The sequence below is a fragment of the Euleptes europaea genome, chromosome 8 (genome assembly GCF_029931775.1).
Source record: "Euleptes europaea isolate rEulEur1 chromosome 8, rEulEur1.hap1, whole genome shotgun sequence".
In the NCBI taxonomy this organism is placed as follows: Eukaryota; Metazoa; Chordata; class Lepidosauria; order Squamata; family Sphaerodactylidae; genus Euleptes; species Euleptes europaea.
This window is the reverse complement of record NC_079319.1, coordinates 70,814,001-70,886,089: the sequence shown is the minus strand read 5'-3', so window position 1 is coordinate 70,886,089 and position 72,089 is coordinate 70,814,001.

Here is a 72,089-nt window from a genome sequence, read left to right as displayed (position 1 = left end):
AAGATGCCCCCCCTCTCATCATCTGCCTAAGGTCACAGAATCAGCATTGCTGACAGATGGCCATCGAGCCTCTGCTTAAAAACCTCCAGGGAAGGAGAGCTTACCACTTCCTGAGGAAGCCTGTTCCACTGAGGAACCTCTCTAACTGTTAGGGCTGTTGAAATTTTTTTTTGGTAAAATTTGGATTCGGCAAAATTTGGCTCGTTTTGATTCAGGAAATGCTGAAGTCTGAACTCCCCGATTCGGATCCATGGAATTCGGCGCGAGATTCGGAGTTCGGGAAAAAATTCGGCCGAATAAAGCCAGTAAAAACACATTCGCGCCTTTCCGCGGCTCCGGGGGGGGCATGTTTGGAGGTAGCAGTCCCAAACTTTCAGCGTAGCTTGAGGGGACCCTTCTTGCAAGAACCCCCAAGTTTGGTGACAATTGGGACAAGGGGTCTCGAGTTATGGAGCCTGGAATGGGTCCCCCATCTGCCCATTGCAATAAAGCCATTACAAACACATTCGGGGGGGGGGGCTTTTTAGAGGTAGAGGTCCCAAACTTCCACTGTAGCTTGAGGGGACCCTTCTTGCAAGAACCCCCAAGTTTGGTGATGATTGGGTCAGGAGGTCTGGAGTAATGGGGCCCGGTAGAGGTCGCCCCTCTGCCCATTGGAATGAATAGAAATAAATAGACCGTTTGGACTCGGAGTTTGCAAAACCATTCAAAGCAACACGTGACACGACCTTGGGAGTTTGCAAACCATGGAAAGGGACAGAGGTGCGCTAGCTATGCATAAGGAGCAGGGGGGGTGGAATTTCCTCTTTTGCATCGGACTTGGGAGTCGGGAGTCTCGGGACCAGGCAAATGCATTGTTTAAGTCACAATTTGAAAACCAGTTTTGAGCGAGCATCAAAATAGACCTAACCGATCTTATGAATGAGGGAAAACCTGAGGACACACAACTGAAGCCCCCCTCAAACTAGGGGGAGAGAGACACAAGCGGGCACCCCCCCCAGGCAGAACAGGCGAAACCCCCCTCTCAAACCAGTACGGCTCGGCCCCAAACGAGGAAAAAAACAAGGAGGAGGAGGCGCGGGTGCTGAGCGGCGCTGGGGAGAGACTCACTCAAGCCGCACCGTCGCACTCACCCCATGCTAGGGGCAAAAACCAAAAGCAGAGCACAGCACACACTCCCGCAGAGGCGAGCGGGCACACACCCTCTGCAGAACTGGCGAAGCCCCCCTCCTCAAACCAGTACAGCTCAGCTCAACCCCAAACAGGAAAAAAACCAAGGAGAAGGAGGCGTGGCCCGGGTGCCAAGTGGAGAGAGACTCGCTAGCTGTCGCACAAACTCAACTTTAAACTTTAAAACTTTAAAAGCAGAACACACACTCCCGCAGAGGCACACACCCCTCAGCAGAATGGGCGAAAGCCCCCTTTAGCTTCTCCCCACCCACCCACAGAAACTTCCCCCCCCACACACACACAGGAGAAAAGGTATAGAGAAAAAAAACCCAAAATCAAACTGTGTTGATGTCTTCCAGCAGGAGCACGGAGGAGAAGTAAATCCAACCCTATTCCGGTAAGCACCAGCAGCTCGGCCCAGTCAGGAATCGGATCTCTCAGCAGCACCGCCACCAAATTGGAAGGCAATGAATACAGTTGGGACGGGAGGGGAGGGACGGGAGTTTTTAGACTCTTCTCCTGGCCATTTCAAAAGTGAGAATCCCTGCTCCGATTGGCCAGGAGAAGACCCAGCTTGGCCACCATTGGCCGCGGGAGAATGTTGCTTACTAACTGACAGTTATGCTTCTGATTCTGAGCCCCCGAATTTGCCGAATTTATTTGGCTTGCCCCGAATTCGCCAAATTCGGCTCGTTGTTTTCTTGCCTTTTTTTGAATTCGGTTCAATCAGAACTGAAAACCGCCGAATCGGAGGAAATTTGGCTGTTTTTTGGTTCGGGACGAACTGAATCGAAAGCCCTACTAACTGTTAGAAAATTCTTCCTGATGTCTAGATGGAAACTCTTCTGATTTAATTTTAACCCGTTGGTTCTGGTCTGACCTTCTTGGGCAACAGAAAACAACTCGGCACCATTCTCTATATAACAGCCCCTCAAGTACTTGAAGATGGTTATCATATCCCCTCTCAGTCTTCGCCTCTTCAGGCTAAACATACCCAGCTCTTTCAACCTTTCCTCATAGGACTTGGTCTCCAGACCCCTCACCATCTTTGTTGCCCTCCTCTGGACACGTTCCAGCTTGTCTACATCTTTCTTAAATTGGGGTGCCCAAAACTGAACACAGTACTCTAGGTGAGGTCTAACCAGAGCAAAGTAAAGCGATACCATCACTTCGCGTGATCTGGACACTACTGTTGATGCAGCCCAAGACCAAGATCGTGGCTTGGATCCACTGGAGTGTTCCTACTGATGAAAGATTTTCTACCCATAAAGTGTGACTTTCTGGCTTACCTCCTCCTGCTGCAGCCTAAAATATCCCTTTGTGACCAGGATTGGGGGGCATTTTGGGGTGCAGTAGGAGGGGGGATGTAAGAAAGGTATACTCCATGGGTAGGGTTGCCGGGGCCCTCTTCGCTACTGGTGGGAGGTTTTGGGGGTGGAGCCTGAGGAGGTTGGGGTTTGGGGAGAGGAGGGACTTCCAATGTCATAGAGTCCAATTGCCAAAGAGGCCATTTTCTCCAGGGGAACTGATCTCTATTGTCTGGTTATCAGTTGTAATAGAAGGAGATCTCCAGCTAGTACCTGGACGTTAGCAGCACGAAAGGCTCCAAATAAAATCCAACTGGAATTACATCACAAAACTATATTGAGTGAAGCATTACATCATGCTAAGTGAAACAAAATCAAGCATTACATCATGCAGAGATAACAAACATATGCGGCTAAGACAATGGCCCCAGTGCAACAAGCTGGTAAAGTGGGGCGGGACAAATCCTTCTACTGTCTGGGATGGTCAAGTCGCAAGTCCAAAGAACCAACAAGTAAGCAGGACGGAGAAAGTTCATGTAGAGGAGAGGAGAACGCGTGGCTAGTCGCTGGTGCGCGTTTCAAAAAGGCTTTCTTCAGCTCCAATAAAAAAGGCAACGTAAGCTTTAAAGTCCATATGGTGATAAGCTGGTTGTCAAAAAGACCGTCAACTGTGAAGTGTAAGGTGTTACAATGTCACTTATACAATACATACAATACAAAAGTCCATGTGGATACTGTAATACAAAAGGAAACTTACCAAAATGCGTCTTAATGAAACTCAATAGCGCATTATACAAGGATCCGCGGTGGGGAGCTAACAGGGTTTGGGGAGAGGAGGGACTTCCAATGTCATAGAGTCCAATTGCCAAAGAGGCCATTTTCTCCAGGGGAACTGATCTCTATTGTCTGGTTATCAGTTGTAATAGAAGGAGATCTCCAGCTAGTACCTGGACGTTGGCAACCCTATCCATGGGCAGAAATCCAAGGCAACATTTTTTAAATCCAAAAATCAGGTTTGAACATGGAGAATCTTTGAGATATATTGTGCTCAGATTGTTTAATTCACTTTTTTCTGTCTATATAACTATGTGTGGCTGGTGGAAATTATCTGAGATTATAGGTGACCATCTATATGTCATATGCTGAAAATTTGACATACTTCACTGTGTTTTGGAAACCACTCTTGTATTGTTTCAGTCCAGGATGTATTTAAATAGGTACAACCCTCATTCCCACCTGTGCAAAATGGTGTAGTTACTGTAGCAGAGCCCCGTGGCACAGAGTGTTAAGCTGCAGTACTGCAGTCCAAGCTCTGCTCACGACCTGACTTCGATCCCAACGGAAGTCGTTTTCAGGTAGCCGGCTCAAGGTTGACTCAGCCTTCCATCCTTCCGAGGTCGGTCAAATGAGTACCTGGCTTGCTGGGGGTAAAGGGAAGATGACTGGGGAAGGCACTGGCAAACCACCCCGCAAACAAAGTCTGCCTAGGAAACGTTGGGATGTGACGTCACCCCATGGGTCAGGAATGACCCGGCGCTTGCACAGGGGACCTTAACCTTTATTAGTGTAGCAGAAAGGTAAAGTAAGTGTGCATGGTTAATACACAATAAAAAGAGTATGTGCAAACAATAATAAACACTATGTTATTTTACATCCACACAATACTTGACCCCCCCAATCCCAATCCTCATCATTGCTTTTGGAAGAGTTAAGCTTTACGCCAAAGAAAAAGACTTATTTGCATTCTTGTCCTTTTAGCAATTCCACAGTCCGCATGGTTTGTTCTTTAAGCCATAGCTTTGATGTGTGATAACATACCCCCTCCCCCCAAAAAAACTGGATTGCATGTTCTGAGCACATGTCAGCTTAGCCTTAGGAATTTAAAAGCCCAGAACAATGAGACTAGTGTAAAACCACTGTAGTACATCACTCGCCAGCCAGTACAGCTATAATTTTTTTTGGGGGGGGGGGTCATTGTATAATCTCATTTGATATTTCATTTTGTAACAACAATGACAAAATCCTTCTGAGATGTAGCGTTATGGAACCAAAACAACAGTGACATCTGTGTAATTTTCATGAAGGTAACTCCAGTAAACGTCCCATTTCTCCTCCTCTTTGTCCTGCAGTGTAAGAGAAGTTATCTTACAAACTGAAGCTTGTTAAAATAGATGATTTCTGTAGCGACCTCCAAAAAAAATTATTGTATTTTTGTAATTTTTCTTTCTTTCTTTCTTTCTTTCTTTCTTTCTTTCTTTCTTTCTTTCTTTCTTTCTTTCTTTCTTTCTTTCTTTCTTTCTTTCTTTCTTTCTTTCTTTCTTTCTTTCTTTCTTTCTTTCTTTCTTTCTTTCTTTCTTTCTTTCTTTCTTTCTTTCTTTTCTTTCTTTCTTTCTTTCTTTTGCAGTTGGCACTCTGGTTAACAATGGGATATTCATGTTACAGTTACACAATGCTTTGTCAACCTCCAGGTACTAGCCAGAGATCTCCTGCTATTACAACTGATCTCCAGCCGCTAGAGGTCAATTCATCTGGAGAAAATGGCCGCTTTGGCCATTGGACTCTATGACATTGAAGTCCCTCCCCTCCCCAAACCTCCCCTCAGGCTCTGCCCCAAAAACCTCCCGCCAGTGGCAACTCTACTGCAGCCATCATTTTTAAAAATAAAAATACACCCTATTTGCTGGGTCTAAAAAGAATTACCAAAGAACGCTTTGGAATTCAGGCACACAAACTAGACACACAATGCAGACAGCCGGGCTTTAATTTCAAATAATGAACAAAAACTGGGGGAGCCCCAATACTTTTAACAGGTTGAATTTTAGCAACATGTTGTCAGGCCGGGCCTCTTGCTCCGAGCAGGCCAGGGTTTGGCTCGGAGTCAAGGCCCTGGTCACGTGCTCCTGGTTCTCATGCCTTTGTACAGCATCAGTATCCTGCTTTCTATGCCCAGTATGATATGTCTATCCGGTTTACCTCAACTACCACAGCTGCATAGCCATGTTATGCCTGCCTACCCTGAGAAAGCTTATCATGGTTTCTACTTGCCAGTTTACCTTTGCCTGTTCATCGTAGAAGTCTGCCACACATTTTAACTATGTATCCTTGCCCTGATTCCGCATTAGTAGCCTTGTATGCCCAAGAGGCAGCCAGCTTCTTACTTTGTCTAATTTTGCTCCTAATAAAGTCCAAACTGCTTCAGAGCCTTTGCCTGATGGGTTTTGCTTGCAGGATGCTAAAGACAAACCTCTGAGTCTGACACATGTGGCTTGAAGGATCTTGCGTCCATTTAAAAAAAAAAACAACGCCTGCAATTTCTGGACACTATAATATAAAATCGTCTGACTGAGCCACTAGGCTAACAGCAGAAAGCAATAACATTAACAGAAGTAGGGATCAGCAAATATTGTGGTAGAGTTGGTTTTGGGCTTCAACGGGAATAGCTATTGACATGCCCACCTGATTTATGGAACGTGCGCCTCATTTTAGACTCCTCCTTGTATGTAACATTGCACTCTTAACAAAATGGGGATTTGGTTTTTTAAAAAATGCTGATGAGAAATAAAAAGTCAAATGCCCTGGAGAAGAAAAAAGATTGCCACAGGTGCTTAACATCCAGTATTTCTTTTGTACTGCTCACATTGATTTCAACGCATTTCATCCAGTTTATGGGTCCTTTCATGGATCAAGCTTAAAGTAACCGTTTGGTAAAGTGCGGATATAAAACCAAAATTGATTCGAATGTACATTTGATTCTCTTCCACTTTCTGTTTCCCATCAGCACCATTCATACAAGATGCTACTATGGGAAGAAGGGTTCTTTTTAGAGTTGCCTCCAAAGGAACTCCAAGAGAAGAAAATGATGTCTTACATGTGTTACAACATTAAAAGCAAGTCAGTAGGATATACTGTCCCTTGAGATGTATGGAATGTAACTTGCCTTTCCAGGTGTGGTGCACACCTTCTTTTACATAAATATGTCTACAGCAAATAAATAAGAAACTAGTGGCAAGCCTGGTGCTTTTTATAGTGCAATCCTAAGAACGCTTTCCCCTCGCTGCTGTCCTTTAAGGGTAGGGCCTGCCCTTTGCCCCAGGGCCCCCTCTCTTCCTCCCTCATCTTCCAGTCCTATCCAGTTCTGGGGCCAATGCTGCTGGTGTCCCTCATGCCTCATGGCTTCCTGATCTAGCCTTTGGCCTCACCTGGGTGTCTGGCTTGCTCCTGAAGCCCATCGCTTTCCTGGTGCTAGAGTTGCCAGGTCTGTCTTTGCCTCCGGCAGGAGGTTTTTGGGGATGGAGCCTGAGGAGGGCGGGGAGGGGAGGGACTTCAATGTCATAGAGTCCAATTGCCAAAGTGGCCATTTTCTCCAGGTGAACTGATCTCTATCGGCTGAAGATCAGTCATAATAGCAGGAGATCTCCGGCTAGTACCTGGAGGTTGGCATCCCTACTTGGTGTCTCGCTGTGTTACTTAGGCTTTGTGGCTGCTTTCCGTGTTTTCTGCTTAGGGTTGCCAACCTTCAGGTAGCTGGAGATCTCCTGCTCTTACAACTGATCTCCAGGTGACAGACATCAGTGCACCTGGAGAAAATAACTGCTTTGGTAGGACTCTATGGCATTATACCTCACTGAAGCCCCTCCCCTCCCCAAACCCTGCCCTCCTCAGGCTCCACCTCCAAAATCGCCAGGTATTTCCCAACCTGGATCTGACAACCCTACTTCATCTCCTCCTACTTCTGATCTGGTGGCCACCCCTGACCTTTTCTGGCCACTCATTTTTAAGAGCTCAAGCCGGTAGGACAGGCCCTGCTTTCCTGATGGCAGAAGTACGTTGCTTCCAGCCCAGCTATTTCTAGTTCTGGCTGGGCTGTCGGAGGCATCCTGCATCTGTTTGAGCTTTCTGAGGCTGTCTAGATGGCCACAGTGACATATATTTACCTCCAAAGAACTGAAAGGTCTTGAAGAAAGCTTGACACACATTGTTGTTGGTTTACTGTTCTGTCTCGAGTCCCACAAATATGACCATTTTTTTTTAAAGTTGACCATTCTTTCTTGAGGTTGATGGCATATGAGTTTCGAAATTTCTCTTGGGAGCACAGTGACTGTAGGAAATGTTTCGTATGTTTCTTTCATACCAGAATAACCACAGAATGTAAATTTAATGAAAAGTGATAACTTCTCAGCACTTAGACGAGTCCCTTCAGAAGACTCGTGATACTGTCTCCTTTTCTGTAAAGCTGCACAGAAAGTTGGATAAGCCTAAAATACCCACTTCTTTCTTTAAACCAAAATTTGATTAAAAAAATAACCACAGTAAGGGATTGAGAAGTGTCTTTGCAACACAGTGTTAAATCCAATAAAGTTTGGTTTTTTTAAAAAAAAATCACATCCTTTAGCTCTGCTGCTAATTAATGTTATCAAGACATAGCAGGATTATGCTGCCTCCTTTTTATCTCTGCAGGACGAGTAGCTTCAAATATCCTCCCTTCTCCCATTAACAGTTGGATGTCATTTGGAAACCAAGGCATGGCAGCCGCTATTCTCAGCAGACCACTGGCAGCCCTCCCTCCGGGGCATGATGTAAAATGAAATACGCACTTTGCGTTTTTTAGGCCTAGGTTGGGCTTTTTTTAAATGTAATCATAAATTTTTCCACATGAAATGAAAAGCTGCAAATTAGCTGGGAGAGCAGATTCCTGGATGTGCAATCAGGTGAGGGAATAGATTTAAAAGAGTCTGCAAAGCCCTTTAAAAAAAAAAGAAAAAAAGAAAATCCTTCTTTGCTTTGGTGGCATTATTAAGTTGCCCCTTTAGCAGCCTAGAATTCATGTCTTTGAGTTTGTTGCTGTAGAACTGAAATGCAGTCATGGTCATTTAGCCTCCTTACACAGTGCATGACCTCACCTGTTCAAAATTTCATTTTGCCGTAAATTCACTGCAAAGTAACTGCAGATATTTTTTTTTAAAAGGCATCTAGCTCTTCTTCAAGATGGGGAGGGAGAATCAAAGATTACTGTCTGGAAAAGGAGTCGTTTGGGGCTGTTACGACACGTTAACCTTTGCAAGATGAATGGTCCTGCATATTCTGATGTAAAAGTACAATTACAGCCAATGAACAAGGGTTAAGGTGTTGAATCCTTGGGGGCAGTCTACCTTTGCTATCTGAGAGGAAGGATAGCTGTTTAGGGAAAGAGTGTGGCCTTGCCTTGCAATGAAAGGGCATGTGAGTACCTTACTGGAGAGGAGAACACAGGTGAAGCCCTTTTGCAATCAACCCCCCCCCCCAAAGTCTCAGGGGAAACTTGGAACTTGGGGTGAGCAATATAGTGGCCAAGTTTGCAGATGATACCAAAATTTTCCCTATTACATCACAGCCAATTTATGGTGACCCCATAGGGCTTTCAAGGCAAGAGACACAGCCCAAATAATGCACTTTCAATCCACTTTCAATGCACTTTGAAGGTGGATCTTACTGTGTACTGGCAAAATCCCCTTGCAAACGATCGTTAAGGTGCAGTGAAAGTGGATTGAAAGTGCATTATTTGGGCTGTGTAAACAGCACCTAACAGAGGTGCTTTGCCATTGCCTGCCTCTGTGGAACAACCCTGGACTTCCTTGGTAGTCTCCCATCCAAGTACTAACCAGGGCTGACCGAGTTTAGCTTTCGAGATCTGACAAGATCAGACTAGCCTGGGCTATCCAGGTCAGGGCACCATTTGGGGAAAACCAAGGCAGATTGGGCAACTGGACTCTATGGCACCGAAGTCCCTCCCCTCCCCAAACCCCACCCTCCTCAGGCTCCACCCCAAAAACCTCGTGCCGGTAGCAAAGGGGGACCTGGCAACCCTATTTAGATTAGATCACTGCAATGCACGCTATGTGGGGCTGCCCTTAAAGACTGTCTGGAAGCTACTGTTGGTAATGAACGCTGCAGCCAGAATGTTGACTGGAGTGGGTTGTAGGGACCATATCACTCTAGTCTTGTTCCAACTGCACTGGCTCCCATTGGCTTCAGGGCCCAATTAAAGGTGCAAGGTTCTTGTATGGAAGCACCTTCTCTATGCCAGTACATGCAACCTGTAGCGCATTGCCCTAATTCCATGCAGCGTCTTCCAGGAGTGATGTACTGTATAATGGCAAAATTAGGACAATGGAAATGTATGTATGGAGGTCCAAGAACTATGGTTGCCAACTTCAGACTGGGAAATTCCTAGAAATTTGGGGGAAGAGCCTGGAGAGGCCTGGGGTCTGGGGAGGGGAGGGACCTCAGCAGGATATAGTATAGAGCCTGCCCTCCAAAGCATTCATTTTCTGCAGCGGAATTTATCTCTGCAGTCTGGAGATCAGTTGTAATTCTGGGAGATCTCCATCAGGGCCGGATCTAGAGGGGGACTGGGGGGAGCGGTTGCCCCCAGCGTGGGAAGAGAGGAGGCAGCAGCAGAGAGGGGGCAGCAGGGGCCACTGCAGCAGTCATTGGTTGGAGGCTGCGGCTACCGCCTGGCTGCTGCAAGGAAGACGCTGCTTCGAGCACCTCATGGAGGGCCAGCTGCCATGGGGCGCAGGCTTGCCACAATAGCCCCTCCAGCCACACCACTTCCCACACATCCTCTGGTGGGGCCTGCCTGGCCACCTCCTGCATCATCATGCTACCAGGCCGGCAGTGGGAACGCACTGCCTGCTCACATCATGCACCAGCTTGCCCAGTCGCTGCCAAGCCTGCCACGCCCCCACTGAGCTTGGCGGGCACAACATAAAGGGTCACTGGCACCTGGCTCCAGTGTTAAAGTGGCAATAATTTTGTTTTGCTGAATGTCCCCCGTAAGTTCTTTTTCTACCCCCAACCCAGTGCAATAAACATTATTGCATTTTGATATACAAAGTCTGAATAAACACCTTGTCTGTAGTACAAAGTCAAACCTACTATGCGAGGGGGAAATGAAAGTTAAGTAATCAACTGCTCTTAAAAATGGGGCTAGCTAGACCCACAATTAGTGTGGTGGAGGAGAAGCCCATGCCCTCCATGATACAGCATGTAACATTAGGTCTGCTCCTGTCTCTACACAAATGCTGTCAGATCATGCAAAGGATCCTTTTGTAATAGGGTTGCCAGCTTCAGGTTGGGAAATACCTGGACATTTTGGGGATGGAGCTTGAGGAGGGCGGGGTTTGGGGAGGGACCTCAGCAGGTATAATGCCATAGAGTCCAATTGCCAAAGCGGCCATTTTCTCCAGGGAACTGTCACCCAGAGATCAGTTGTAATAGTGGGAGATCTCCAGTCATCACCTGGAGGTAAAGAGAAGAGACAGAAGAGTCTTTTTCAAAGAACCAGCGAAGATCGCGGTCTGACTAAATGTTAAAATAACTCTGAAGAAGCTATATTACGAAACAAGGATGAACCAGTGTCTTGTGAGTTTCACATACAGCGAGTTGGGAGCTGTGGTCTTCAAGAACACACTGGGGACTCTGATCCCGCTTGAATTTTGGATACAGCATTTACATCTCAGCAGACTGGGAAACTTAAGTTCTCGGGATTGTATCTCTAGCTCTGGTTCTGCTGACACTATATTACAATATAACTTATTATTTTCTATCGTGGATGCAACTTAACAAGCTGCTTGGATGGTGGTCCTTTTCAATAGTAGAGCGATGCTTCAAGATTTCTACACCTTCCACTTTACATCGACCTCACAGAGGCATTGACTGATGTATATGTGGTGGGGAATGAATATTGTCATTCCTAACTAGCACGCTCTACCATAGTTTCCTAGGGAGAAAAATTGTGTATTTGAGCTTGTATCCACATATTGTAATATAGAATGTTAATTGTGGTTTGTATACACCATATTGTTGTTTATGTGAAGTGAACGGTTTAATTAATAGAACATTTTGTCCCATGTAGAAGAAGAATAAGAGTTGGTTTTTATATGCTGACTTTCTCTACCACTTAATGGAGAATCAAACCGGTTTACAATTCCCTTCCCCTGCTCACAACAGACACCCTGTGAGGTAGGTGGAGCTGAGAGAGCTCTAAGAAAACTGTGACTAGCCCATTCTAAACTGAGATCATTATTGAGATTTGTTTTGAACTCCTCCATATTTTTTATCATTTTCTTTCCCTTTTTGTACTTATAAATAAACAAATCTTTATTACAGTCAATGACTTTTATTTCCATTCCAGCTAATTGGGAGCTAATTTACTTAATTGATTTCTCTCTCAAAACAAAAACACAATAAAGAATCATTGGTTAATCTCTCATTCAGTCAAGTATCCCACTGCCCTTAGTACAAGATTTGTGTGGCAGGGATGCCAAGAGAACAGTGCCTTTTGTACAGAGCGTCATGATGTACCACATTTATTCCCATGTGCCAAGGAAGGATTGACCCATTTTCATAACCACTATTAGAATTATTACATTTTTACTGCGCAGTGATGTTATCAAAAGTCAAATGCACCCCAGCCAAAGTAGACGTTCAACATTTACACTCTATTAATTAATTCATCAGTTGAAAGCTAACTATTGATTTTTTAATGGCTTTACAAATCTGCTTAAGTCTCTGTAATGTAATTAAGATATTTGTTTACTGTAAATTATTTAACAAATACAGTGCCATGCTTTTCTCGGTCACACCTCAACATTCTGTTCATCATTTTAAAAGTTTGAAAATATTCTATAGCTGCGTTATTCATTTAGGACACATTAATATTCTGTATGTTTTTAGGACCTTGAATGGCATATTTGGAACCTATTGTACAGCAATTGGGTGCCTTTCTGTATTTTACAACACCCACAGGATGGGGGATTCAGCCCCCAGATCTTTGACCTAGTTTATACAGTTACCAAGACAGCAATCCTTTTCAAGAGGTAAAAGGCCATACTAGGGTTGATACAATCAATGGTTTAAAATCACAATACATAGTATTCTAGGTTTTTTATTTTTAAAATTTGCAGTTTGTGCTTCAGTAAATCCCAAAGAGGTGGACTTGTCCAAAGCTGGAATTGTATTGGAAGAATATACACCATGAACTTCAAAACATGTTCCAATAAAAAAATTCTCTAGATCCAAAGAATATGCTGTTAGGCATTATACCATTAGAATTACCTTCACAACTTAAAGATCTATTTAAATATGCTATGACAGATGTGAGAATGGTTCTAGCAAGGAAATGGAAGCAGGCACTCCTTCCAGATATAGAAGAATGGAAAGAAAAGCTATTGGAATATGCGATTATGGCTGAAATGACCAACATGGCAAATAGTGAAAAGAATTACAAGCAGTTTGATGAAAAATGGAAATTATTTTATCAATATGTTAAGGTTTAACAATAATTAAAATAAGAGTGTAAACGTCAACTGATTACAGTGATCATTAGGTTATGAGACCTTGGTTAACTTTACATCTAGAAGATTGTTTTGACTATGTAGCCAGAATATGTATGGTAAGGTTACTAGTTTTATGTGGTTTTATCTGCAATGTTAAAGCTTTTTCTTCAAGCTGGAAAGCTATTCTGTTTGTATTTCTGTGTTGCATATGCATGGCAATGTAATCTGTTTGATTTTATTTTTATTCTTTTTTTCTCTCTCTTATTTGTAATGCTGAAACCCCCCTTTCCCCTTTTTCCCTTTGTATTCCCCTTCATATGGAAATATGGAAAAATGGGAAAATGGCATTGAAGTCCCCTCTCTAATCCCTGCCCTCCTCAAACTCCACCTTCAAAATCTCCAAGTATTTCCCAACCTGGAGCTGGCAACCCTACTAATCTCCATTAGGGCTTTTCAAGTCATAAATGGAGTGGAAATTAAACTTCCTTAACTTTGGCAGAACTCTGCCCTTCTTTCCATTTCACAGGGAAATTTGTTCTGTCAGGTCCATGCTTTTGAAAGGTTATTGGGTGTGTTCTCTCAATAAGCAAGCTTGCATGTGTATGGAGAGATCCAAAGTGAAATCCATAAAGTTGGATCCCATGAATCCATTCTGCTACTGGCTTTCTCCCCAGTACAGAAGACTCTTCCACTTGCAGAAGAATCCTATGTAAGGTTCCTTGTGCTGGAGGAATGCACAAGTGTTGGTGGAAGAGATCGACGGGATCCAACTTATGAATTTCCCAATACGGTATCTTTAAATACATAAGGAAAGAGGCCTACGTTTCCAAAACATTTGGATTACGTTTATTGATGACAAAAAAGCTCCAGTTAGTTGCAAACAAAAATTGCTATGGCAACCAATTAGCATGCTTGCTTGTTCAGAAAACATATTAATTACATAATAGGAAACTGATAATTGATCGATAATTTAAATCATTACTTTTTAGTTGATTTCTTTCTTTTCATATCTTTGATTTAAATTGCTTTGATATAAATCAGTCCCTCTTCCTACCAATACACATAAGATAACAGATGAGATGGGTGTTCCATTTATTCAGTTTGCAAAGGGGAGGACTAATACAGGAGCTGGATTTGTCTTGCCTCAATGAAAAGGAATGCTACAGATGTATGAAACTATGGCTTGTCATTATTTTTTTGTTTATATATTTAAAACAACTCTACACTGCCTTTTCCACCTAACTCAGAGTCCTCAAGGCAGCAATCATTAAGTTCTTTCAAATAGCATTTAAAATACAAATATACATAAGATATTTTAAACAACTAAAACATAGAAACACATATACAGGGAGGGAGGCTAATAGGAGTTAGTGAGGGAACACAGGGGGGAAGTCTTCACCTCTTGGTCAGTACTTGGAAGAGAGACCACCAAAAAAGACTCTGCAGAGGAAGGCAATGGCAAACCAACTCTACTTAATCCTTTGCCTTGAAAGCCCCTTGCTGGGGCCAGATAAAAAAAAATCTAATAATAATAAAAAAAGTTGGCTGCAACTTGACGGCACTTCACACACACACACACATTAAATCCAAGTTCTGACTGTGAGCTAAGCAACAGACAAGAAGAAGTCTTGTCACTACTATGTAGGGTTACCAACTTCCAGATACAAGCTGGAGATCTCCTGCTATTACAACTGCTCTCCAGCTGATAGAGATCAGTTCACCTGGAGAAAATGGCCGCTTTGGCAATTGGACTCTATGGCATTGAAGTCCCTCCTCTCCCCAAACCCCGCCCTCCTCAGGCTCCACCTCCAAAACCTCCTGCTGGTGGCGAAGAGGGACCTGACAACCCTACTAGGGTTGCTGCAAAAGATCATGATATGCTTGCATGGAAACGTACTACTGTCAATTTGAATAGATTCCAGAATGTCTGAAAGGGAGTAGAAAGGAAGCTCTTTTCCCTCCTGTTAATAATGGCATGAAGAAAAGTAATATATCTGCATGTGAAAAAGAGCTCATGCAACTGGAGCTTAAACTCATTAGATGCAGACCTAAATGCAACAAAGCAGCTAAATGCTCATTTAATTGTCTGCTGTCTGACATAAAAAGTGCTCCTAAATAAAGTGAACATAATTAGCTTGATATGAAAGAATAAATCAATGACACTTGTTTTTAATGGCGACACATTACCCAGCTATCTTTCACTTATCACATAGGAAGGAGGAAGGCCTTGGGAAGGGTCAAGGCACTAACACCAACACCTTCTTTTGTCCTTCGAGTGGCTGTTCCACAAAGCTCAGAACACCCTCCCTGTCGTTCTTGTTTAATGCTGTTTCAGCTGTAGAGAATCAGTGGTTTCCAGCTGTGGTCAGTTCAACCCCGTGATGAAGATGGGCAGGTCACCTCGGGGAAGTAAAACATTAGGGCTAGCTAAATATTTGGTGACTTTTAGCTGTTGGTGATTGTGGGAGGTGAACAGTTTCCAGATGGTCTAATACCAACCTGTTCTTTTAATCATGCAGGTTCTGGAAGAATTCTAATTGAACCCAATTAAGTTATCCTAGGCTGAAATCTTAGATAATTTGAAGCAGGTTTTTAATAACTTGGCCTGATGTCTGTCTACACAAAGGAAGATCTGTTTTTTTATCTAAGGAACCCATTCATGATTCTCTTATTTGTAAAACTGAAATGCTCAACTTATCCCTTTTCTTTCGTTTACTTTTTTTGGAACTTGTCTGTTAGTGATATGATAATTGGATGAAAGTATTTCCTCTGGGTACAGGCAACTGATTCAGTGGTGGACAAAAAGCACCAACCATCAAATTGTCAAAAACTAGGATTAGGCAGAGAAAGCCAGTGTGGTGTGGTGGTTTAGGTGTTAGACTAGGATCTGGGAAGCCCAAGTTCAAATCCCCACTCTGCCAAGGAAACTTGCTGGGTGACCTTGGGCCAGCCACACACTCTCAGCCTCGACCCTGGCAATTATTTGGATGGGAGACCTCCATGGAATACCAGGGGCATGACACTTCCGGCAGGTAGTGGCAAACCACCTCTGAACATCTCTTGCCTTGAAAACCCTACTGAGTTGCCATAAGTCAGCTGTGACTTGACGGCAATAAACCGTTTTAGGCAAACAATAACCACTTAAAGGAATAGCATCCAAAAAATGTTGACGGTGTTTGGGATTTCAGACCACAGTGCCTGGCTACATGTAATACTTCTGACATGACAGCTCTGCTTGCCACAGGCTCAATCCCCCTGGTGGGGGCAGACCTGGTGGTATCTCCAGTTAAAGCACCTCAGGTTGCAGGTGTGTGCAGAAAAACCTTCCTGTACCTATATGGCTGGAGAGCCACTTCCAGTCCCAGCAGACAATAGCTTGATGGATCAATGGTTGACTGCATAGAAGGCAGCTTCTGCCTCCTAATTACCCCTGCTCTTCCTCGTCCCAAATTCTAGGGAAAATTTGACCTTCATTGTGAAAGTCTATGCCCAAGGAGGACTTAAACACCATCATAAGCTGAATTTATTGTTTGTTTATAAGGCCGATTAAAAATTGTTCTGTTTCAGTACGCCTTTGGAGGAGTGAGTTTTTAAATACATGAATTGTTTGCCCCTTTAAAACATCTGATATATGTCTATGGCATTTGCAGATTTGTGGTTTACATATAACTTTAATTAGAAATTGTTTATCTCATATTATTAACTGCATTGAGTGGGGTATGCATTTTAAATACAGTGTCTATATAGAGAGAGGAGGGTATATGTGTAGGTTGTACGTTTGAGCGGTAAAGAGCAAGGCGCTCCGCAGGAAAATGAAGCATATGTTACATGTTTTAGAAAATATAAATGTTTCATAATAAAATCTGAGTCACGGTGTCAGAAACCAGCCTTATGATACTGGATAGATTTTGTAGATGCTTGTGCCAACTATGGAAATGAAGCTGCAGCCTTCCTGAAAGGTCAGCTGTAAAGCCCACTGTGAGTAAAGGTAAAATGGTAAAGGTAAAGGTCCCCTGTGCAAGCACCGGGTCATTTCTGACCCATGGGGTGACATCACATCCCAACGTTTACTAGGCAGACTTTGTTTACGGGGTGGTTTGCCAGTGCCTTCCCCAGTCATCTTCCCTTTACCCCCAGCAAGCTGGGTACTGTGAGCAAAACATGAGAGTAAATCTCCAGGATGCATGCAGAGTTTCAACTGCCCATGCCCTCCTGCCCTACTTCTCTTCCCTTCCCCAAGTCTCGACACAAATGCATTTTTTAATCAATGTCAATTGACTCCAGATTTTTTAAAAATGGCTGGGAGGCACTCGATAAACAAGGGACTGAGAAGGGAGACCTTAGAGTTGAACTACCAGCTCCAGTTCATTGTCACTGTCATTTGGAAATGGGGCAGTTTGAAAAGTTAGCCCAAAGTAGCGGGGCTTAGATCAGAAGCTGCACTTGATTGAAAATGATTTGCTTGGTAAATTGTACACAGTGAAAGGAAGCAAGGAAGCATCCCTGCCAGAAAAATGAGCAGGCGCTTGGCACCACTTTATTTGAGGTAAGCCAGTGCAACTCTCTAGGTCAACCTCTTGAGTTTCTTTCACAAGCAAACAGTAGATACAAGTGGCTGAGCCCATGCTTAGGGATGCAAACCTCCAGGTACTAGCAGGAGATCTCCTGGTATTACAACTGATCTCCAGCCGATAGAGATCAGTTCACCTGGAGAAAATGGCCACTTTGGAAGGGGGATTCTATGGCATTATAACCCAGTGAAGTCCCTCCCCAACCCAACCCCACCCTCCAGCCCAGAAATCTCCAGAAATCCCAACCTGAATCTGACGACCCTACCCATGCTATAGGTTATTTATTTATTTACTTCATTTCTTGTGTGACTGTCTCATAGAGACTCAAGGTAGGTTATAGAGTTATGAACGACAATGCACACATTCTGCATCTGAAGAAAAATATGGCAAAAGTGGATTACACAAATGAAAGAACAATGAAACAGAAACAGTATACTCCGTCACATGAAACTCTTCTTGGTCTTACTGATGAGCAGTTTTTCCATATGGAGTTCTATCTTTAGAATCTCTGCCCATAAGCATATCCTGTTCTTTACTATCCTTGAACACTTTCAAGGGACTTCCTCTGATTTATCACTGTTGAGTACCTTCAAACAGATGCAAACTATTTTGAACATTTTTAAAATTTATATTTGTACAGCTTGACAGTATTCCTATTCACTTAATTTCCCTTTGAAATGTTCCCACAGTTTTTTGGGGTGTGGGTGTGGAAACATTTTTTTTTAAAAAACGTGACTTTGATTTTTTTTCTCCATTGCATGCCACTCCTCCATACAGTCTCATAGCCCAAGTAGATACATCATTTTCCCCAGCTGATTGTTTCCATGGGGAAAGCACAGGTAGCTACACGAGGGAGTAATCTAGATCAAGAAAACAGTAAAGGGTGAAAGGGTGCTTCCCCACTCAAATCAGCAACCTCCAGAAGCTGCTCTGAATTGCAAAATAATTTGTGGGCGATGCTGATCACAGGGGAGAGGTCATGGCTCAGTGGTGGAGCATCTGTAGCATGTCCCAGGTCCCATCCATGGCATCTTCAACTGAAAGATCAGGTAGAGAGCCAGCGTGGTATAGTGGTTAAGAGCGGTGGTTTGGAGTGGTGGAGTCTCATCTGGAGAACCAGGTTTGATTCCCCACTCCTCCACACGAGTGGCGGAGGCTAATCTGGTGAACTGGATTTGTTTCCCCACTCTTACACACGAAGCCAGCTGGGTGACCTTGGGCTAGTCATATTCTCTCAGCCCCACCTACCTCACAGGGTGTCTGTTGTGGGGAGGGGAAGGAAGGTGATTGTAAGCTGGTTTGATTCTGCCTTAAGTGGTAGAGAAAGTCAGCATATAAAAACCAACAACTCCTCCTCCTTCTAGTAAGTGATGTGAAAGACCTCAGCCCGAGAACCTAGAGATCCTCTGCCTGTTAGCATAGAAAATGCTGAGACCAATGGTTTCATGTGTTCATGATTTCTCATGTCACATCTGTTTTGGAAGGTTTCCTGTCTTTCCGGAATGTTTCCAAGTTCAGATCCTTTCCAGTATTTATTATCAGGCATGGTTGGGTCAGATCTTGATGAAGAAACTTCCAAAAGCCCTTCTCTCATTGCCTGCCTGACTTGACACAGGTCTTAAATAATAGCTTATTGTTTGTCTAAGCGGCTGTTTACATTTTTAAATGGTGTTTTAATGGAGTAACCAATCACGTTTGCTGTCCTCACTGGCAGTTGCCCCAAAGGTTTGCTGTCATCCAGGAAATGTCTCATGTTCTACACTCTACCCGTTTATCAATTGCCACTTATTCAGCTTTTCGCTCCCGCAGCCGTCTCAACATCACAATCATTACAATGTCTCTGGAGACGGTTGCCTTAACATCTCATTAAAAACGAGCATGCTTGTCTCCTCGTCTCTCGCGCTGTTCTTCACTTGTCATGTTCTGCCCTCCCTCGTCTGCGTCCCGTTCCCTTTGCACGTTGCCTCCTCCGCAGCTCCGCCGTTTCTGCCTCTTTCTCATTAGTGAGGAACAATTTTTTAAAATTATTTTTTCTCTCAGGCTTTAGAAGAGAAGCAATATTGTTTTGACTGTTCTTAATTATATTAATGTCAGCAGAAGATATCCTTTAATATATTTAGTTGTTTCCTCTAATTTTGGACAAACCTAGAATATTCTTGCCAAGATTTCAGATTTCCTGGAAATAATTCTGTGGAAACTGGATGTTTGCTTTAAAGACAAGGAAGAATTGGTCGGACTGACATAATAATTTCCTCTCCACGGGGTCCAAGAAGGAAGGAGTAAAAAATATATTTGATAATGACAAAGGACAAGAAACATATATTACTAATCTCTGCTATAGTACATAAAATTACTGTGCTATTAATTTAGCCTCCCTTGATAGTGGAGTGTTGTGAGAGAGACACTTGGGAACAATAATGAAGAATGTGTGTTGCATGTGTCATTGAACTGTGTCTTATTGGAAGAATCACGGAAATAGATGAGTCAAGTAGTCCACCAAGAGAGCCATTCATGTTTGCCAGAAGAGGTTAAACTAATAGGTATTCCCTGATTAGAAGAGGCTGCCTGTTCATAATTATCATGATTAGCTACTGATTTGGTTCATGTCCTGCTTGTGGGTAGAGATAGAATCATAGATTCGTAGAATCATAGAGTTGGAAGGGACCACCAGGATCATCTAGTCCAACCCCCTGCACAATGCAGGAAATTCACAACTACCTCCCCCACACACCCCCAGTGCCCAGAAGATGGCCAAGATGCCCTCCCTCTCATGAACTGCCTAAGTTCATAGAATCAGCATTGCTGACAGATGGCCATCTAGCCTCTGCTTAAAAACCTCCAGGGAAGGAGCACTTACCACCTCCCAAGGAAGCCTGTTCCACTGAGGAACCGCTCTAACTGTTAGAAAATTCTTCCTAGTGTCTAGATGGAAACTCTTCTGATTCAATTTTAATCCATTGGTTCTGGTCCGACCTTCTGGGGCAACAGAAAACAACTGGGTACCATCCTCTATATGACAGCCCCTCAAGTACTTGAAGATCGCAGGCACCAAACATTCAACAGACTGTCCGACTGCATCCAAACAGTCTGAATATGTCCAACTGTTTGTAATGCAGTGTTCCCGGCATGGCATCTGTATAGACAACTAGAGGAAAAGCAACCGACCTGTTCATAAAAGAGATAAATTCACACAAAGAGGGGGGAAATTGCGAGCAATCTGTAATAGAAAGGTATGCCACTTTAATGATCCTGGAAGATGTCTTCTCTGATGTACAAGAAGACTGAGTTCATCATCAGCACAGGAGCAAAAGCAGGCACAAAGTGTAACAGATAAATAAATGAAACTTATCTACCTTGGCATATCTGAACCATGACTCTGAGTAGCAAAAAGGGCTACTGTAAAATGCCAAGTAGCTGGGGGTGCCATTCAAGTAGAACATTGAACAACAATACTGAGATGGTTACCTATGTGTGAGTGGGGAATTTAAATCAATGTGACTTTTGCTGGCAACGGCATTCACAGTGAAATTCTTAGTAGCCCTGATACTTAGAACATAAAAACATAAGGAAGTCCATGCTGATGCTGGATCAGACCAAGGTCCATCAAGTCCAGCAGTCTGTTCACACAATGGCCAACCAGGTGCCTCTAGGAAGCCCACAAACAAGACGACTGCAGCAGCATTGTCCTGCCTGTGTTCCAAAGTACCTAATATAATAGGCATGCTCATCTGATCCTGGAGAGAATAGGTATGCATCATGACTAGTATCCATTTTTACTAGTAGCCATGAATACCCCTCTCCTCCATGAAGATGTCCACTCCTCTCTTAAAGCTTTCCAAGCTGGCAGCTATCACCACATCCTGTGGCAGGGAGTTCCAAAATTTGACTATGTCCATTACATGCTGGGAACAGGTTACAAAAGCAGACCTTTGGAAGCACAATGTTTGGAAAGGATTGCCCGATATGGACAGAAGCATGCTTAGAATGACCAAAGGTTAGGGTGAGGATAAATACTAGATTCAGATTACAATCCTAAACAGTTACACCCTTATAAGCCCGTTGATTTCTAAGAACGTAAAAGGATGTGACTCTGCTTATGATTTTACTGTTAATGGTTCCAGTAAGAGGGCCAGGGATGGTCTGAAGACATGCCAAAGTTTGATGTCAGCAGTAGCAATTCAGTTGTGGGAAACAGGGCCCAGAATACAGGAGTGCAAACAAGCAGGAACAGCAGTTTGATAGAGCAAAGTCTGGGCATTTTTGTACGATTAGTTTACAGCTTAAAATGTACAGCTGTTGCTCATTTGTTGTATGAAATCCAGATGATTGCCTCAAGGAGACTCTCCTGAATTGAGGAGAATAAGTCTCTAGCCTCTTCCCTCGTAGAGATACACAGAAAAAGCATATCTCCATGAAGGTAGAGACTAGAGACTTAAAAAAAGAAAAGAAAGAAAGCTGGAAATTCAAAGAACCTGCTTAAACTATAATTACAGCACGTGTAGGTAGACATTAATAAGGATATATATATATCTTAGCCCAATCTATATATATATTTACACGATTCTATCCAGTAATATGTCAATACATAAATCATCAACAATCTATATGCATATCAACAACATCTGAGTATCCAGTAGCTCAGAGCATTCAGTCAAAGTCCAATTGAATGCACTGCAGAACCATGTTTGTGCTTACTGAGTGCTAATAGTAGCAACAGTTACATAGGACTGAGGAAATTGGCTTGGATGAAACGGCTGAATATCAATCCGGATATCCCGTCTCCTGCCCATATATTTCCTCTTCATGAGTGGTTCACATTTCAAACAACATTGGACTTTGACTGAATGCTCTGAGCTACTGGATTCTCAGATGTTGTTGGTATATGGAAAAAAGCAGATCTCCACAATGAAATGAGCTAGAGACTTCTTTAAAAAAAAAAAGGAAAGGAAACCTGGGAACACAGAAAAGTGAAGCATATTTCAGAATAAATAGTATATCAATGTAATGCTATTAAATCACCAATTAATAAAAAGCCCATCAGAGAAATCTGTTGTCTAAGCCCTGTTGCTGCTGTGCTGTATTAGCAGCCACAGTAGCAACAGGGAAATGACACAAGCTTGTCCCTCTCTGGAAAACACTACAGTCTCTTAGCCCAATCTATCTTGTAAGATAGTTTGTTTTATTTATTTATATCCTGCTTTTCTCCCGAACGGGGACCAAAAGTGGCTTACATCAATCTCCTCTTGTCCATTACATCTACACAACAACCCTGTGAGGTAGGTTAGGCTAAGTGTGTGGAACTGGCCCAAGGTCAACCAGCGAGCTTCCATGGCAGAGCGGGGATTCAAACCTGGGTTTCCCAGATCCTAGTACGACCACCTAAATCTCCAGCAGTTTCCCAAACTGGATCTGGCACCCCTAGACCATGCTGAAAGCACAAAAAGACACAGGACAGCAGCATAAAATAATCAAGGTTGCATTCAAACTCCAATTTGGCATTACATGTCAGCAGGCAAAGTCTTGGTTTCTTCTAATTACTAAGGAAGAAAGTCTGTATTTAGTGAACTGCCTTAGGAGTCTGTGACAAGATAGCTTCATTTCCCCAAACATTTCAGCTTTGAAAAGAAAATCAGAACATTTTTTTAAAAAAAAACCAGAATCTTATCTGTAACAAACATTAAGAATCATACAATAAAATGCAAGGACAAGTGAAGGTCAAATCTATATCTCAAGGAGAAAGAACAGGCTCACAGACTTTTTCGTTAATCCATTTGCCACCGCTCACAATCCAGAGGGCTATAAAGGATGAATAGTGGGGTTCTTTGCACAAAGCACTTGGAAGTGACCTCCTCTCCCCTTTTATGAATAATGGGGGCCATTAATCGGAGGTGACGGCAGTTGCAACAATGCAGTACTTTGTAGCTTCCACTTTTAAGTAAGGTCATGGAAGGGAAATATAATACAGTCCTGTAGATGTTTGCTATGCTAATATTTCCCCTTTTCATTCTGCTCTTGCTGTGATGCAGTCCTAGCAGTGAGCTACTTATTCTGGCATAATTAATGATATAGCAAGTACAACTGCCTGAAACCCTGGGTGCAATTTTCTTTCTTTCTTTTTACAGGCAACCATTAAACAATAACTAGTTTCCACTGGTCGCCACGGCACAGATTAATTATGGGCACTTTCTCCAAAGCCCCATAACTGACTTTCATAGACAGAACCAATTCAGACAGTGACGAATCCGGACAGAACATTTCCCCAAGCCCATTAATTGTCTCGGTAATTACTGGACTTTTAATGGATACTTTTAGAAGTAAGAGTATCATTGGGGTGGAATCATAGGGTCCTAAAAGTAACTATTTGCAATTGTTTTGTGATTGTTCAGTACCAAGTTCCGTTTCTTTCACTCCCCTTCATCCAGGCCTTAAAGGATGATGATCGAGCAGATGCACTAGGAACAGGATGTGGTTCCTTAGGAAAAAATAATTTTGTCAACATATATTTAAGTATTGTCTAAGTAACATGCATTAACAGATGACCCATAATAGGTACCAATCAGGCAAATAATGGAGTAAAAACATTTGGCCCAGTTTATAGAAAAAAGATTTGTCTTCACATTTTTATTCTGTTCTCACTCATAGGAGCTCAGGTTCTGCTGGTCCGCCAGTGTGGTGTAGTGGTTAAGAGCAGTGGTTTGGAGCGGTGGACACTAATCTGGAGAACTGTGTTTGATTCCCCACTCCTCCACATGAGCAGCGAACACTAATGTGGTCAACCAGGTTGATTTCCCCACTCCTAGCTGGGTGACCTTGAGCTTGTCACAGCTCTCTTGGAGCTCTCTCAGCCTCACCAGCCTCACAGGGTATCAATCAATCAATCAATCAATCTTTATTTTACGGTCATTTGACCAAAAGTAGAACATCTAATCAAGAGCTACATAAATTGTAATAAAACAATATCAGACAATCGAAAAGTCTGCAAAATAAAATATATCAATAAAATCCCATATCTAAAAAGGTAAAACGTTCTAAAACGTTTATCTATTCAAATTGTACCTATTTGTACATTACATCCTTTCGGGCCTTATAGATAGCAGCACAGAATTAGGCCACACATCTCAAAGTTTGTGTGTTACTATCTTCCAGTAGTCGTTGGATACAGATTTTATCAGGTAGCCCTGTATTATTTCTTAGAGTTTCTTGAATAGTCTTAGATCTAGACTCATGATGGAGAGGGCAGTATAAGAAGACGTGTTCACGGGTCTCAGTTTTTTCACCATTGCATGGGCAGACTCTCTCGGAAAGAGAATTTTTTTTATATCTGCCTTCTAGGACGGCCAATGGCAAAGCTCCACATCTGGCTAATGTGAAAGCCCTTCTAAATTTGTTCAACTCCTGTGACATCAGATATGGGGCTGCCATCATCAAGTGTCTAAACTTCTGTGAGGCTATGAAACCAGGGGACCTTGTGAGGTCATGCTGTCTCTCAGTGTCTTTCACTCTCTGCCTTATTACTTTTTTAAACTGATCTCCACTCAGTGTCAATAGATCCTGGGGTGAAAACCCTAGTTTTCTTAGGTTTAATTGCACCTCCTTGGACCATTTGGACTGATATGCATCCAGACTAATCATTGCAAGGAGGCCGGGGTTTTGTATATTTAGTTTGGCCCACATGTAAAAGGACATGAGATGAATTTTAGCTTCAACTCTCATCATGCCTGTCTCCAATCAGATCATAGAATTGGAGGCACATCTCGGTACTTGTAAAATAGCGTGTAAGAATTTTGACTGCACTTTTTCCAAGACCTTCAGGCCTGGGCCCACAGACCCCAAATATGTACCATACAGTAGTTGTGCCAAAACCTTTGCCTGATACAACTTTAGGGCAGCCAGGATACATCGACCTCCTTTGGAATGGAAAATTTTTATTATAGCATGGGCTGAGCTCTCAGCACGATCAGCAATGTAGTTATAGGTTCTTAATTGAGGATTCACACCTGTGGTATGACAGCAGCTGCTACTCTTTTTAGGGCTACCTTTAGGCCTCTTTTGCAGCTCTCTGCTGTTCTGAGGAACTGCATTTGCTGAAGCTGGCAAATTGGAAGGTTTAGGAATTTAAACAAAATATGGGTTTTCAAGAAGCCTATGCCCAAGAACAATTTATTTCCTTATGTTTCTTATGAACTGAATGCCTTCGTTTGTATACATTAAGAAAGATGAACTGAAGGGGGAAAAGAAGGTACCCTCCAATGTGGTCGCAGCTCAGACTCCTTCACAGTGTGGTATAGTGGTTAAGAGCGGTGGTTTGTAGCGGTGGACTCTGATCTAGAGAACCGGGTTTGATTCCCCACTCCTCAACATGAGCAGCAGAGGTTAATCTGGTGAACTGGATTTGTTTCCCCACTCCTCCACATGAAGCCAGTTGGGTGACCTTGGGCTAGTCACACTCTCTCAGCCCCATCTACCTCACAGGGTGTCTGTTGTGGGGAGGGGAAGGGAAGGTGATTGTAAGGCGGTTTGATTCTTCCTTAAGTGGTAGAGAAAGTCAGCATATATATATATATATATATATATATATATATATATATATATATATATATATATATATATATATATATATATATATATATATAACCCCAACTCAACTCTTCTTTTCACTACTGAATGGAAAATATTATTACATACAAGAATTGGCAGTTTTTTCCCTTGGTGGAACATCCAAAGTGGTCATGGTTGCTATATCACTTGTAGTGCCTTCACTGTACAGTAAGAATTTGTGCACCTGGAAAAGTACAAACAAAATTGATTCAAAATATTGTTATGCAAATTCCTTACTCCTTACAATAAATACAGGCATTGATATATAGATATATTGATAGGTAGCTAGTATTTATTTGCTTGCAAAGTGGACCAAATAATTGGATTTCTCCCCTTAAATTCAAGAAATGATTAGCAATAATGTCAACAATCATGGTATCGATTCATGTACTGCTTTATATGGAAAACCCAAAGTAGTTTATGACAGCTGAACATCAGTGCAACATTAATTACTGAAAACATCAGCACAGAACACTATTTAGCAGTATTTAACGTATACTCACACATTGGTAATATTGTTGATTATAGACATTACAAAGTTTCAAGAAGATACAAAAGTGTGACTGTAATTAAATCAGCAAACAATACCATCCTTTTTTTTACTTGATCCCCAAACCAGCCTTCCTTGTTTCTCATTCCTTGTTTGTCTCTGTCCCTTGCTGACTTCATAAAGGAGAAATGGGCTGAGCTTCCAGTGATGTAGTGGTGTTACATTGGCATCGTGGTTACTTCAGTAGCACTGCTGTGGAATAACTGTTTTAATAAGAGAGAAAATCAAGACAGCAGGATCCTAGCGTATATTATTACATTTCCCAGTAATGGCATCTGGGAAAGAATATAACACACACTCGTAATGTGCACATGATGTACTTATGTCATTATATAATGGATTACACCGTGCCAGCTTTTGTTTATATTGGTGGGAGAGATGTCAGAAGGAGATGTATGCATTGTTCATGTATAAAACACCTGAATCAAACACTCCTTTGTAATTACACTGCTCAGAGTGCAGCAGGGATAACAATTTGCATATTTTAATCTCAAGGTGAGGCACCTCTGTCAGTGTAACAGCTTGGCCCAGGTCAGAAAAGAGAAATAGAGGAGAGACAAATAATTGAAAAGGCAATTCAGCAGGAAAATGAAATTTGTCTCATTGTCACTTAAGGTTGTCTTCCCATCTGTCTAGAGGGAGAAAGTCGATTTACGAATGAAGGCAGAAAGCTAGCCCTCTTACAGCAGAAGGGCCAAAGGATAATTTCCTTTTTAATAAAAGTAGCAATTGCAACATATATATTTATGGAGAAAACAAGGACAAAACTCCCACGGTGCCCCTCCTTTTTTAAAGGAAGATAGCAGGTGTCCTTGGAGTGCCACTTGGAGAAATTATATAAGGTAGATCTTGAGTTTATCTTCTCAGACAAACACAAGGTCCAGAGGACAAGAAGTACTTCATGAAATAATTCTTTATGACACAGGCAAAAGGGCAAAAGGGGATTTGCGACACAACTGAAGGTTTTTTTCCATTTGAGAGGTCACAACTAGGGATGTGCATTCAGGTATATCTGGTCCAAATGTATATCTGAAAAAATGTATTATTGATATTTTCCGGGTATATTTGGGTCTTTGGATGGTATTCGGGAATTTCCGGGATACCAGGAAACGGGTCCTGAAAAATCCTTCAGGAGTAGCCAGGAGTATCAGGAGCCAATGTATTAAGGCTCCCAGGACAGGTTCCCTCCCCCCCCCTTGAATTTTGCTGTTTGTCTCTGTCAGGGCTTGGTTTTGTCTTGCCAGGTTGATTTGGCTTAGATTCTGTGTTTTGAAATTAGTTTTATGGTCTTGCAACATTGTGTTCTTTGTGCAAGTTGGTTTGTATCGGTTTTGTGGTATGTTCTCTGTTTTGACATTGCCTTGACTTCTTGGGTTGTACACTGGGTTAGATTCTCTAATTTTACATTTGTTGGGCTTGCAACAGCATTCCTATTGGTTTGGCTTGGAGGATTCTCTCGGTTGACATTGGCTGGAATTTTCAGGTTGTACATTTCTTGTGTTAGGCTTGCCATGTTGCCCCATGCTTCTGTTGGGATTCCCTGGTTCTGCGTTGGTTCTTTGGCCGTATTGGTTCTGTCTGATTTGAGAAGCTTTTGGCCAGGGGTTGCTTTGCTCACTCTTGTGTCTTTGGCTATCCTTTCCCCTGGTGAAAGCATGGAATCCCCCCCCCCAAAAAGGAAAAAAATGGAAGATAGCTGGGAGCATCTTGTTTAGGGGCCCTTGAAATTTGGGTTGATTTAAAGGACAGGCACCAGCATCTGCAACAACAACAGAAATAGCACCTCCAGAAAGATTCCCCATAGGGATTAATGGAGCTAAATAATATCAAAATCTTGGAGAAGGATCCGAATACCAAACTGGTATTTGGAAGCTTGGTAACTGGGAATACCAATATTTTTTCAGCTCCCTGGTATCTGGATTAAAAAAGTACTGATTCCCCCCCCCCCCAAGGTGCACATTCCTAGATACAACAGCAGTGCTTCCAATAGGTGTTCCATTATAAGGTCTGTCTGACAAGACTATAATGGAAAGCTTCTCCTCCTCCTTCCTGAGTTTACCAGTAAAATGGTGAAGGTCAGTTGTTAACTTTGCTGCTGCAAATCACAGTCAGATTCCATTGTTCTAGGATAAGAACAAGCCATAAGAAAGCAAGGGGTTTGCTTGGTATCAGGGTGTGGTCCCGATCCAGCAGAAGTCCCACTTTTAAGTCTCATTGATTCCATTGAGAGAGGTAAGCATGGGGTTCAGTGCCTCACTGAGAGAGTGCTTTGCAGAAATACACCTTTTTAAGCCCATTTACTCCAGTAAACTGGGAAGGGTATAACTGCTCAGGTTTTGCACTAATGGCTTAAAAAGTAAAATAAGATGGACATCCACTCAGTCAGCCAGAATGTATCAGTAGTGGAGAGGGTATCCAGTACTTTAGTGCTGCGGCAATTTTTCTCTTAGATATGAGTGTGGAAGAAAAAGGGGTAAATGAAAGTTAATACTTTGATGGAGTAATTCAAAAGATATTGATGACAGTTTAGACACTAAAATAGAGACAATTTGTGGCTTGTCAAGAAGTTCAATCTGTTCTTCAGTTTGTAGAAGATAGTGAAGGAAAATTAGATCTCTCTCTTTCAGTGGATGCACATTACTTGATGAGGATATATACAAAATAAATACATTATTTGCAAATAATATATTGCTAGGAGCCTGAAGTTGGTTCCCAGTTCCCAGTCCGTTCCCAGTTCCTTATTCACATCTCCTATTTCCTGAGTGATGTGGAGGACAAGTTAAAAGCTCTGCACCCCAAAATAAAGTTTGGACCACCACATATGATACTCCCCCATGACTGTGCCCTCTGACAGGGTGCATGCTGGGTCCTGGTCCAAAGTCTGGTTCTTGTGCCAGCTGCTCCCAAGTGGGGTGCCCCCAGGACAAATGCACATACAGACACTGGGGCCCAGTTTTTAACTGGGCCATTAATTCTATGCCATTAAAGGTTTATGGAATGGAATGGAATGGAACTGGGAACCAAGTTCAGCCTCCTTATATTGCTTAACAGAGGACATAATCACAAGCATGAATGCATTTCTGCCCAAAGCCCTGGGTTGCAGAGGGAGGGGTAGGAGGGAAACAGGAAGCATGCCTGCATCCCTTTCTGGGCATTTTTGAGTTCAAAAAGGGAAATGAGGGCATTGCACATGGTGGCTTGAATCCAGTAATGAGCCAATGGGAACATAAATGGGTTTAGTGCAGTTTTGCTTACACAAAATGTTGTGCAACACCCAGTGCTCTCCTGCCTACATATTACAAGGCCCTGAAATTGGTTGCACAAGAACTTGCACAAGTCGAAATGCAAGAGGGGGGTACTGTCAGTTTAACTTAACATAAGTGGCTACCACTATTTTTTTTCTTTTGTTTCTGCTTGTGCAAGTGGAAATGTTGTGCTGAATTTAACCTGCTCAGTAGAGGGTCAAACACCTTCTGTCACCAGAATGAAAAGATAGATGAGGAGAGGCCTGGGGTATGTGGCACAAGTTGTACCAGACATTCGTGGTGGAAAGTGCCATCAAATTGTAGCTGACTTATGGCAAACCCATTGGGTTTGCAAGGCAAGAAATGTTCAGAGGTGGTTTGCCATTGCCTGCCTCTGGGTAGAGACCCTGGACTTCCTTGGTGGTCTCCCATACAAATACTAACTAGGGATGATCCTGCTTAGCTTCCAAGATCTGATGAGATCAGGCTTATCTGGGCCATCAAGGCCAGGGCATGCCAGAAGTTAGGGTGTCAAAATGTTTTACAGACAGTCCTGCTTTCCTCCACATAATACATTCTGGCCTGATATAAGTATCTTAGTTGGAAAATAAGCCCAAGGAAAGCAGCACTCCTTTAATGTCAAAGTTCCTTTGCTATTTGATAGTATCCCATTGGTACACATTTCCTTGTTTTCTCTCTCTTTCTCTGCCATATGTCGTAGGGAATCAGTCCAATCTATATGAATGTACAATCTACTTCACATTTTTTGAGGGAAACAAAAAGACAGATGGATGAGTGCACGTTGTAGTTTAAGAAAGGGAAATGTGTGTGCAATCATTGCCCCATTTATACCCTGCCTATGAGCATCTAGAAATATTGGGTTGGCTGGTGGTGGAAACAGAACGCTGAGCTTTGGTCACCCACACAGGAGAGTAAGGTGGTAATGATGTGGCAGATGGACTGTACCACTTCAGGCACCAGATGATGGATTCCACCTTTGGATGTTGCTTTGCACAAACGTCTCCCTGAAAACAGAAAACCAGGTTTTGACCCTCCCTGGTGTACTGATTTCTTATTTGCAGAAGGTTTTTAACGTAGGTCTTTTATGAATGGCTGTTTCTCTCGCCATCACCCCTCCGACAACTTCGGGTCTTTATTGTGATTATGCATGCTGTTTCTGACCGTCAGAGGTCGCCTCGCTCTCCCCCTAGGTTTCCCTGTGTTTTCCCCATGTTTTCAGGGGTGTATTTTCTCTTGAATTTGAAAATGCGGGCAAAATGCGGGGAAATGCAGGGAGAAAGCGAGGCGACCTCTGACGGTCAGAAGTGGCATGCATAATCAAAACAAAAAGCTGAAGTTGTCGGAGTGGTGATGCCGAGTGAAAAAGCCATGCATAAAAGGCTATCGTAAAAGATTCCAAAATGTGATCCTCCACACCTTCCACTTGTTGTCTGCAGTGACACAGTCCATTCAACATCCTCACTGTTTTATGATCTCGTTCTCCTGCACCAGGCCTTGTCTTAGGAGGACTTATGGGGCCGGGCAGAACTTGTGTAGTGAGCTATTTCGCTGGTAAACAAATCTTATCCTGGACAGAACAATGCACTGGAAGAGAAGTTGAAATCTCCTTTGTTTCTCTGGGTTAAAGCAAATATAAAGAACGCTGACTACCAAATTAAAAAAAAAACCATATAAAGAAATTAAAACACAGAAATTACTACTTACAGGAAGCCTGAATGATTCTTATGTTAGACATTTTAAATAGCACTCTTGGCTTCGATATCTTTTTTGTGTTTTCCCCCACCCTGGCAGAGGAGGTGGAATGGTTAATTTGAATTACAAAAAAGCCCCGATAACCCCCCACACATCAATTTACCTGTGAACAAAAAGATTCACACAGAGAAAATGGGATTTGGGACTATTTGATAAATTACTGCAGACTACTTGAATATTCCATTAGCAAAATAATAGCTCGTTATGGAACCCAGAAGAATGTATTCTAATTATGATAGCACCATCCCCCCCCCCACAATATGGAGTAAGAGGAATGCAAATGTTAGAACTGATAGCTATTTAAAAACCGCTTAGAGATAAGCTTGAAAACAAATGGAGGAGGGGGTTATATGATCTCTGGCTTTTGAAAGGATTTCTTTTCAGCATTTGAGAATATATTGTAGTTAGCTGAAGGTCATCTATGTACACTGGCTATTTGTTCACATTTTCTTGTGGCCCTTTAGTATTCACATGCTCACAAACATACTTGCGCAAAGGCAAACGTCTAAAAAAATTATATCATGTTATATGTGAAAAAAAGCTACAGAAAATATTTGTCCCCAAAAGAACAGGATCAGTTATACGATGGTAGAAAGGCCTGAACCCAATTCACAGTGTTTCATCCACATTATCCATTGTTTTGTGCATGGTTATTCATTAGTTGTACAGTAATTAAAAATTATTGTTCATGATGATGCTTCTTTATTGAGGATGTGGCATTTGCCCTGGACTCAGATAACAGTATTTTGCCACTGGGAGAATGAGACACTTCACCTGGCTACCACGTGCATATTGTTGTTGTTACAGGTGCTGTATGGAATGTGCTTGTGCAATTTTCATTTTGAAAGTGACAAGAAATGTACTCAGTCTCTTTTCCCACTACAACATCTGCACAATTTTGCATTAAAAAAAAAAAAGAATTTTAGGCATATATTACTACTGCAAGAAGAGAAGAGAGAAGAAGAGTAGTTGGTGTTTATATGCTGATTTTCTCTACCTTTTTAAAGGAGAATCAAACAGGCTTACAATCACCTTCCCTTCCTCTCCCCACAACAGACACCCTGTGAATAGGGGAGGAGGGGGCTGACAGAGCTCTAAGAGAGCTGTGACTAGCCCAAGGTCACCCAGCTGGCTTCATGCGGAGGAGTGAGGAAACCAACCCAGTTCACCAGATTAGCGTCCACCGCTCATGAGGAGGAGTGGGGAAACCAACCTGGTTCTCCAGATTAGAGTCCACTGCTCCAAACCACTGCTCTTAACCACTACACAATGACACTCTCAAATTGAACTCTCCACATTCCACCACCCTACATGGGAATGTTCATGTAGCCTTTCATACTGTGGCACATTTCAATTTTTTATGTGTATGTATGGATTTGCTTTTTGCATGCATAAACTAGCTTGAAGGTTGCTCTTATCACATGATTTAAACAGTTGGTGTTAATCAAACTATGGAAGAAAAGTTGAATCCCATTGAGATTTGCAATTTTGCTTTTCTCCAAAGTGCTGCTGATCTGCTGGTTTGTTTCGGCACAAATGTTTTGCAGCCAGCCATCTTCTACCAATCACCGACTCATCTTCTTCATGAATCAGTTGAAGAAGTGCTTGCGTATAGAAGCCAATGCCAGATCAAGTCAGTCAGTGTCTAGGGCAGCACTTTTTATCTGTAAGGATCAATTCATGTTTTTTTGGCAGGTGAGATGTTCCATTCTTTCCCAAATAAATAATTTGCGCGAGCAAACCCAATACACGGCTTCAGGTATCAATATTCTTTGGAATTTTACAAAACAATGGATTGAATCCAAACTGCTGGGCTGCTAGTGAAAAAAAAGGAAGGATCCTCCATTGAACCCCTGTAGTAGTATGGAGGGGAATCAGAGAGATTCAGTGAAAAAGCTAGATCATGGATCCTACCTACTGTCGGTTGGATCCGTGATCTAGCTTTTTCACTGAATCGAACCTGGTTATCCAGATTAGAGTCCACCTCCACCACTCTTAACCACTACACTATGCCGGCTCACCATGCTGAGCCCTGGCAGGTACCAAACTGGCTATTTCACATGATGTTTTCCCTAAGAAAAATAGGGTGGCTACAAAGTGGATTTTGAGGACCTTTTTTGCATTGTGGGTGTGTTAAGTGCCGTCAAGTCGCTTCCGACTCATGGCGACCCTAGGAATGAAAGTCCTCCAAAATGTCCTATCTTTGACAGCCTTTTTGCATTAGACACCATCAAAAAAGTCTAAACCTTCTGAAAATCTAATTCTATGTACTTACGAGAATTTAGACAATCCACGAGAGCAAAATTGGAAATTATGTAGCCTGTTGACAAGAGCTCTTTTGACTAAAGTCAAACCCACAGTTCCTTGCAATGGTTTTCCGGAAATACTTGCAAAACAGCTCAATATCAATATTATAAATGATATGCATTTCAGCACCGAACATGTCAATTTCCTGGAATATAAATAGAAATGTCCAATATGATGAGTTAATGAATATGTAACAAATTGCCCTTCCATTGCTCCCTGGGAAAAATAGTCATATTTCTTGCGGGCTGCAAGGATTTAAGCTTCATCTGTGAGGTGCCAGAATGTTAAATGTGACATTCAATAAACCACCTAGGAAAAGCTAAACAGCACTAATCAAGCCATTTAATCTTTTACAGTTAAGAGCTGCTGTAGGAGAATAGAAGGTGTAATTAATAACTCAATCGGGGAGAGTGGTGGAGATTTTTTTTCCCCTAAAGCAAAATCTCTGGTAATAGTTCAGGACATTTTTTTAACAGAAAATGAAAATGTTGAATGTGGCAAACTGTGTAACTTTTGGGGGGAATCCTGAATGTTAATCCAATTAAAATAAATGTGCACTTACAAATAAATGACTTTTTAAAAAAATGTGAATTCATATACACACCTAAGGAACTATATGCACATCTGCAACACATTTCCTCTCTACCTCTATTGGCTTTTGGGCCCAGTCCAATGGGCCGGTTATTACCCTTCACAGCCCAGGGCCCTCATACTTATTGAACCGCATCTCCTGCTATGCTACCACACACCAGCTGCATTCAGACAGGCTTCTCCTTGAAGTGCCCTCTCTTATGATTTTCCACCCAGCACCAGTTAAGTCACAGGGTTTCTTGGTGGTAGGCCCAGTCCTCCAGAATAGCCTAGCAGACTGGGTGTTAGGGTTGCCACCTCTGGGTTGGGAAATTCCTGGAGATTTGGGGGTGGAGTATAAGGAGGATTGGGATTGGGAAAGGGATAGAAATCAGCAGGAATGTAATGCCATAGAGTAAGGGTTTCCAGATCCCTCCTGGCCACTGGATCAGAGATCAGTTAACCTGAGAAAATGGCTGATTTGGAAGGTGAAATCTATGGCATTATACTTGCAAAACAGCTCAATGGAAAACATGGGCAAAACATGCAGAGACAGCGAGGAGACCTCAGATGGGTGGGAAAGGCATGTATAATCAAAAGGAAGCCCCGAAGCAGTCAACAATTGTGACTGTGGGAAAATGTCTCTGCATAAAAGGCCTGTAAAGGAGGCTATTTACTAGGGTTGTCAGGTCCCTCTTTGCTACTGGCGGGAGATTTTTGGGGAGGAGCCTGAAGAGGGCAGGGTTTGGGGAGGGACTTCAATGCCATAGAGATCAATTGCCAAAGCAGCCATTTTCTCCAGGTGAACTGATCTCTATTGGCTGGAGATCAATTGTAATAGCAGATCTCCAGCTAGTACCTGGAGGTTGCCAACCCTAGTATTTACTAATGACATGGCCCAAAACATAGGATGTTCGTTGGTCAGTGAAGAACAGTTCTTTGTCCAAAGTAGAGGACATCAGCCCTACTGTGCTTTTAACATATGTGCAATTTCAAGGATTGCCCTACATTTTCTCTACTCTATGTACACATCCAGATAGGGTCTAACTAGGGTTGCGAGGTCCTGTTTGGCAACCAGTTGGGGACTGGGTGAGGCAGGGATTTCTGATCGTTTGTCTGGCAATGCAGGGGGTTTTGGAGAGCATAGGCATTGTATTATGTGTTTTATCCAAACCCCAATGATGTCAATGGAAACCACCTAATTATTTCAGTGGCTTTTATGGATCAGGCCACAAATGCATAGCTGTTTCTCTTTCCTTCCTCATGCTGTAACCTTACTTGAAATGGATTCCTTGTCAATAATAGCTATGGACAGTAACAGCCATTATTATTATGACTATCGTTACAAAAGTTTGTTTCGTTTTCCGTTTGTCATCCTGGCTATTACACACACAAAGCTGCCTTATACTGAATCAGACCCTTGGTCCATCAAAGTCAGTATTGTCTACTCAGACCGGCAGCAGCTCTCCAGGATCTCAGGCTGAGGTCTTTCATATCACCTACTTGCCTAGTCCCTTTAACTGGAGATGTTGGGGACTGAACCTGGGACCTTCTGCATGCCAAGGAGATGCTCTACCACTGAGTTACAGCCCTTCCCGAGTGGTGGACACAATTTCCTTTATTTTCTGAAGATACTAGAGTTCAGGTAAGAAGAGACTAGTCTGTGCAGTAGCTTCTCCTGTTAAGGACTCTCCTCTGTTGTTTATGTACAGTATATTTGGAAGGAAGATGGAGGTGGGTGGTCCGTTCCCTACCTTGGTGTTGACTTTAAAGGCTCTCTGTCTGCGGTACTGCTCTAACCACTTCAGTCCTAACTGCAGTTGAGCATGCTCTTTATGTTCTTATAGGAGCAATTAAATTGTAGAATTCATTGCCAGTATGTGTAGTGACATTCCTTAGCTTAGATGGCTTTAAAAGGGGATTAGGCAGGCACATGGAGGAGAGGTCCATTAGTGTCTACTTGCCATAGTGACTAAAGTGATCCTCTACATTCAGAGGCAATAAGCTGCTGAATACCAGTGCCAGGAGGCAACATCAGGAGAGGTCTTTGACCTCTATGCCCTGTTTGTCAGCACTCCAGGGTAACTGGCTAAAAACAAGGATGCTGGAATAGATGGACCAAAGTTCTGATCTGGCAGGGCATCTCATACAACTTGAGTGCTTTGTTGTAATGCAAATTAATTATTCAGTCAATAAAAACAAAAGTATTATTTTGGAACTTTTTAAAAAGAATATAGTGCTGATGTTGTTTAGTAGAACATTGTTGGTAAATGAGTAAAGTAGTGGTCTGAAGCAAACAATTAGCTTAAATTAGTATTAAGATCAAACTGCTCATCTGATTCTTTGCCTTCTTGGCCTGCTAATTCCATGTCTTTCCAGGTTTATTACCATTTTGCAATTCCTTTGCCAGGGACAACACCAAGTATCTAGGAATGGAGAGCCTTCCCCTATTTCTCATTGGCTTCTTCCATTGTCTTCTCTACCTGCTCTGCTGCAATTTCCTGCTGATCAGCCCATTACCTACCACACCCTGTCTTCAAACATCTCATATGTTACGGTATCTTCCTTCTTTTGTGGTTCCTCTTCTCAAACATCTTCCTAGCCCTCATTCTTTGGACTTGTTTGTGTTTCTTCTACTGGGTTTCAGATGATATGATACTTCTGTTAAATTCTGTTAAATACAAGAACCTCTTCCTAAGATAACTTACAATGAGATACCTTAGCTATACTTTGCAAATTAGGACCAGAATTCTCCTTGATTTTCACTGGCATGGAATAATTTATTGTTATTTGTAGTAAATTATTAAACAGATTGCTTACAGATTTTGAAATGTTATTTCAAAACTTTTTTGTGTAGCTCAGCTTCTAGTTCTTTACCTAGGCAGGTCATATCAGGTTGGGTATAAAAAGCATACCTTTCTCATGAAAGAAGTTTTCAAGGTTAAATAAAGTGTGTCGATTTCCCCCCTCTTCCAGCCTGTATAACTATGTCTAAGTAGGACCTGATTGGACCGAGCATGAAAACTCCATTAATGAAAGATGTTTTCTCATAGTATTCCTAGTTCAGCCCAAGCGTTTCTTGTTATAACCCTATGAACTGAAAGCGCAAAGCCTATTACTTTTGTATGTTGTTCAGGTACTTGGAATGCTCTCTACTTCTAGCAGAATATCTGCCTGAAAGCTGTGCTCACCCGGGAACATTCTTGGCTTTGCTTGACAGAGTCGGCAAAAGTTCACTTTCTTTCACCTCTGCCTGCTCTTCGTTTTGACCATGGATCCACCCACTTGGCAATCCTCACTGTGGCGTTTGACTAGAGAGAATGTTCCCCCCCCCCCATCGAATCACAAAATTATTGCAGAGCTGGACCATACCATCTGTCAATTTAGATAACAGTTTTCTTCACAGAGTTGCATGCTCAGATAGTGGCTGCAGATAGAGGTCTTGGAGCTCACCTGCCACTGGACTGGGAAAGGCTTCCTATTTAGGAACAACAAAGGTAGCCCCTTGTTTTTTAAAAAAGACTTTGTGATTTTGTATGTTCACAGTTTGCTCTGAACTGCTCATGCGATGATTTGCTCATGGTAGTTCATTCCCATGGGTCTCTGGTGGAAGAAGGAAGCACATTGTCTAGGCAGTTGCACTGATGCCCTCCCTGAACATCCTGCATCACAAGCATAGGGTGGAGACTGGTGGCTGGGAGGCAGGACGAGACTCCCTCCCCTTTCCCCCCCCCACTGCCTTTCTTATCTTATCGACAACTGAGGACCAAACTACACATTACGATTTGGGTTGCCATCTTCAGGTTGGGAAGTACCTGAAGATTTTGGGGGTGGAGCCTGAGGTGGGTGGGGTTTGGGGGAGGGGAGAGACTTCAATGGGGGTATAGTGCCATAGAGTCCCTCTTCCATTTTCTCCAGGTGAACAGATCTCTGTTGCCTGGAGAACAGTAATAGCGGGAGATCTCTAGCTACTACCACCCGGAGGTTGGCAACGCTAATTACGGTGGACACAAGTCCAACCCATACCCACTGATTCCATTTTAGAGGAAAATTTAGCCATTTTAAAAAATGCCATGAAGGTCTGGTCCTGCACTGGAGTAGCACCAGATGATCTTGTTCCCTTCTTGTGCAAGTGCCGAAAGAGCAGGAGAGGGATGGTTTGGCACTTTCAAAGGTGCGTAGCAGGAAAATGAGATTGCTAGTTGCTGCTAGTTGCTGCCGTGGGCCCGATCAGGATCAGGCCATGGCAGCAATTTTTAAACATCTAAATGTTCCTCAAAAATAGTGCATCAAGAAGAGAAGAAGTTAAGAGAAGAAGAGAAGAAAAGAAGACAGGACAAGAAATGTTGAAAACATCCGATATTATTTTAATAGGCAGTTTTTAATGTATCAGTGAGTTTGCCACAACATATTCTGGGTGCCAAGGAAGGGGGTGGGGGGAGAAGACAAAATATTGAATGTATTGTACATCATTCTTTTTTATCTTTTCCCCTTTTCTTTTTCCCCCCAAATTTTTTTGAAAAAATGCTGGCAGCCATAGGTTGGACCATATGTGGGCCATAATGTATGGTTTGGTTCTGTGGCAACCGGCACACATGGCAACATAATTCCCAGGATATCTGAGATTAGGATAGAAAGCACTTTAGAGACTTGTGTGCTCTAGGTGCTTTGTTGACTGACAAAATTATAGGATGCATCGCCAAGAAAAGAAGAAGAGGGAGGGAAGGAGACTCTTCTTAGCCAGCCAACCAGGTGACTAGCTGGCTGGCTGTTAAAGTATAGCAATTATTAACTTGGAGATTGGAAGAAGAACAATAGAGGAGTAGAGGTGGAAATCTTCTTTGGCACCTTCCAAGCCAGAAGATTTCTGGGTGTTGTTGTGCTTGCTTCACACTGCAAGTGAGCATTACAAGCTGCTGAAGCCTGTACTTTCAGTTCAGGGACTTTGGTGATGTCACTACTTCAAACTGGAGTGCATGTGTGGGTTAGAGCAAATGGGATCCCCCCCCCCCCCCGTGGAATAACCAGTACTGTTGCTGGGACAGACAGACAAACACCTACCTTGTACACATAAGGCAGATAGTACACCGGGGGTGGGTGGGGGGAGAGCGGACATTTCTTAATATGTGCGCTCTGCAAAAAGTGACAGTAAGAGAAAGAAAGAGGCAACATAAGGCCAAGCCAGCAGAGACAAGGATCAGTGAAGGAGATAGTGATGAAGATCTGAGTCCCATGTTTGGGGTCTGTCTCTAATTGGCCAGGTGGCAGCCCTTTCTTCACCTGCTTCATACTATATCAGGGAGCTTACGCTTATATTCTAATAGACCTGGTTAGCATAGGTTGATAAGGTCCTAATTGAGGGGGCAGGTATGAAGCGGGCACTGGCAGTAGTGCTGGCCACTTGGCCAGGTTTTGGAGCCAGGGTGGACACAGCATACGTTTTGGTAGGCTTTGGTAAGTTGGCTGGTGGCACCACATACCAAAGTTAGGGTTGTTTGTTTGAAAGTAAATAGAAAGTAAAGAAAAGTGTCTTTTTTTTAATGAGATGGGCAACAAAACTTCGTGAGCATCCAAAGGCCTCTATTGATGAAGGGTGTTCTCCTAAGCCAGCTGCTTATTGGGGAGGACGTTCCTTTGGTGCTGGCCAGTGCTCAGATAAATGTAGGTGCTATACAATATGGGCTATACAAGATAAATGTAGTTGCTATACAATATGGGAGGTTGGTGGGGCTCAGCACTATTCTGTGCAGGAGATAAATAAGCTGCCTAAGGCCATTTATGCATGGCTGTTTCCTTGCGGTCACCCCGCCGACTGCTTCAGGGCTTTGCCTTGATTATGCATGCATTTTCCAACCGTCAGAGGTCGCCTCGCTCTCCCTCCACATTTCTGCACATTTTGCCTGGGTTTTCTGGATGCTGGCTATGAATCCAGAAAACACAGGCAAATTGTGTGGAAATGTGAGGGGAGAGCTAGGTGACCCCTGAAGGTCGGAAAAGGCATGCATAATCAAGGCAAAGCCCCAAAGCAGTCGGCGGGGTGACCGCGAGGAAACAGTCATGCGTAAATTATTTGCGAAATAATAAAAATAAAATAAAATGTTCTGACTGTAAAAGTTACAGTCCTTTAAAAAGGAATGGGGAAAAAGATCTACACTATACTTTTAATTTTTCTTAAAAGCAGCAACTGAAAGCAATGGAAATAAAAACCAAACTGAATAACAGAAATGAACAGTTTTGACCATGAATTTAATGCAACTGAATGAAAATAATTTTGTTGGTGCTCTAAAGAAGCTCCTCCTGGCTTGTGAGGGAGGGGAGGGGCTGTGGATCAGTGGTAGAGAGCATCTGCTTGGCATACAGAGGGGTCCCAGGTTCAGTCCCCAACATCTCCAGTTAAAGGGACTGGGCAAGTAGGTGATGTGAAAGACCCCTGCCTGAGACCCCGGAGAGCTGCTGCCGGTCTAAGTAGACAATAATGACTTTGATGGACCAAGGGTCTGATTGAGTATAAGGCAGCTTCATGGGTTCATGTGAGTATCCCTGGGTTCAACTGTCCAGAGCTTGTCCTGCTAAACTTTGTTCGTGGTAGCACAAATGGTAGGCACTAGTATTTGCAATGGCCCTTGGCAACTTTTACCTTATCACAGAGTTTAATATCCTCCCATGTGCCTCAAGTCTTCAAGCCTTGATCAAAGGGTGACCGCATCTTTTAAATTCTTCAGTGTTGTCTTTTATTACATCTAGCTTATTTAGCACAGATTGACAGCTTATTAAAGAAGGGAGAGAGCACCGTGATTTGTTATTGAAATTCCACTGTAATTACTTCCGCTCTCATCAGCATTACAATTAAGTTCAGTACTGAATACTTTAATGTTATTAAGATATTAATAACTATTAAATGCTGGCCAGCATAATCTGTTATTAAATTAAGCAATAGGCCATGGCTGGCTGCCTGTTATAATGGATATTGTCACATCTCTAGTGTACAGGGATGCATAATGATAGAGATATTCTGAAGAGAAGCGACTAAAATTGGTCTAAGGGCGTGAGTCAGATGGTATTCATTATGTACTGGGATGACTTAATCCCACTTGTGGAAGAACCAGGTACACATATACACAGATGTTCATGCACACACTTTTGATCTTTCCATGCCAGTAATCTTGAGCACAACCTTTGGAGGAATATTTTCTTAATGTTTGAGATTTGTGAAGCGTACCCAGTGTTTCAAAAACAAGATTCATGATCAATGTTATTGACTTCCTCTCCAATATAAATCTCTGCTAAACAAACAATTGCATTAGGTGTGAGCAACATACCTTCAATATTTGGAAAACCCACTTGCTTTCTCCCAGATTTTTAGTCATACGTGCTAAAAACTCCCTAAAATGAAATGCGACTTTCTTTGAATAACAACAATCCTTTAAAAGCTTTAAAGGCTGTTGTTCTCTCTCTCCCCCCACCCCGCACTCCCAAATTTAAATTGGGTGGGGAGGAAACAACTCCTTTATTTAAACAACTCCTTTTTGCTGAGGGGGCAGGGTGTATTGGATTTGATTCCCTGCTGATCCCCTGATCAGCTGTGAGTCGGCTTCTGACCTATAGGCAGCTGCTGACTTAGTATTGGGTAACTGTTTGAGTTGAACATATTTCTGATTGTCCCACAGTCTGCTTGAGAATGTTGAACAAGGTAAGCTTGTCTGCTGAACAGGGTCTCTGACAAACTTGTGGCTTTTCGATTTCCAAACAGAAGGGTTTTTTTTTTTTTTTGAGCATCCACACTATCATCCTCTGTTTCCATATCCTTGGTATATTCTTTCCCCAGTTTGACATGATTTTCCAGGAAGAACACAGTCAAAGCATGTTTGCAAGCCATCTAGATGAAGGTATACATTTTTAAGGACTTGCACCCCCATCGGTACCATTTTCCTTCCATCAGCCCTCATAGCTATCTTTCAGTCTCTAGCTCCTTTTAGGGCTGTCAAAAAAAAAAATTCGGTACAGTTCGGATTCGGCTGAATTTGGCCCTTGTGGGTTCGGTACGTGCCAAAGTCCGAACTCCCCCACTTCGGATCCGTTCAATTCGGCGGGAATTCAAAGTTCAGAAAAAAAATTCGGCCGAATAAAGCCATTAAAAACACAATCGCGCCTTTCCGCAGCTCTGGGGGGGCATTTTTGGGCTTAGAGGTCCCAAACTTTCAGCAGAGCTTCAAAGGACGTATATTGAAAGACTCTCCAAGTTTTGTAAAGATTGGGTCAGGGGGGGTGAGATATGGGCCCTGAAAGGGGTCCCCCCCACCCTTAATGTGCATCTCTCAGCAGAGCTTGCCGCCCACGCACAAAGCTCCCAGCCTCGACAACAGTTTGCAAAGCAACTCAACTTGTAAAACAACACCTTTGCAACAGGGAAAAACCAGAAGACACACAACTGAAACCTCCCCCCTCAAACCAGGGAGCGAGAGACTCGAGGGGGAACACACACCCCAGGCAGAACCAACGAAAGCCCCCTTTGGCTTCCCCCCACCCACAGAAACTGCTCCCTCCCCACACACACACAGACTCTGCTTCCCCCCCCCCCACACACACACATACACAGGAGAAAAATTATAGATTAAAGCCCCCAAAGGGGTCTTACTGTGGCTGTCTTCTGTTCCATCAAGAGGGGCTGAAGAGGACTTGTAATCCAAGATGATTCCAATTAGGCACGGGAGGTTTTCTCTGGAGAAGATGCACAGGATCGGCTGATCCATTCATCCCAAAAGGGGAAAGGGGAAAGGGGAAAGGGGAAAGGGGAAAGGGGAAAGGGGAAAGGGGAAAGGGGAAAGGGGAAAGGGCAAAGCCCATATCTCGGGACCCCCTGACCCAATGTTCACAAAACTTGTGGGGTATCTTAACAACACTGGTCTGAAACTCCGCTCAAAGTTTGGGATCTGCACCCCCAAATATGCGCCCCCTGCAGCCATGGAAAGAGAAACAGGGGGGGAGGCGATATTTCTGCCCCCACTGAACCCATCTTTACAAAACTTGGGTAGTATCTTAAGAATAATTGACTGAAGCTATGCTAAAAGTTTGGGGGCTATATCCCCAAAAAAGCGCCCCCTGCAGCCACATAAATGGAAAAGGGGGGAGGGAAAAGGGTGAGAGCCCATATCTCGAGACCCCCTGACCCAATGTTTACAAAACTTGGGGGGTATCTTAAGAACACTGGTCTGAAACTCCGCTCAAAGTTTGGGATCTGTACCCCCAAAAATGCGCCCCCTGCAGCCATGGAAAGAAAAAGGGGGGAGCCCATATCTCGGGACCCCCTGACCCAATGTTTACAAAACTTGGGGGGTATCTTAAGAAGCTTCATCTGAAGCTCCAGTGAAAGTTTTGTGTCTGTACCCCAAAAAATACGCCCCCTGCAGCCACAGAAAGGAGCGAATGTACACAAGCACCCCCCCACACACACACGAGGATTTCTCTCTCTCTCTCTCTCTCCCTGGCTGGGCCGCACATCAGCTGATTCCTCCAGTACTCAATCCTGACTGATTGGCCAGAAGAAGACCCATCTTGGCCACCGATTGGCCGGGGGAGGAGAATGCTGCTTACTGACGGTTATGCTGCTTACTGATGGCCGAATTTGCCGAATTTATTCGTGAACTCCCGAACTCGCTGAATTCGCCCCCCCCCGGTTGCCCGCCAGTTTTGAGTTCGGTTCCTCCCGAACTAAAAACCACCGAATCAGGGGAAATTCGGCTGATTTTCAGTTCAGGCCGAACCGAATTGACAGCCCTAGTTCCTTTGGTCGCAGAGATATCTCTGCAACAACAATATCTCTGCAACAGAAAGGACTTGGTAGGAATTCTTTGGAGCACATTTCCTATGAGAAAAGGCTGAAGAATCTGGGACTTTTCCATTTTAGAAAAAAAGATGGTTGGGGGGGGGAACATGACTATCACACATATAGTGCTGCACTGTGAATTCTATGATGAAATCAGAACAAATACTGTTTCCCCTCTGCTTTCTCATTTTAAGCATCCGAACTTTTTTCTGGGGTGTACAGAGTTAGCCCTGGTCAAACTACTGTCTGAGGATAGGGAGGTTGCCGTATCCCATGCAGTGGCAAAAATTCTGCTTTTTAGCCATTAAGAAGAGAAACACACTCACAAGTAAGGAGGTGGGTTAATGGTCTTATTTACACAGTACTAACTTATATTGTAGATGAGGTTCACATAGTTCACTTAAGATAGCTGTGTAGTTATCTTTAGCTTATTTATTGGAGCAGTGGACTCTGATCTGGAGAACCAGGTTTGATTCCCCACTCCTCCACATGATGTCGAAGTGAGTTTTGAATGTGATCCTTCCTTATCCAACCACTCTGGTAAGAATGATATGGAATTTTCGGGGCATATAGATTTTTAGGCAGTGCTGTGTAGTGGTTAAGAGTGGTGGTTTGGAGCGGTGGAGTTTGATCTGGAGAACCGGGTTTGATTCCCCACTCCTCCACATGAGCGGTGGAGGCTAATCTGGTGAACCGGGTTAGTTTCCTCATTCCTCCACATGAAGCCAGCTGGGTGACCTTGAGCTAGTCACAGATCTCTTAGAGCTCTCTCAGCCTCCCCTACCTCACAGAGTGTCTGTTGTGAGGAGGGGAAGGGAAGGTGATTGTAAGGCGGTTTGATTCTTCCTTAAGTGGTAGAGAAAGTCAGCATATAAACAGCAACTCTTCTTCTTCTTCTTCTTCAATTAGGGTTTTTAGTTTTTCATTTTATATAGTTTTTCTCTTTTTATAACAGTTGGCTGTAATTCGTATGTGTGCTGGTCTTTGACAAAGGTTTATAAAATGATGCATGGCCTGGAGAAGGGGATAGAGATGGAGAGGGCCACAGCGCCCGATTCCTTCCTTCTGTGTTTGGGATCGCCATGACCACCTTGTGGAAGGATTCAACTTTTCTCTCTGTATTTGAAGGAAAGTGGAAGTGGGGGTAGGAAGAGAACCACTCTTGGCATGGCAACTTTTTCATTACCATGTAATATCGGGTATATCCACAGGCAGCTGGCGGAGTGCTATTTAAACTGGGCTCCGAACTAGGCACAGGCACTGACAGGCAGTAGTTAAGCTGCTCTTATCTTTTTTCCTCCATGTCACCGATAATGATACTGTAATTCTCCACCAACTGCGATCCTTTGGCTATGTTTTGACAGCCTGCTTTTATTCCAGTGGTCCGCGCTATTCTTTGACGATGTCATTTCCGCTGGAGATCTCTCCCCTCCCCTATCCTTTCATTTCTGTTCTGAGATATTTTGAAGAAACGTATTCCTCACCCCTGCCTGATATTTTCTTGCAGCTACTCCTCCCCCCCTCCAACAGTGTGGATTGTTCTGGCTAATGGACATCTTTGCTGTTTGTCTAAAACGGTGTAGTAAAGAGATGCAGGGAATGGTCCTGCAGTTTTTGATGCTGGCTGTGCCCCATCACTAGGGTTGCCAGGTCCCTCTTCACCACTGGTGGGAGGTTTTTGGGGCAGAGCCTGAGGAGGGCGGGGTTTGGGGAGAGGAGGGACTTCCATGCCATAGAATCCAATTGCCAAAGTGGCCATTTTCTCCAGGTGAACTGATCTCTATCAGCTGGAGATCAGTTGTAATAGCAGGAGATCTCCAGTTAGTACCCGGAGGTTGGCAACCCTAGTGCTTTCCCCGAGTGAACAACTGGAGCATTGACAGGAATGGCTTCTGTGAATGTGCAGCTGTGTCTTCTCTTGTTGCTCCACTGTTTGGTGGAGAAAATCATATCAGAAATGCTGCAAATAAAGAAACCAAATGGTGTCTGCATTCTCCTTGCCTGGCAACCCCTCTCCCCGCAATCCCTTGTTCAGTAGAAATCATGGGCAAAGTATTGGGGTTGCCTTGGCTGAGTAAGCTGTGGAAGCATGTGGCTGATATGGTGGGAGTGGTCATGGTTCATGCACTGAGAGGGGGAGAATAAACTCACATCTGGGGGGCTCCCTGCAGTACATGCAGTCAAGAGTCTTGGTAGTCATGCCACAGTCCACCTCCCAGTCAGGGGTGCTATATATCCTTTGTTGTGGTCTTTTTTTAATGGACAAAAGGAAGCCAATCCAAACCAAAGTGTTTGAGCATATCCCTCAAGGCCACTAATTCAATATTTCTGGCGGTACAGGAGTCTAAGGAGCATATTAATGATTAGTATTATTTTAAACATTGCACATCTGAAGGAGGTCTAAAATAATCCCCAAATTTCTTTCCTTCTTTCTGAACATAGGTTCAGATAAAGGCCGTTATGTTCCGTATCTTTTATGCCACGAATAACTAGCACACCCATTGCAATCTGCAGCCCATCAAGCCATTATATCTAATTTATAAATTGAGTGGGTAGGTCTTAAAATGGCTGTACATTGTTTACACAGAAAATAGAAGGGACTTGTTTTCCCCTTATCTTTCCTTGCTTGAGATTAACTAGAACGTCTGCAGCAAAGGTTCACATTTTGGCCACAATAATGTGATCCGAGTTCACAACGCTTTCTTTGCTCACGCTTCTTTAATCATGAATTTGTCTTGATTGGTGGGCTTGGGATTTCAGGAAACTTAAAATAAGAATATAAATGATGGGATTTAATTATAACAAAATGCACTCTACCGTCGACTGTCTTCTGTGTGGCTACAACTTTCCTCCAATATGGTCCTTTGTCATTTCTGCTCCCATTTCTGTAAAGTTAGCAAGATACTAATATATGCATGCAAATGAAAAGCAACAGGCAATGTAATTTTGGTGGCAATGTGATAAACATATAGTGATGTCGCTCAGTAATACTAAGTATTTAGTAGCAGCAGCAAGAGTTTAACTATGTTTTGTGTACCAGCGCATAAATAGCCATGCTCAGTCCCTTCTTCAAGTTGGCCTGAGTTCTGACTGTCTGCAGTTGTGATGCTTCTGGAGTCTTAATGGAATGGAAACAGTTCATTCCCTGCCATCCAATGATAGCCTCTGGCAACTCAATATATTCAAGAGTCACTAAACACTGGATTTACTTGCGTAAACTGAAGGTACTTCTGCTTGTGCAAGGAAGGATGTGTGATTTCTGTGGATTCCCCAGTCAAACCGGGTTGGTTTCCTCATTCCTACACATGAGGCCAGCTGGGTGACCTTGGGCTAGTCACAGCCCTCTTAGAGCTCTCTCAGCCCCACCAACCTCACAGGGCGTCTGTTGTGGGGAGGGGAAGGGAAGGTGATTGTAAAAAGGCTTGATTCTTCCTTAAGTGGTGGAGAAAGTCGGCATATAAAAACCTACTCTTCTTCAACCTACAGCATGCTTCCTCCACTGCAGCCTATTTTGGTCTTCCAGCTATCAGGAACAGCTTTTTGTGGTGATGTAATAGAAGTTGCAGAAGTTGGGGTGAGAAGGACTCATAGAATCATAGAGTTAGAAGGGACCATCAGGGTCCAACCCCCTGCACAATGCCCAGAAGATGGCCAAGGTGTCCTCCCTCTCATGATCTGCCTAAGGTCATAGAATCAGCATTTCTGACAGATGGCCATCTAGCCTCTGCTTAAAAACCTCCAGGGAAGGAAGCCTGTTCCACTGAGGAACTGCTCTAACTGTTAGAAAATTGTTCCTAATGTCTAGACGGAAACTCTTTTGATTTAATTTTAACATGTTAGTTCTGGTCCGACCTTCTGGAGCAAAGGAAAACAACTCGGCACCATCCTCTATATGACAGTCCTTCAAGTACTTGAAGATGGTTATCATATCCCCTCTCAGTCTTCTCCTCTTCAGGCTAAACATACCCAGCTCCTTCAACCTTTCCTCATTAGACTTGGTCTCCAGACCCTCCCCCCAACCATCTTTGTTGCCCTCCTCTGGACCCTTTCCAGCTTGTCTACATCTTTCTTAAATTGTGGAGCCCAAAACTGAACACAATACTCTAGGTGAGGTGTAACCAGAGCAGAGTAAAGCAATGCCATCACTTCATGTGATCTGGACACTATACTTCTGTTGATACAGCCCAAGATCGCATTTGCCTTTTTAGCTACTGCATCACACTGCTGACTCATGTTCAGTGTTTGGTCTACTAAGACCCCAAGATCCTTTTCACACACACTACTGCTGAGACAAGTTTCCCCCATTCTATATTTATGCATTTGATTTTTCCTACCTAAATGCAGAACTTTACATTTATCTTTGTTGAAGTGCATTTTATTAGTTTTAGCCCAATTCTCCAGCCTGTCAAGATCATCCTGTATTCTGGCTCTGTCTTCTACCATATTTGCTACCCCTCCCAATTTAGTATCCTCTGCAAATTTAATAAGCATCCTCTCTGTTCCTTCATCCAAATCATTTATCAAGATATTGAACAACACAGGGGCCAGGACTGATCCCTGAGGTACTCCACTAGTCACTTTTCTCCAAGCGGATGAGGAACCGTTAACGAGCACTCTTTGGGTGTGATCTGTCAACCAGTTACAGATCCACCTAACAGATATAGGATCTAAACCACATTTTTCCAATTTGTCAATGAGAATACTATGTGAAACCTTATCAAAAGCCTTACTGAAATCTAGATAAACTATGTCTACAGCATTCCCCTGATCCAGCAAGGTAGTAACTTTGTCAAAAAAGGAGATAAGATTAGTCTGACATGACTTGTTTTTGAGAAACCCGTGCTGGCTCTTAGTAATCAGATCTATCCTTTCTAAATGCTCAAGGACTGACTGTTTGATGATTTGTTCAAAAACATTTCCCGGTATAGAAGTCAAGCTGATGGGTCAGTAGTTACCCGGATCCTCCTTTTTCCCCTTCTTGAAGATGGGGACAACATTTGCCTGCCTCCAATCTTCTGGAACCTCACCTGTTCTCCAAGACTTCTCAAAAATAATGAACAGAGGCTCAGAAATTACATCTGCAAGTTCTTTGAGTACCCTTGGATACAATTCATCTGGCCCTGAGAACTTTGTTTCATTTAAAGAAACTAGGTGTTTGTGCACTACCACAAGGCCAATCCTCAGCTGCAAATCCCTTCCCTCATCATGTGTTCTGTTCATGCCATGTTGAGCACCGCTTCCCTCACAGGAAAAGACTGAGGAAAAGTAGGAAGTGGGGAGTTCTGCCCTCTCTTCATCTCTTGTTATAATTTCACTCTGGTCCCTGCAATGGGCTTATCTTGTCCTTGTTCTTATTCTTACTCTGTACATAGGAAAAGAACCCTTTTTTGTTGTGTTTAGCATCTCTAGCTAGCCTAAGCTCATACTGAGCTTTAGCTTTCCTAACACTCTCCCTACAAGCACTAGTTATTTGTTTATATTCCTCTTTGGTTATAAGGCCCTCCTTCCACTTCCTAAATGAGTCTTTTTTATTTCTCAACTCTTTAACAACCTGTTTATGGAGCCACTCTGGCCTCTTTAGCTCTCCTCCCATTTTTCCTTCTCATAGGAATGGTTTGTGGTTGCGCCTTCAGTATTTCCTTTTTAAGAAACTCCCACCCTTCTTGAACTCCCTTCTCCTTAAGTATTTCTGACACTGGGATTCTACCCAGCATAAGTTTAAGTTTGTTAAAATTAGCTCTCCTAAAGTACAACCTATATGTGAACTGATCTCTATTGGCTGGAGATCAGTTGTAATAGCTGGGTGGGGGGTCTCCAGCTAGTACCTGGAGGTTGGCACCCTAGCAGGGAAAGAGTTGCCCTCAAGGTGCTACCTTTTATAAATTCCACAGCTGTTATTTTGTAAAGGTGCCCATTATCCTTTCTCAGAATTCCAAAATTGGCCACATGCTCAACAATGCTGGCAAATGGTGACTGGACGCTCCAGAGGTTTGTTAAGGTTTTAATTGTGCAGTTTAAATAGCCTATATGCTGATTTGTTGGGTATGTTTCTGTGATTATGTGCAAGGATAGGCAACTGTTCTTTATTTCCAGTTCACCCTTTATATTATATAATTAAATAAAAAATTTGCTCGCCGTGTTTTTAAATTACAGGGCAGGTCACCCTTTGCAAACAGGGTGACTTGACTCCTACACACAGGATACGTAATGAAGGTGTGAGTCATCTAGGCACTTTAAGGTATCTTCTATTTTTTAATCCTTGACTAATAATTTCCTCATAGCTCCAGCAGAAAGAGTTTTCATTTATAGAAGAGTATCTACAATGAGTCCAAGATCTTTCATAGCAACAACTGAGTCATTTGTCAATATAGTGTAGTATGAAATGGTTTTTTTTCTCTTAATGCCCCTCATTTTGCAATTACTGCTATTGAGTTTCATTTTGCTGTCCACTCTCTTAGTACTGTGAGACCTTTTTGTAACTCTTCAGTCTGCTTTCGCTGTCTTAAATGATCTGGTAGTGTCTGCACAGTTTTTCACTTCATCGTCTTCCCAGACACTGATAAGTATGAATAAAAAGCAAGTCTAAGTTCAGAACTTTGGGGTGTATCAGTATTTATCTCTCACTGTGGTCCATATGTACTGCTTTCTGGTTGCTATCATCAGCAAGGGACATTTCCTTTTATGCCCTGGGTGTTTAGCTTTTTGAAGAAAATATTGGATTTTGTTAGGATCACATTTAGGCAATGTTTTTTGGCCCAAGTGCCCCAAACCTACATGATCTATAGGGTTGACAGGACCCTCTTTGCCACCGGTGGGAGGTTTTTGGGGCAGAGCCTGAGGAGAGCGGAGTTTGGGGAGGGGAGGGGAGGGACTTCAATGCCATGGAGTCCAATTACCAAAGCGGCCATTTTATCCAGGTGAACTGATCTCTGTCATCTGGAGATCAGTTGTAATAGCAGATCTCTAGCTAGTACTTGGAGGTTGGCAACCCTAACGATCTTCCTGTAAAGATGTTAGACCTCCAATGGTTGAGATCTGTTGCCAGGGATTGCTCACCCGTATGTTAGATTTGGGGAGGGGCATATTTATGGACATCTTCAGAAAATGTTAAACCTAGGCAGCATGATTTCTTTTACCAAATCCATGTCAACATTCCCCAAATACATGCATTATGTTTACCTCTGTGTCAAGCCTAAAAAAACCCCAACACCCTCAAATTTCTGTCATTTTACCTAACAGTGAACTAAGGTCCACTGACCTATTATATCCATTTGAACACTGAAAGCTTATTAAAAATATTTTTTGGAAAGATTAAAAATCCTCTGGTGAAGTGGCTGTTACGATGTTCTCTATCAGTGTCAGATGTAAAGTTCCATTCCATCACAAACAAGATCTCTCATGAAAGTCTAGAGTTGCCATATATTTTCGGGTCTCTCCTTTAAATAAAACATATCAGAAATGTTGAGAAAAACCTAAGACTAGCAAAACAAAAACAAAACCCAACCTCAAACCATTTTAGGAGGGTCTGAAAATTTCCAGGTTGCTACCAGATTTACCCTAAAGAAAAAAAAAATCAAAAGGGAGGTGGAAGTTACTTCTCAGACAAAATACCTGAGACATTTTGAAGGAAACAAAACTCAGTAACTATGGCAGGCTATCCAGCAATGAACTGCCTAGCAGGGGAGGACAAGCCCTTGGGCCCAGCAGCAAGGCTCGGTGGAGCAGGGTGGATCCAGGGGCAGGATTAGGCTTGCCAACCTCCAGGTGGTGGATGGAGATCTCCAGCTATTACAACTGATCTCCAGGTGATAGAGATCAGTTCCCCTGGAGAAAATGGCCATTGGACTCTATGGCATTGAGGTCCCTCCCCTCTCCAAACCCCACCCTCCTCAGGGTCCACCCCCAAAATCTCTAATCTGGAGAACCAGGTTTGATTCCCCACTCCTCCGCATGAGCGGCAGACGCTAATCTGGTGAACCGGGTTTGTTTCCCCACTCCTGCACATGAAGCCAGCTGGGCTTGGGCTAGTCACAGCTCTCTTAGAGCTCTCTGCACACCACCTATCTCACAGGGTGACTGTTGTGGGGAGGGGAAAGGAAGGTGATTGTAAGTTGGTTTGATTCTTTAAGTGGCAGAGAGTCAGCATATAAAAACCAACTCTTCTTCTTCTCTGGGCCCTGGCATTTTAACAGACAAAAATACAGTAGCTGAAACACACCAAAAGTGTAAACAAAGTACAGAGTACAAAGTATGTGGCAGAAGGGCAAAAAATTAATTACATAATCTTAATAATTTATTTGAACTAGTTAACACCAAATATATATATATCACTGGTTTTACAGAAGTCAAAAGCCCTCCTCAATTCTTAATCCTTCGAGATAAAGTCCTTTTCACAGATAAACTCTTGGCAAGAAGTCAAAAGTCCGTGTTCTGCAATCTTTCTCAAAGATAAATTCTTGGCAATGACATGACGATGAAGGGCTTGCCTGATCTCTCCCTGTTTCAAAGTTGTCTTCCACAGAATAATTCTTGCTTATCCGTAGTAGAATACCTCAATGCGTTATCAACATCTGAATAAACATTCTGAGGAAGACAACTTCGAAACGGGGAGAGAGCTGGCAGTGACACACGCTGGCACACACACACACATATATATCCTTGGTGTGAACTTGTTCAAATAAATTATTAAGGGCACGTCTGTGAAGAGGACAGCAGAGCTTAGCTATAAAAAGGGAGGAAGGGGATATGGGAGGAGGCTGGCTGGAGAAGAAGGGGGAAGAAGGAGATGGGTTGCAGCATCAGGTCTCTTCTCCTATGTAACACGGTATAAGCCTGAGGTGGGTAAAGTTAACCACACACCTTCAGGTATGTGGAGTGATGAATAAAACAACCTGCACAAGGCCATAGTGACTGGGCTGGTGATTTCAAGACCCATGAGCTCCAGGTATGATGTTCCCCTACCCCCAGAGGATGCTACAGTAACATTCATGACTTTTCTTAAAGGTGGTTTGCATGTTTTAAGTTGCTACTCCCAAGTCATAAAGTAACAATTGTGCTGTGATTTTTGGATTGTTTTAAAAATCTTCTCTGAAAGTATCAAACTTTCGTATCAACATTCCATGGAACTTCCTCAGGTTGTGGTCTTATTCCTCCCAGGGCAGGAAAAGTAGGTGTTGCTTCTAAATTATTCCTCCCAGAATGAAAGTACGCTACATCTTCTGTAATCTGGTAGGACTCTTCATGTTCAAATAACATATTTTCACAACAGATTGTGGGGGAATGCAAGATAAAGGCTGCAATTCCATGCCTATATCATTTATGTACAGTTGAATCTAAGTACATTTGTGTAGTTGATTTTAAAGATTATACAGCATTAAAATGCGCACATACAGAAAACGACACTATTATGAACTCAGTTTTAGCCTTTTTCTTCCTTCCTATACATTGAGCAGATATAACCAAAATTGCCTTGGCTCTGTTGGGAGCAATCATGTGTACGCTTTGAAAGATATAAACTGGTTTCCCTGTCGGTTGCCAGAAAGACACAAACCAGATATTTGGCTGCAGGCTCGCTCTGTCTGGGTCCTGCACTGTCTTTCATCATATAGGGGTTGGAGGTAGATGTTATTCTTCAAGGTCATAGTACCAGAGTGCTGTGAGGTCCCATGACTTCGCAATGAAACAAGTAAAAAATAAATAAATAGGCCACTTGTATTGCAACTGGTAGCTGGATATAAAGAGTCAGTGTTAATAGCAACAGCTGAGCTGATTTCTTTTGGAATCCACAGTGACAAAATGCTGTCTTTGAGATACGGAGCGTTCTAGCCATGAAGGGCTGTGGAAAGTAAACTGCAGAGTCTACAGAAGAATGGAGTAAAGCCAAAGCAAGCAGCAATATGCCTGTTTATTTTTTTAAGAAATGATTTTTGTTCACAAAGTCAGTCCTGGGAGCAAGGGCATCACTTTAGCTTTTGGTACTGGAAGGGAAGGAAAAATTCCTCAAGTCTGAAAATGCAGGCTCCTTCAGATTCAATAAGGGGAAAGTGCTTGCTCATGATAACCACATATATCTCATGATAACCACAGCAGCATTACTGCCACAGAGCAAGTGGTCCCTTGTAATGAATACAGGAGACTTACTCAACTTTAAGGTTGACAATGAGGAAATTGAAATTGTTCAAGACTTCTTATTCCTTGGCTCCATCATCAACCAAAAGGGAAACTGCAGCCAAGAAATCAGGAGATTGAGACCAAGAAGGGCAGCCATGAAGGAGCTAGAAAAGATTCTTAAGTGTATAGGATGTGTCATTGGCAACCAAGATCAAGTTAATTAATGCCATAGTATTCCCTATTACTACGTATGGGTGTAAAAGCTGGACAACGAAGAAAGCTGATAGGAAGAAAGTGGATTCCTTTGAAATGTGGTGTTGGAGGAGAGTGTTACAGATATCATGGACTGCCCCCCCCCCCAAAAAAAACCAAAAAACAACCCCAAATCAGTGGATTATAGATCAAATCAGACCTGAACTGACCCTAGAAGCTAAAATGACTAAACTGACTGATGTACTTTGGTCACAATATAAGAAGACAAGAATCACTGGAAAAGACAATAATGCTGAAGGCAGGAAGAAAAGAGGAAGACCCAACAAGAGATGGATTGACTCTATAAAGGAAGCCACAGACTGCAGTTTGCAAAATCTGAGTAAGGCTGTTAAGGATAGGACGTTTTGGAGGACATGGATCCACAGGGTCACCCTGAGTCAGAAGTGACATGATGGCACTTAACACATACACACAGAAGTGGTCCCTTCCCTTTTTAAGCACAGGTAGTCTGTGCCTCTGGCATGTATAACTAATTCAGAGGGCAATTTAATTGATCATAACCATAGCTAGCCAGTCATTCAATGTATAAAATCAGTTTAACTGGTACTTTGCTCATCTGGAAAACTGAAACGCCTCTGAGGTTGTTTTACAGCTAAAACAAAAACCATTAAAACACTGTCATTAAGAACAAAACAATCTAAGCAACATATTGGGGATTGAGAGGAATGGATACTTACAATAGTTATATCTTTATCTGTTCTTATATTGTTTCTATTATTAAGTAAAAACTAAAAAAAGGAAAGTTAAAAGGCGACAAGAAGATGAAGCCATTAAAACAAGATATTTAAAAACAGGCCAGAGCATAAAAACAGGGCAAAACGAACACAGACTGGCTGGCCAAAAAACAGCTAAAAAGATAAAGCCCCTTAGCTTAAAATCTGGGTTAGCATTACCAATCTCAAGAAGGAGCCTGGAGTTCACAGAGAGTGAACTGCATGGCATCATGTCCCCCCTCTCAACCTTCTTTCCCTCCCCAAGCTTCTGTTGGAAGAGTTTCAATGTCTAGCGTGCAAAGGAACTAAGAAGAAGACCCAGCAGGGGGTGGGCAAGTGGTTAGCTAGTTAGGGCTGTAAGGTTAGAGACCTTTCCACCCTTTTTCACACCTCTTGTTTGCCCTTAGACAGATACTCTTAGGGGACAATTTCCTTCTTCTTCTTGGAAGTCATTCTACTCTCTCTCTCTCTCTCTCCCTCCTTAGCTAGATGGACAAAGCTAGAGGCTCTGTCTCTCAGCTTTCCTATCCTAAAATGTAGTTCCCTCAATAAAGGCAACTTTATCTTTAATCAGTGAGTCTGACCCTTCTCTGCATACTTAGCGTACTCTGCCTACAGCTTTGTCCTCCTCAGGGGCCACCCCCAGATCTCCAGGAATCTTCCAATACACTGTTGGCAACCTTAGTCTGGGCAAAACACAATGTTTTGGATTGGCACCTAAAAGAAAGTATGGTAGGCACCAGGCATGGGTGCCCCCTTCAAGGGGGAGGTCATTGCAAAGGTGAGTTATCACCGCTGAAAAAGCCCTGTCTCTCGACACCTCTGCTGCAAGGGAACAGAGAGCAGGGCTTTGAGAAATCTTCATAATAACGGATAATCTCTCCTTGTGAAGGAGTTCAGAGTATGAGCCGTCACACTGTTCTCCTTTTGGGAAACGAAATTTCATGAAACATGACACAATTTAGTTTGTCTTCAGAAAAACATAGTATCTAACCATTTAATATCAAAGAATTTTACATTTCTCTTATGCTCCCATCCCCTGCCGGTGGCCATGGGGGAAGTGGCAACTTGTTATGTACAGTTCCATGGATAACATTAGGATCTTCCAAAGTTTTTTTGCCAACAGGTTTACTCAATAAAGATCAGAGAATCTGACTCACTGTATTGAGGAGATGTCGAAGTGAGTTTTGAATATGATCTTTCCTTATCCAACCACTCTGGTAAGAATGATATGGAATTTTCGGGGCACTTAGATTTTTAGCCAGCATGGTGTAGTGGTTAAGAGCGGTGGCCTCTCACAGGGTTTCTGTTGTGGGGAGGGGAAGGGAAGGTGATTGTAAACCGGTTTGTGTCTACCTTAAGTGGTAGAGAAAGTCGGCATATCAAAACCAACTCTTCTTCTTTGCCATCTGCTTCTCTTTTTGAAAGCTGATGGGTAGAGGTAGGCTGTGTGCACCTGAACAGGAGAGCATGTTCACTAGAACCTGAATCCTTGGTAAACTCTTGGTTAACATCTAATTATTTAAAAAAATTGCAGTTGTAATTGCTCTGATGTTTAACGTGCAGATAAGAAACCACAATCACCCTGTCACATATCCCCCCACTAATGAGGTTAACATCAGTCTAAAAAGAATGGCAGCTCACCAAACAGTAGCTTGCTGTCATAAATTATAGGTATCCAGCCTGCCTCACAAGGAGAAGAACAGTGAAATAGCATGGGACTCTGTTACACATTCTGACAGTGACTGAAAAACACCACTCTGCAGTCTTTAATCTACCATAGCTTGTTTATTCCTTTTCCCCATCAGGGCTGGTTTGAAGCCATTTGGTGCTGCATTTTGCTGCTATCTGCAATTAGCACAAGTTAGCTATTTAAAGCTTGGATGGGGGTTGCCTTTGATTGAAAGCACTGGCCTCTCTAATCGCCCAGCCACTGGGAAATAGGGAAACCGGACGGCACTGGATTCCTTCTGGAGAAAAATTCAGGTGAGTTTTCTTGATTTGCCTGTAATAAATTACACTCTCACTTGTGAAAGGGGAGGGGAAACAGATGGCTTTGATAATCTATTGGGCCTCAAATGCAACAAACGACAAACTGTGTCTGAGGCAAGTTTGTAAGGGAGTGGGACCTACTCTGAAATTCAGGAGAATGCGTTGATCTCTGAAAAGGCTGGCGTTCACCTTGCATTTGTTACAGCATGACTTGGTTACTTTTGTGAAGTGGTGTAAGGTCGTTTATGCCTGGCTACTTTCACTCACGTTCACCCCCTGTTGGTCTTGGTTGTTCCTCGGAGATATGCATGAGTTTTCCCTCCATTAGAGACGACCTCGCTGCCAGCCCTCAAAAATCCTGGACCTTCCCTTTCCTCTGTTAACCCGCTACTTCCCTCTCCTTTGAGCTCAGCATGGGTGAAATATCTGTGCATAAGGCAAAGTGCAGGACACGCAAGCTTAGTTTTGCTCACAGCCAATTACAAAGCATCATGTCCAGAAGCGGGGATTCAAATACTTCCTGCTTCCTGCTTTTTCAGAGCTCTTTCTGAGCAGAAGGAAGGCTTTTTAAAACAGAGGCTTGGATTTCTCCCCCTACTTTCAGATTGCTCCATTTCTTAAAATGCTTTTTTATGTAGCAATTGGGTTTTTTGGGGGGAGGGAACTTTTCTTTCACTACAGCCAATTACAAAGCAGCATTTCAAGTGGCGGGGATTCAAATACTTCCTGATTTGAGCTTGGAGACTGCTGGTGCATAGACTCCCAACAGGAAAGTGTGGGTCCAGCGAGCAAAGAACCTCAGGTAAAACTGCCATGCACAAACAAACTATGTGTGCTTTTTAAATGCATGCAATAGAAAGACACCAAATTGCTTCATTTCCAGTGTTGCTGCAGATTTTGGCTAATACATTTATTCTGAGGCTGTTATGGTGAGGATTCTCAGTGTTACTTTCATCACCACTGCAAATGCAGGTGCATTGGTGGTGGAGCTTCCACACGTGAGAATTTTCTCAGCTCTGCCCTCTGTCTTTTCCCCAGCCTTTTCTTTCTGCCTGTGCTGTGCAGTGATTCGGCTTTATTTATTCTTTTTTTAAAAAAATTCATTGAACAATTTTATGCCATCTCTCCAGGAGCCTGCATGAGGCAGTTCACAAAATAGCCAGTTTCCCTTTAGCTTGAACCACCCCCCCCATAGAGGTGACGTAAGAAAAATCTTGTTTCTACCTGCCATGGGGAATACGTGTGAATCTTCATTTTGTATGATATCTGGAATCTGAAAGAATGGAAAGAAGATGCATGTATCACATCCTATCTTTTGTTGCTGCTTGTTTGTAATGTGTGAAGCTGTTCTTGCAGAGCTTTTCAGAGATTCTAGTAAATTGGCGATGCTCCAAGGAAGAATGCTTCTTTTCTTCTCTTTTTGTGCAGTCATGTCAAAACTCCTGGTAGGGGTTTTCAAGGCAAGAGACCTTCGGAGGTGGTTTGCCATTGCCTGCCTCCACTTCACAATCCTGGTATTCCTTGGAGGTCTCCCATCCAAATACTAGCCAGGGTGAGGGCTGAGAGTGTGTGACTGGGCCAAGGTCACCCAGCAAGCTTCCATGATGCGAGTGGAGATTTGAACCTGGGTTTCCCAGGTCCCAGTCCAAAACCTTAACCTCTACACCACACTGGCTCTCAAGAAAGCTACAGAGAGGAGAAATTACTAAGAAGTCTTCTCCATGCACATTTTCTACCATCTTCCATAGATGCCTCCCAGGGCCTAAAGATCTATTAGTGAGGTCCTGGTCCAGGTTCAGTCATTTAGAAAGATAAAGTTGTCATCTACTAGGAGCAGAATGCTGTATGTATGTTTCCCAAGTCTCCTTTTATAGAAGGGAGACAACATTTTTTTAAAAAATAAGGCATTTAGGTATGAATGGAAATTTTAAGCATTTAACATGGTTTGTGTTAGTTCAGTTATTCTATTTTTCTGTTTTCTATGGATTGTTTTTGTTTGCATTTAAAGTTGTTACAAAATGTCTTCTGACCAGTTTTCTAGTGATAGTATATAAATAATGCAAATAAATAACCAGATATCTGCCTTTGCAAAGAAGAAGCGAGAGAGATTTCAAAGTTTTGCTCACATGTTATTATTTGGGTCTCAGGTTACCTTGTGAAGTGTGAACTTTTAAAGATTTGAAGTTTTACCATTTGTAAAACATCTTCTGCATAAGCCCCACTGATGTCTGGAGCGTGCACTGTGAAGATTGTGAATCATTCTAGCCCAGGCACCCCCAATATGATGCCCATGGGTGCCATGGCATCCACCAACACCTTTCCTGGTGCCCGCCGAGTGTTCTTAGAAAGTGGGTGGGGCTAGATGCAGCTTTTGCCGGCAAGGCTTCTGGGTGGCTATTGAAGATTCGATTGGATGTGCAGATTTTTAAACACGTTCGCTTTGCAGCAACCGCCACCACAGCACAAGGATCTTCACTGTGTGACTGAAGTTAAGTCAGGGTAGCCATTTTGTAGCTGGCTCCGCATCCTGTGGCAGCTATTTTGTGGCTGCGCCCAACATACTATGCCAGATTTCCAAAACTGCCTGCAGGATCAAAAGGTTGGGATCTCTCGTCTAGCCTATGTGACATAAGAATGGTAATGTCTCTTCAAAGGGCCCTGGCCAAGTTCCTATGTCGGCTTGTAATTGATGATCTCACCTCCTAGAAGAAGAGAGGGGGCAGTTAAGTGCATTTGTAAAAAGAAAGCATAGTTTTAGACACTCGGAGACTGAAGGCTTTTCAGCACTGAGTTTTCACTCCAGATTGGATTTTTAACTGTGTTCCGTTTTTTCTCCCTTAGACACAGTATTGTTTGAAAGTCTTTGCTTGCCTGCTTTTATCTATACCCATCAAATTTTCTTTTCTAATGTATGATCAATTATAAAATATATGAGGGTGACCCCTTGCTGAATTCTGGAGCAGCTGTAATATATTTTTAAATTGTTCTAATATAGTGCAGATTGTTCTTTATACACAAAGTAATAGCAAGTTGGCTATCATGAGACCCTCAGAGTTTTTTTTTATATATAACTTGACCTAGAGCTAAGCTGAGTACTGAATTAAAACACATTTTAATTTGTTGCCAATGAGTTTGCTGTAATTGGGTAATGTGATTTTTAATTTAGCCTTGGCTCAATTCAATCCTTGCTTCTCACATAGACACAAAAGGCCCACACACAGTAAGGAATGAATTCTTGGCTGGTCTATGGAGTGTTTTCAATAGACTGGGTGCCCTAGGAACGAATACTTTCCTTCATTACAGGGCTGAGAGTAAACTTTGTCTATAATTAGAAAATCTTGTACACTTTATTAGCAAGCAACACACTAACTCCCCAATCAGGAACCTCATCTTACATTCTGGCTGTGAACTACACTGGTATTAGTAGAAATCTTTGGTTTGACAGGGTTTTTTAGGTCTCACTTTGGATTAGGGCTGTTGAAAACAAAACAATTTGGTTTAATTCGGTTTTGGGTTTAAATGACCTTTTTTTATTTGGGAAAACCCGAATGCCGAATTCCTCTATACTGGTATAGGTGGGAATTCGGCTTTAAATTCGGGATTCCCGAATAATTCAACCATTTAAACACATTAAATGCATTTTGTGGTTTTTCACGGCTCCTGCAGGGGCACATTTCAGGGTAGCTAGAAGGGACTCTCCTTGCAAGAACCCCCAAGTTTGGTAATGATTGGGTCAGGGGTCCAGAGTTATGGGGTCTGGAAGGGGTCACCCCATCCTCCTCCATTCAAATGCATTGTCAAAGTCTCTGTGTTCAGACTCTTTAATGTGATGTTTGCAATGTATCTGAATGGAGAAGTTGGGATTTAAACGGTGGGTAAGTTCACCCCACACCTCCATAGAGACAAAGTGTATCACAATGTATCTATACGATGCACCGGGCGAACTTTCCCACCCACCGTTTAAAGCCCAGCTTCTCCATTCAGATACATTGGTAAGATCATATTAAAGAGTCTGCCAATGCATTTGAATGCACCCTCAGGAACCACAGAAAGCCGGATATTCAGGAATAGCAAATTTGGCTTTGCCAACCAGATTTTGTGGACTCGGTAAACCCAAACCAGAAATTTACCAAAATTGCATTTATTCGGTATTTTTCTGGTTTGGTTTTTACTGAATCAACAGCCCTACTTTGGATGATGGTTTCCTGACATGAAGGAATGAAGTCCTGTGACATCCTCCAATGGTAAGAGAACATCATACTACCTGACTTGGATCGCAAAAGATGATGAACACCCAAGATCCAATGCCCAACAGTGTCTTCTTATTGGTGGTTCCCCAGTCACTTCACTGGACGCTGAATAAGTCTCAGTAGCAGCCAGGAAGCTCATTGGGCTGGATGATGATGAAGAAGAAGGTGTTCCTGGGCAGCTTCCAAACCCATTTTGCCCCAGGAACGCCTCCTTGCGCTACAGCATTGCTACGTCAGGTATTTTGGTGGCATAGCCTCGCTTTCCTCAATGGGGGCATATCCCCTATTTTATTTTGTAATTGCCTTTTATTTTCTTTGTGGCTGCTGGGAAGCCTCTGTGGAGGCGGCGTGGCTGTGCTGCTCCCAGCTGCTGCCTAACTGCCCCCCTTTCAGGAACGGGCTGCCCTTTCCCAAAGGAGCTTACTGCAATAGTAATTCATAACAATATAATAAAAAGCTACAATCAAGAATGCTACCAGCAGTAAAACATAGAAGTATCATCCAGTGACAACTAGCTAACAGTTAAAGCAATCAATTTGTGCAAGGAAACAGGGGAAACAGAGAAATAAAACCGCCTCCAAACCCTGAAATCATGTTCTTGATTTTCTACTGAAAACGTACTGCAGCTACAGTGTACTTGTGACTTTAAAAATACCGTGCCACGAAAATTAAGCCTCTCTTGGGTTTGTGGAATCTTCTCCACATGAGTGTGCAGCCCGAGCATATGTGCATCTGAGAGCAGCGTGATGCTCCTGCAGTGCTATAGCTAGAGAAAGCGCTTGTAATTTCTGTCCCCTGAGCTCCAGAAGATTGCTGCTCTCAGCCCCAGAATACCCAGATGTCTGTGCGTGCAGACCGCGCATTACCCGAAGCCGTACATGCTTGCAGGCAGCAACACAGCCAGGTGAACCCAAATTAAAAACCTCCCTCTGGCAAAGCGATTAGAAGCTGTGCCAAGCTTGTCTCAGCTGGAAGCAGCCTTTCCCCACATCTCATGGCTTTCATAGGAATCGTTTTCCTTTCCAGGAGGTTGTAAATTCTCTGGGTCAGCAGATAAAACGGGGAGGGAGGGGGAGGAAGCAAAGGAAAGACATCTATTCTTTGCTCAAAACGAGCTCCTTATTGAAATCAAATGCCATATATGGTTTCCTTCAAGGATGTGCTTCGAGAGACAGATGCAGAGTGCAAGAACCTCTAATGAACACACGCATACAAACACAGGGCTCCCGACCAACAAGTCACAATGCAGGGAAAGTTGATTCAAGCGCGAGCTTCCCAGCTGGTCCCATTCAGGTCTCTTTACTGGAAGAAGAAGGAATGCGGGAGCGTGTGTATGTTTTTCTACATGTGTATATACCTATTAAACAACGAGGGAACTGCTCTCGCCTCGAGTCAGTTTGGCCCCATTCAAGGATCCGTTTTGGGAATTCACAAGCCTGTGCAATCATGATCCAATATCCCCACCCCGCAGTTTCCCATTTGACACTGACCTCCCGAGACACTGCTGCAGGAGCAAAAAACATGCCAGAGTCAGAGAAAAGCCAGTTTTGCAGTGCTTTTAGCAATGTGACCTTAGGTATTGATTTATAGTCTGCAACGGAGCTCTGGTGCAAAAAAAAAAGAAAGAAAGGCACTGTGGTAATTAAGTTAGTATCTGCACTTTCTAAAATAGTGCTGAGTTGCCACAAAGAGAGACCCTTTATTTCCCCCTGCTGTCTCTCAGTGACTGCAAAGGCAGGCGCTGACCCCTAACCTTTTGCCGCTTTCCTCAGCTGCAGCTGCTATTTTTATTCTCCCTCTGCCTTAAGGTTAGTGGTGGTCTAAGGAAAATGCATTCATTTCGGGGCCTTCCTTTCTTTTCAGCAGAAAAAAAAAGTGGGCGCGAAAGCACTTTTAATACCTGGTACCTGAATGAATAATGCCGCTCATTCAAGTTGTCTATTAATCGGAAAGAAAATAGAAGCAGGCCATAAAACACAAGGAGGCCGTGGGTGCATTTTTTTTCTCCCCCCACCCCCAATTAGATTGCTGTATGTAAAGTCCTGCAGTTTAGCATGATACCTTATCCCCCAAAATAGAGAGAACTTTATAAATGAGAGAGAACCGAGCAAAATGAGAAGCCTGTTTTGTATACCCTTACACTCATTAGCAAAACAGTGCTCCAAAAAGTAATGGCAATAAAACCAAGTACCTTAGGGTAAACATGTAAATGGCATGCTAATGTATGCAAATTAGTGTGCTCAGTGTCCATAAAAAAGCCACTAAACACAGCCAATGAAAGATGGGTACAACGCTGCTGAGTGTTATGCAGAAGGCAATATATAATCACAAATATAGTGTGTGGACCTTGGGGAACCTGCCTTATAGCTACCATTCCAAATAAATTTCTTCTCCCTAGAAGTGATCACCTCTTCTCCTTCTTTTCTCGAAGATTCAGCACAAGTTAACTGTAAAATTTAGTAATGAAACAAAGAGGATGGTTCTGCAAACACTGTTGGATTTTGTGCAATTTGGGTTGCCAACCTCCAGGTACTAGCTGGAGATCACCTGCTATTATAACTGATCTGGTCGGGGGGCATAGGGTTGCCAGGTCCCTCTTTGTCACTGGTGGGAGGTTTTGGGGGCGGCGCCTGAGGAGGGTGGGGTTTGGGGAGGGGAGGGACTTCAATGCCATAGAGTCCAATTGCCAAAGCAAACATTTTCTCCAGGTGAAACGATCTCTGTCGGCTGGAGATCAGTTGTAATTAGGGTTGCCAACTGCCAGGTAGTAGCAGGAGATCTCCTGCTATTATACCTGATATCCAGCCGATAGAGATCAGTTCACCTCAAGAAAAATGGCTGCTTTGGCTATTGAACTCTATGGTATTGAAGTCTCTCCCCTCCCCAAACCCCACCCTCCTCAGGCTCCACCCCAAAATCCTCCCTTCCGGTGGCAAAGAGGGACCTGGCAACCCTAGTTGTAATAGCAGGAGATCTCCAGCTAGTACCTGGAGGTTGAAAACCCTAGACTGGCAGCCTGTTGGATTGGCGGGATTTTGCCCACTCCCACCAGGCAATTGGCAAGCCCGGCCATGACTGTTAAGGTTATTCAGGAGTCTTTGGTGAGGGACTGTATTAAAACCTCATGGGAGTCCAAGGATATGGTATCTTCCAGAATCACTCTTACTCACATGCTCGTTGACCTGGTGAAAGAACTTTAAAATGCTGGTGATTTTGCTCACCAGGCTTTGTTCCTCTATGTGTTTAATAATCTTATCGTTAATAACAGGCTACTTGGCCTGTAGTTTCCTGAAACCACTCTAGATCCCTTTTAAAAAATCAGCTTAACATTTCCTACTTTTCTGTCCTCTGGTGATTTTAGTGACAAGTTAAATATACTGGTTAGTAGATCAACAATTTCACATTTGAATTCCTTAAGAACCCTTGGGTATATGCCATCTGGACTTTAGTAGTCCTAGAACCTCATCTCAGGCCACCTCAATTTGACTTCAGTTTCTTCAGACATTAGGGTTGCCAAGTCCCTCTTTGCCACTGGCAGGAGGTTTTAGGGGTGGAGCCTGAGGGGGTGGGGTTTGGAGAGAGGAGGGACTTCAATGCCATAGAGTCCAATTGCCAAAACAGCCATTTTCTCCAGGTGAACTCATCCCTGTTGGCTGGAGATCAGTTGTAATAGCAGGACATCTCCAGCTAGGACCTGGAGATTGGCAACCCTATCAGACATCCTTCCCCAAAATGGCTGCTGCAGCATGGGACTATGCTCCATATTTTCCATAGTGAAAACCAGGACTGGTGAGAGGGGGAGACGGGGTGGGGGACGACAAAATTCCTGGGGCCCAGGTTAGCTGGAAGTCCCCTGAAGTCAGAGTCATGGGGCGAAAACTCATGGTCGCTTTAGCCTCCTTTATTCCCTGTTTCAGCCAGGATTCAGCAAGGCTCAAACGCACATTTGGCGAAAACGCAAGCGTTCGATCCTGGCTGAATCCTGTCTGAAACAGGGAATAAAGGAGAACATAAGAACACAAGAAAGGCCCTGCTAGATCAGACCAAGGCCCATCAAGTCCAGTAGTCTGTTCACACAGTGGCCAACCAGGTGTCTCTAGGAAGCCCACAAACAAGACAACGGCAGCAGCATTGTCCTGCCTGTGTTCCATAGCACCTAATATAATAGGCATACTCCTCTGATACTAGAGAGAATAGGTATGCAGCATGACTAGTATCCATTTTAACTAATAGCCATGAATACCCCTCTCCTCCATGAATATGTCCACTCCCCTCTTAAAGCCTTCCAAGTTGGCAGCCATCACCACATCCTGGGGCAAGGAGTTCCACAATTTAACTATGTGTTGTGTGAAAAAATGCTTCCTTTTATCTGTTTTGAATCTGTTACCCTCCAGCATCACCAGATGACCTTGCGTTCTAGTATTATGGGAGAGGAAGAAAAACTTCTCCCTGTCCACTCTCTCCAAACCATACATAATTTTATAGACCTCTATCATGTCTCCCCTTAGGGAGACTAAAGCGACCATGCGTTTTCTCCCATGGTGTGTTCAGAATTCATCTCCATTTATTCTATTTCCTATGCAGTTCTGCACTGAAGCCACTAGGGGCACAGAGAAGGCAGAGAGCAGTCAAGTGTAGTAGCTCTGCTTTCTGAACCCAGCGCCTTTCTGGAAAGTTTACTGAAACAAGGCAAACACTTATTGGTGATACATCTAATATTCCTTTGTAAATGCTACTGTGCTACTGTAGACATTAAGCTTCATGTTATATGACAAATGACATAATCTTTTTTAGAATATATGTCAGAAAAATCAATCTTAACGATCCTCCTACTTCTCATCCAACATCACTACATAATCAATTTGCATCTGCTTTTGTGCTAGGTAAACATACAAGGGTAAACATACAAGGGTAAACTTAAATAGATTTCTTACTGATTTACTTACTAAAGATTGATTGTGATATGAAGTTTTTGTGAACTGCAGACCACTTCATCAGATGTAAAAAGTGTGTCCTATATTGGTACTAGGGTTGCCAACTGCCAGGTAGTAACAGGAGATCTCCTGCTAATTCAACTGATCTCCAACCGATAGAGATCAGATCACCTGGAGAAAAATGGCCGCTTTGGCAATTGAACTCTATGGCATTGAAGTCCCTCCCCTCCCCAAACCTGGCCCCTTCAGGCTCCGCCCCCAAAATCTCCCGCCGGTTGCAAAGAGGGACCTGGAAACCCTAATTGGTACGCACGTGTGTACAAATAAAAAATCACAAAATTAGACACATGATTTGGATCAGGGTCATTTGTGGGATATCTGGGTGGAATCTTTGTCTGGGAGTCCATGGTGGCTCTCAGCAGCCCGGATAAAAACAGATGCAAAGAACTCATTCAGTTTCTCTTCCGTCTCCCCACCTTACTTCAGCAATCCTTTCATTCCTTGGTCATCCAAAGGCCCAACGGCCTCCTGCTCCTGATTTATTAAAAGAAATGTGTATTATGTGTCTTGATGGTTTTAACATTATTCTCTTCAAATTCTCTGTTTGCTTTTCTTACATATCTGCTTAGCCAGAATTTGTGTTCCTTTCTACTCACCTTGTTTGGGAAGAGCTTCCACTTTCTGAATGAAGGCTTTTTGCCTTTTATGGCTTCCTTGATTAGGGTCGTTAACCACACAGGCATCCTTTTAGACATGGTGGTACCTTTCCTGACTCGATATACACATTGTATCTGGGCCTCAATTAGTCTGCTTTTATTTAGTTTCCACAGGCATCCTGGAGAGATATGACTCTCATAATTTCCCCTTTAATTTCCTTCTGACTACTCCCCCCCTTTTTTTAAAGGTCCCTCTTTTGAAAACAAATGTAATTATTTCAGACATTGGGGGCAAACCTCCATTAACATGAATGGTGACCTTAATAGCATCCCAGTCACTGTTTTCTCTCAGTTCAACAACATCTCACACCCAATCTTGAGCCCTGCTCAGAACCAAGTCCACTGTCACTACTGCTCTATTCTAACTATTCTGTTCCAACTGTTCTAACACATATACATTTATGATATTCAGAAATCTCATTTCTACAGCATGACTCAGAAAACCAAACTCATTTTTTTTGCCACTGAGGAAGGTTAAACTGTGCTGAAATGCATATAGTTTTTGTTTATATTACTGTGTAAGATGTTTGTTTGTCTCTTTGAGGTTTATTGAAATTTGTAGGGGGGGGTAGTTTATTTTATTGTTCAAGATGTTTATTTGCACATTTTTGTTTACTGATATCTGTATTGTTCTATGATATACAGGCTATTTCTTATCTGGACTGCTTGGGACCAGAAGTGGTCCATATTTTGGATCTTTCCATATTTTGGATTATTTGTGTAATGAGATATCTTGGGGATGGGACCCAAGTCTAAACATGAAATGCATTTATGTTTTATATGCACTTTATACACATAGCCTGAATGCAATTTTTAACAATAATTTTAATAATTTTGTGTGCATTGAACGATCAGAAAGCAAATCTATGAAATAGCAAAAGAGGGATACAAATTTGCTACCTACTTCGAACACACAAAATGTTAATGCTTCTTTCTCACAGGTCATGGATACTGTCTGCATCTCTCTGTTTCTGCATGTTTCTACACTGCCTGTCCCAGGGACAAGAAGTCCTCTCTCAGCTGCCTTTGCTCTGACAGGTCAGTGTCAATCCCTCAACAGTATTGTTCAGACTAGTTCTGAAGCTCCAGACTAGGGTTGTGCATATCCATAAACCCAAACTGAAAATAAACCCGAAAATGGCCTTATCGGCTTCTTTCAGATTTAATTAAAGTTGAATATTAAAACTGGGAATAAAGGTGAAGCTGGATAGCCAATCGTCAAATCAGGCTTTTTTCAGCTTCGGCTTTCCCCAGGCTTTTCCCTATGGGAATGTTTTTAATGAACTATGGGGGAAGCATTTTTGGAGATCTCAAATTTTCAGGGTAGCTTCAAGAAAGCCTCCTTTCATGAACCCTGAAGTTTGGTGAAGATTGGGTTAGGGGGTCCAATTTTATGGGGTCCCGAAGGGGTGGCCCCCCCTCCTCCATAGAGATGCATTGTAAAGTTGTGTACTGGTTAAGAGCAGCAGATCTGGAGAACTGGGTTTGATTCCCCAGTTCTCCATATGAAGCCTGCTGGATGACCTTGGGCCAGTCACAGTTCTCTCAGCCTATGTGCCTGAAGTAGTACAGCCCACTAAAAGCTTTACCACAACAGAGGTTTCAGAAGCTCTTCTACCAGTTGGATTTCAACACTGAATTCAGAATATAGCTTTACAGACAAACGGTCTTAACCTGAGATGTGGTGATTTTCTACAACTTTCACTGCCGCTGTACCACTGCAAGTGATGGACATTACTTAGGAATCAATGGTCTTTGGTCATGCCTCCCTGCTGCCTGGCTTCTGTTTGATGTGACTTTTTTGTTGTCTGCAGTGCTATCAGGGCACTTGTATCTTATCATCTGCTTCTCCTGTTACTCTCCTTGCAGCTAAAGCAAATGCCTGTAACAAAATCCTGATAGCCTTTTAAAAAGATAGAAGCTGCTTTGGTCAGGGTGATTAAAAATTACATTCATATGGGTGCAACGTAATCCTAAATGCCTTTTTTAAAAAACAGAGAAACTGATTTAGTGGGGTTATTAAGAGCAGGCAAGTGAGGAGGGAAGGAAAGGAAAAATGGCCTTGATCAGTTCCCTGTCCATTGCACAATCTTGACAGATGTATTGCATTATCCATAGCCTCGCTGTTTTCAATGGGGCTAAAGGCCCCGTTAAAAAAAAAAAGCCGCGAAATGGCTTTTTTTTGTTTATCGGCATACGGGGGACGGCGTTAGGAGATGGCTCGCCTGCGCCTTCTCCCTGCCGTTCCCGTACACCAATTCTCGGGAATGCGCGGTAAAATTCATCCACTCACAGGGTTGAATTGAAGCAGCTTTTTCATTGGTGAATAAGAATGGATGAGGTTCTTTTTGACCACCAAAAAAACCATGGTGGGGATCATGGGATTAGCATGTACAAAAGCAAGTGCGGTGGAGGCAGGCTGCAGTAAGAGGGGAGTGAGTGAGTCAGCAAACAAACTGCCTGGATCGTACCCATACTTTCCAACAGAATGGAAAGAATAACTCTATGCCAGCCAACTCTGTATCGAGCTGTATTCATTCCTAATGTCCCTCTCCAAACTGATGCAGCTTTCAATACATTCCACCCTACTACATGACATCCACAGTTCACTCCATGTACTGGTGGTCCAATATGTGCAAACAAAAGAGGGGGGGAACCAAATGAAACTCAACCAGAGTACTGATTCCAGACCAAAGAGGTTGAGCTGAAAAATGCTAAAATTAGAAGGAAAAGGAAGGTAATTTGAATGGTGGTTTTATAAGTATATTAAAAAAAATTTTTTTTTTGACCTTATGTCCATGGAGAATATACTAATGATTTCTCTTCCCTGCTTTCCTTTTTCTTCCCAAAGGGCTTTTATACATTTTTTACTGTTCTTTATGATATAATTATATTATCAGGATGTGTGCTAAACTATAACTATATTACTGACCACTGAGGAAGGCCTTCTTAGGCCGAAACGCGTCTGGTCCTTTTTTGGATCCTACTTTGGTCAATATAAGATTGTACATCGCAGGTGTTCATGTTTGTATACATTGAATGTGAAAGTTTTGCCTATGCTACAGGCCTATGTTTTTAACTTGAATGTGCACCTTATTAAAATTTATATATTTGTAATTTTAGCATTTTTCAGCTCAACCTCCTTGGTCTGGGTCCAATATGTGCACCACACCATGCAGAGGTGTTTTGCTATGTAGGGACACCCATTTAAGCTTATGGGTTACCCGAAATGGCAGGGAAACGAACCTTTGTGTACCTCCGTCACCGCCACATTATTACTGTGGGATTGGTCACACTTCCAATTTTATACAGAAATAATGATTTAGGCAAGGCCACCCAGTGAGTGACGTTTGAGGTGGGATTTGAGTTCAGGTTCAGTACTTGTGGATGAAAGAGAGACGCAACCGTGGTGGATGCTGCATATTTAAGAAGACATTTCTGCGTATTTAAGAAGCACTTCAAGGGAGTGGCAAAACTTCTTTCAATGAGACCTCAGGCACAGGGATGGGGTGGGATGGAACAGGGAAGAGGTTGCTGATCTTGGCGTGGGTGGCCCAACGTAACTGGCTGCTTTACAACATTTTCCTAAGTGAGGGTTGTTTTTTTTTATTAAAAAAAATAGCAATGGATGGCATTCACATGACTTTTCTTCATTTGTTTTACTTCTAAATATCCTTCAAACGCTTCAGTGGAATACAGAGCTGTGCTTTGATCCTTGAAGCATATTCAGCACTGAAGTTCACAGTGACCACCTACCTCAAACTCTGCTCTAGCTAGCTTTCTGTCTACATTCAGATTCCTCGTTATCTGTTTACACAGAAAAATACCTCCGGTGCAGTTCAAGTCCAGCTGCCTCCAAAGAAGCCTTGCATCTGCCAGGGGTAGTTGGGAATTTGGCTTGAGCTGAAAAAGTTACTAACCAAACTGTATTTCTCTACCAAAGGTAAATACAATAGCTACTTGAGGGGGATTTGTGTCTGGGGTCACAATGAATGGCAAAACTCACAAATACAGGGGGGGCAACAATCTGTTGCCTTTCAGTAGCAAAATTTACCAAATTTCCTGCAAAGTTTGTTTGTTTGCTTATTTATTTATTTGGAAAATGTCTATGCTGCCTCTCCAGAGAAACGGCCCCAAATGAAAATATAAAACAGTACAAATGATATTAATTGAAACCCAAAATTAAAAACCCAGCCAGAGCATAAAATAGGTCTCAAACCAATTTGCAGACTATGAGACAATGTTAAAAGATTAGCCCCTTAATTAAAAGCCTGATTAAAGAGAAATGTTTTGGATTGACGCCTAAAAGAGTACGGCAGGCACAACCAAGCCTCAAGGGGAAGGGGATTCTGCAGGTGAGGTGCCACCACTGAAAAGTGCCATCTGTGATCCCCCTCCACCTCACCTCTTCTTGAAGGAGCACAGGGAATGGGGCTTCAGAGGAAGATCTCAGCTGGTAAGCTGGACAGGCCCCAAGCCATTTTGAAGCCTTAAAGTTAAGAACCAGCAGTTTAAATTGTGCTCAAAAGCAGATGGGCAGCCAGTGCAGAGCTTTCAGTATCGGGATGATAGGATCCCTGTATTCCACCCCTGACAGTAGGGTGTGCTAGGGTTGCCAACCTCCAGGTACTAGCTGGAGATCTCCTGCTATTACAACTGATCTCCAGCCAACAGAGATTGGTTCACCTGGCCGCTTTGCCCATTGGTAGGGTTGCCAGGTCCCTCTTTGCCACCGACGGGAGGTTTCTGGGGTGGAGTCTGAGGAGGGCGGGGTTTGGGGAGGGGAGGGACTTCAATGCCATAGAGCCAGTTGCCAAAGTGGCCATTTTCTCTAGGTGAACTGATCTCTATCGGCTGGAGATCAATTG